At 47.0% G+C, this 72,089-nt stretch overlaps 1 protein-coding gene across 1 annotated transcript; it reads left to right on the forward strand.

Annotated features, from left to right (window-relative positions):
- Positions 1–3,103: 3,103 nt before the first annotated feature.
- Positions 3,104–34,124, forward strand: LOC147115488 (putative G protein-coupled receptor 149). Its single transcript, XM_085989751.1, has 4 exons — positions 3,104–4,354; positions 5,899–6,100; positions 20,143–20,576; positions 33,335–34,124. The coding sequence occupies exons 1-4, from the start codon at positions 3,404–3,406 to the stop codon at positions 33,905–33,907; spliced, it is 2,160 nt and encodes a 719-aa protein (XP_085845877.1). The 5' UTR covers positions 3,104–3,403; the 3' UTR covers positions 33,908–34,124.
- Positions 34,125–72,089: the final 37,965 nt, after the last annotated feature.

The following is a 72,089-nucleotide window of genomic DNA, read 5'->3' on the forward strand; positions in this document are numbered from 1 at the left end:
ACTTAGTTTAATGTCTCATCTGAAAGACGGCACCTCCGACAGTGCAGTACTCCCTCAGTACTGTACCAAAGTGTTAGCCTTTTATGATTTTATGCTCAGGTCTCTGGAGCAAGACTTGAACCCACAACCTTTTGATTCAGAGGCGAGAGTGCTACCCACTGAGCCACAGCTGAAAATGCACACTTCTTACAGAGACTTTAACTTATGCATTTTAAAAAATATTTTGCCCTCCCATTTCCTTTTATTTGACTGCACTCAAGATATTCATACTGTGCATTGGCCGCCATTTTGATTCTATGCATTGATCCCCCGTGGCAGTGCTCATGGGCAAATAAATGATATTGCCTCTCTCTTTCTGTAATTGTCTCTCTGCTTCCCTCCTGCTCGCTAATTCTTTCTTCCTCACACTCCCTCATCTGTTTTCCTTCTGCTCTGTAGCGGAGTATATTATGGATAACAGTCACTAACACAGTCAGCATATATTAGCAATAACACTCATTATATATCATAAATAACAGTAGCAATATAGCAAAAATCTATATTACATTAAAGGTCTTGCATATAACATTTTCTACAAGTGTAACATTTATTTCCTAAAAATACTCTTCTGTCACTTTTTGTCAGGTGTGCTTGCTCTGCCGTGCTTTGCTGATTGGCTCAAAATAAAACAGCAACAAATCAATGCTAACCTATTAAAGGCTCATGAAAACAACTAATCATGAAAAACCAGCCAGCAAAATAAAGGGAGATAAAACAAAATAATGACTGAAAACCAAAAAAAATCCAAACCTTTTCATCTGGTGTTTTTTCTCAGAAATTAATATTCAAAATAAATGTTTTAAGCAAAATAAAAACATCAAAAAATTACACATTTCAGAATAACATCCCAATAAATTAACCCATAGAAATTGTCTTTTGACTACTTTATTGCCTTCATTAACATGTTTTTACTTCAGGGTCTCAGACTTAGCAGTGGTACTTTTCCCACTGATAGCAAGCAGTTTGTCCCTGCAAGTCTGTCCCTGCAATTACCTAAATGCTTCAGTGTCAGCAGTTCAGAGGTGTATCATTTCCCAGCATGTATCACGTCGATTCTCCTACTGTACATCTTGAAGTCTCTCTTCCCCCATGATGTGACAACAACTTGCATTTGTGTAGGGGGAAAAATTCAGTTGTTTGCTCCTCCCATTAGCGCCTTAAGAGGGCGCCAATTGGGGCGCAAAGCAACTAGAGGCTGGGCACGGCGATGTTTGCACCGCTCGTGAAATTAACTAGACATTTTGCGGCAGCGCTGAACACTACCGCCACGATCTCCTGCACCGGCAAATCATGACGTCAGTCGAGTGCGCAATGCCCCGTTAGTGCCCCAGACCGGATACTGAGTGGCGCCCCCTGCCTTACCACCTGCCACCAGCAACGACAGGTTGAGGGGAGCGTTTTGCAGTCAGAAAGGGACTGGGGGAGCGTTATTTAACGGCGACCGCTTCCTGCCTTTTTTTAACGGTGACATTTTTGCACCACGCATTCTGAGAGAGAGAGAGACTTCTGGAGAGATTCAACGCTGTGTGAAGGAGTTTTGTGTACTGAGCAGCACTTTGCAGGTTCATTTTGATTTGCCCTTCCTTGCTTCACCAGCGCTCTGAGGTAGCGCCTCGCTCCTCGGCCTTTGTGCCTTAAGACAGGTGTGAAGCGCCTGATTTAGCGCTCCAATCACCTCCAGGGGCGATAAAAGCCAAGTTTGCTGTCAGAGGTGATAATTAGCGCCAGGCGCTAAACTTTGCGCACGGCCGATAATGGCGCCCCAAACGGGGCGATACTGAATTTTTCCCCCATAGACTCTAACAGCACAGAAGCAGGCTGTTTGGCCCGTTGTGCCTCTGACGATTCGTTGAAAGAGCTGCCCAATTAGTCCCACTCTGCTGCTCTTTCCCCATAGCACCTGCAAGTGCCTCCCCTTTAAGAATTATCCAAATGCCTTTTGAAAGTTACGATTGAATCTGCTTCCACCACCCTTTTAGGCAGTGCATTCCAGATCACAACAACTCGCTGCTTAAAAACATTTCTCCACCTTTAATGCATAAAAACGTCCGAACAGAGGTGCAATCAGACAAGAATGGAGACCAAGCCAAAGAAGATATTAGGAGTGGTGACCCAAACTTTGGTCAAAAAGGTGAGTCCGCCTTCTCAGGTGGACATAAAAGGTGGGCGCCATTTCGAAGAAGAGCAGAGGAGTTCTCCCTGGTGTCCTGGTCAATATTTATCCCTCAACCAGCATCACTAAAAACAGATTATCTGCTCATTATCACATTACTGTTTGTGAGAGCTTGCTGTGAGCAAATTGGTTGCCACATTTCCTACAGTAGAACAGTGACCGCATGTTGTAGGAAGATAGGAACAGGAGGCCATTCAGCCCCTCGAGCCTGTTCTGCCATTCAATTAGACCTGATCTGTAGCTAAAGTATCTCATCGGCTGTAAAGCGCTTTGGGACATCCTGAGATTGTGAAAGGCGCTCTATAAATGCAAGTTCTTTCCTTATTTCTTTCAATTTAGGTGGCAACTGTCCTTAATGTAATTCATTAGGCTGTATCCACGCTGAACAAGCGTCACCCGAGAAGCTATTAACATAAGGTAATGCATATTGCATATATAAATGAACAATTTGCACCTGTTCTCCAATGCTTTCCTTTGATCAGCATAGCTCTTTGAAACCAAGTCTGATGTGGAGGTAACTATAGCAGCCTCACCACAAAGCATTCGGGATGGTACTTCAGCGAGCTTCTCCTGAAGATGCAGATTGAGAATAAATTTGTATAACACGTGCAATAGTAAACAGCCAGAGGGGGAGTGAGCAATTCTGAATTCTTGGTTCGGGATTGCATGTAGATCGAGCGATGACGCAACTTGGGCGCGTCACCCAAGCCGCCAGCCCTATTCTCAGCCAATGCAAACGTGTGCTTCAGGAAGCCTTCTTAACAGGGCACGTACACCTCTCTCTCTCTCTCGACCATTAAGCTTCCTTTTTTTAAAAAAAAGACCAGATTGGTCAGAGCCTACTTCATAAGCAGTGAGTGAGAGGGAGAGATACAGCGGAGCAGGAGAAACTGGTCAGACAGAGTATGGATCAATGCACTGAAGTCCAAACTAAAGTACAAGACAAAGCAAGTGGAAGCTAAGCAGCATTTCAGCACCTCCAGGAAAGGACAGCGACCGGGACCTCTCCAGTGGGTCGCGTTGAGGAAGTGTAAGGAGGTAAAGGACGATCTGTACCACATCTGCTCCATGGGCAGTCAGCCAGAACATCTGATACAGACAACTTAAGGCAGGCCAACCAACTTAAAGTGTCTGGAATTGGTTTCGTTTGAGAGATAATTGACACTTCGCTTCTGTCAGTCCAGGAGAGCCATGTCTGAAACCCCGGTAATTTGGCCCACGAACAGAACCTACTCGGCCAGCGCTGAGCCCGAAGTGACGGGTCCCACAATGGATACTCAAGTCGGGGGGAGATCGGTGAATGTCTTTTTGTTTTGCCTCACGCTCGCCTCCACCCTCCTCATCCTCCTGGGCAGCGTTTATTCGCTGGTTTGCCTGCTGAAGACGAGAAACAAGAATGCACTGGTGGTCATCGTCGCCTCACTTTCTGCAGATGACCTTCTTTACGTGGCCGCTCTCTCCATGTTCATGTCCATGCAGTGGGCAAGCGAGATGCTGCCCAGTTCTCTGTGCACCGTCTCGGCAGTCCTCTATTTGCTCCAAGGGGTCTCCAGCGCTCTGAAGTCCTCACTGATCGTCTCCTACAACTATTACACGACCAGACGCTCCGGGCTTCACAAAGGCAGCCAGATATCTCTCCCCATGGCCTGGCTCCTGGCGATTCTTTGGGTCATCAGTCTGCTAGTGAGCCTGCTGCCGGTCTTTGGGTGGGGCACTTTCATCCCAACACCTTGGGGGTGCCTTGCCGACCACAGAAGCTCTTATGTGGCGTTTCTCTTTGGATTATACTCCCTGTGTCTCATTGTCCTCATCACCTTCTCCGTCCCCCTCACTTACAAGCTGCTTTGCTCCGACGGGCAGCAACAGAGACACTTCTATCCCAATTATCACGAAGTGACTGATGATGGTGCGGCTCCGGCTCACAACGACTCTCCCTTGGAGGACCCCGTGGATAGGACTTTAAGGTGCTTCCAGACCGATATAAACTGGAGCTCCGGTGTCAAGAGTCGGTCTGATATTCCTAATTCATCGCATTGCCAAAGCGGCGACTTCAAACACACGAGCCCAACAGTCATCTTCGCTCAAAAACGCTTTTCCTTGATTTTAGCTATGACTAAGATTGTCTTGTGGCTACCCCTGATGGTAAGTGAAATGATCTAAATATATCTATTTAACCCTAAAATATGAACGTCACCTCAAACTGCTATTTCTGGAGTTAAACCATTGCAATCGATTTAACCCAGCAACGTGGTTACAACCAGAAAGTGATTGCACAGTAGTCTGGGTTGAGTATGAATGATTGTGTGAGACAATGGGGCCGATTGAATGCATATGCAACTTACCGTAACACCTCGATGCTGCTGCATATTACATTGTGACAAACTTGTACCTAAAGCAAACTCCAATACATCTCCCAACCGTCAGCTCAATACGCCTCTGTTCATTTATTCCCCAAACTGTGCAGCAACACCAACTGCAAACTGCAAGCTTCCCTCTCTCTCTCTCTCAAGGGGCTGAGAATTGAATCGGTGTTTCAGTCCCAATCTTCAATCACAACTTCGCTGAATGACAGTGATCACGTGTTCCTTTGTTCATACAACGTACCCACATCAGCAGTTCTAGAAGAACAACACCTTAAGGTCAAAGAACTTTCAGTTTGCAAATAAAAAATGCAAAATGATATGAGCAAATTCATGGAATCATACAGCACAGAAGGAGACCACTGTGCCTGTGCCGGCTCTTTGAAAGAGCTCTCCAAGTAGTCCCACTCTCCCTGCTCTTTCCCCATAGCCCTGCATTTTTTTTCCTTTTCAAGTATTTATCCAATTCCCTTTTGAAAGTTACTATTGAATCTGCTTCCACCGCCCTTTCAGGCAGCACGTTCCAGATCACAACAACCGATTGCGTTAAATAAAATTCTCCTTATCTCCCCTCTGGTTCTTTTGCCAATTATCTTAAATCTGTGTCCTCTGGTTACCGACCCTCCTGCCAGTAGAAACAGTCTCTCCTTTTTTTACTCTATCAAACCCTTTATGATTTTGAACACCTCTATTAAATCTCCCCTTAACCTTCTCTGCTCTAAGGAGAACAAGCCCAGCTTCTCCAGTCTCTCCACAAAGCAGAATGCTCCTCATACCTGATACCATTCTAGAAAATCTCCTCTGCATACGTTCCAAGGCCTTGAACTCCTTCTTAAAGTGTGGTGCCCAGAATTGGACACAAGACTCCAGCTGGGGACTAACCAGTGATTTGTGATTCAGCAGAACGTCCTTGCTTTTCCACTCTGTGCCTCTTTATAGAAAGCCAAGGATCCTGTATGTTTTAACATATCAACTTGTCCTGCCACCTTCGAAGATTTGTGTACATATACCGACAGGTCTCTCTGTTCCTGCGCTCCCTTTAAAATTGGAACATTTCGTTTATATTACCTCTCCTCATTTTTTCTTCCAAAATGCACCGTATTTCTATTTACAACTGGAAAAGTTATTCCAAAAAGTAGTGCTAAATCTGTTTGGTTTTTTTAAAACTTGAATTGCAACACTAACATCTGTCTCTATTTTACCTAAAAGTGAACACAGATTCTAGCTTCAATGGCCGTGATGTGTATTCTTGTTTCGGAGATTTATGGTTTCATGGCTGCATTGTATGGCTGGATGACCACTTGACTGTTCCCTGTGTTTTTGCAGATACAACTGCTCGTCCATCATGTCACCACACTTGAGAACGTGTCCTTCGAGTCTTTGGGTTTTGTCCTGACTTTGCTGGCAGCGGCTATAACACCAGTGTTTGTTCTGTCTGAGCGATGGATTCATCTGCCATGTGGCTGCATCATCAACTGCAGAAAGAGTGTGTACGCAGTCGCCTCAGAGCCAGCCAGGGGTAAGAGAGGTTCTATAATACCCCTGACATGCATACAGTCAGCACATGGCAGGGGACCAATGCATGTGCTGTTGGGGACAGTTATAAGAAGGAGGCTTTGATTCAGAACAAATGTGACTCTCCCATACATTATCTTTGATATGAAAACTTCTTAAGATTAATGCAGTTCATTGTTAGTGCAACAGCATCCTAGATACGACTGATAACTACATGTGCAACTTACACTTACCCTTAAAATAGTTAAAGGTACCAGGGCATTTTTACAGAGCAGACTCTAACACCCAGAAAGAGTTTGGAGGAGGGTTGAAGGAGTGGCTGAATGTACAGAAGTGGGTCTTAGGACAATCCTTATCCTTTTAATTCAACACAGGCTCGTGGGCTCAAGAGACAGAGAGTCGCCTGACCAATAATCTTTATTTATCAAATCAATACAAACCCAACATTTGCAGTACTGATGAGATTGGTACCTTGATACTCACAAGTTATACACTCATTGGGGATTCATGAATTAACCCCGCTGACCATTCAGGGTAGTCAAGATGAATAAATCCAATAGGGAATTCAGGAGAATCTTCTTTACCCAGAGAGTGATTAAAATGTGGAACTCGCTACCACAAGGAGTGGTTGAGGTGAATAGCATAGATGCATTTAAGGGGAAGTTAGGTAAACACATGAGGAAGAAAGGAATAGAAGGATACGTTGATAAGGTGAGATGAAGTAAGGTGGGAGGAGGCTCATCTGGAGCATAAACACCGGCATAGACCAGTTGGGCTGAATGGACTGTTTCTGTGCTGTACATTCTATGTAATTAGCATTCCTGCAATTTCCTGGTGTGTTCCACCTTTTATACCATTCAGTGTATAAGGTTAACATAAGGCTAGTATGTAAGCACACCCATAATATACAAGGTTAATGCGTAAGCATATGAGCCATATGTAAGGTTAGTACATAAGCATGCCAGCATTCAGGTACATCACTTCCATCTTATTGCACATGCACATTGCTGTTCTGTCTGGTTATTGTTCGCCAGACACATCACACGTTTGAGCTGTCAACAGGATGGCCTTCCTTATATCGCAGGACATTTCTCACACTCAAGCATTTGCTCATCCCTGTTATCGCATTTTGTAGACATGTTGGCACCTTGTCCTCGCTTAACCTTCAATTCCCAACCTTTCTACTCACACTACTCTCGCTTCTACATCTTTTCTGTCTGTGGCTGGATTCGAGCCTGTTAACCTTATAACCACAACTGCCTACTAATATGTCACCTAATAGTGGGCTTCCAAGGGTTTCTCCTTTTAAAGTGGGGAGAGATGTGATGAGGGGTTTAAGGAAGGGACTTCCAGAGTGCAGGGGCTTGATTACACAAGGCGGCACCAATGGTCTTGCTACAGAAGACCCCAGTCAGAAGAGTAGAGTCTGTGACCCAAGACATAGAAATGCAAGAGGTTGTGGAGGTGGGCTATAGTGAGATCAGGGAGGGATTTATAAGCAAGGCTGAAGATAATTGGCTGGAATTTCCTGGAGTGGGGCATCTCACGGTCTCCCCGGTTAGTTACACATTTTCCTGCAACCTTCAGCTCAAAATCATTTTGCCCTGAAAGTTGCTGGAAGTGTGAGCTGGTAACAACACGGCAAGGGCAACGGGACATCTGGGACCTTGGTGAACGACGGGACCAACAGTCTATCTCCTTAACCAATGAGATTTAAGGATTGAGAAAGAAACAGTGCAAGGTCTCAGAAGGAAGTGTAAATTAGAGTGAGTGAATTCAATGTCGAATCAGGTAGAGAAAGAGAAAGAGAGGAACAAAAGATTGGATTGAGAGAGAGAGAAAAGAGACAGAAAGGAAAAGTAAGAAAAAATAATTTTAAATTTTACATTTTTAAAATCTCCAACAACAATTCACTACCTGAAGGAATGAGACTCCACACTTTTAATTGTTCACTTTCTGGGCCAGAGAGATTGATTGACAGTCATTATCAATAATCACATCGTTAAATGGGTACTTATAGTGTTATTTTATTAGCCTTAATGTTCTGCGGCGAGATTAATGGACAATTAATGTGCGAATGCAGCAATCTCATGAAACTCATGGGAAGGTTGCGGACGAGCTGCCATTTTCGTGAGGCTAACGCAGAGCGATGCAAATCATCCAGCAACTTGTGACGATTCACAATTCATGGGGTATCTCTTCCTCGCCACAAGTTGCTGCACAATTTGCACATTATTAACGGTGCGCTTCGTTCAGACACCGTTTTTCTTTTAGCAAATTCTGGCCCTTGACGTAATAAAGCTCACTACACACTTGGTTTGAGCATAAAGCAAGGCTTTAATCAACTTGTTTCAGAACATGGAGGTCTAGTTGTACTTCACTAGCTCCTTGTCTTACAAAATGTCCCTGGCAAGCTGGGGCCGACGCCCGAGTATTTATACTCCTTGGACGGCGCCACCAGCTGGCCGTCCAGCGTTATTTCATGAGTAGTTTCTTGATGAATGATGAGATTTATAACAACCCTTTTGTTTTCTTTGGCTTGGCACAATTGACCGGCCTTAATTCTAATGAGCAAGAATTCTGTAAGGACTGTGTACAAAGCCATGTAGAGAGTAATGGTTTATCCATACTTCACTATTGTAATACCTACATATATTGGCTCAAAATTTGCTGTGACAGGGCAACGACCGGTGCCCGCTGCTAGTTAGACTGGTCTTGCCCATTTAGTCTCCATGATATTTTGCATTGCAAGCTGCTGAAAGTGCGAGATAGAAGTGGCACGGCGCCTTCTACAGGGCATCTGGGATCTGAGTGAACAGGGCAAGCATCTGCGTACCTCCTTAACCAATCAGATTGAAGGGCTGTGAAATTACCAGCGCAAGGACTGAGAAGGAAGTGTGAGTTAGAGTGGATGAATTCAATGTCAAATCCGGTACAGGAAGAGAAATCGAGAAAGAGGGAGAAAGAGAAAAGAGACAGAAAGAAAACGTTTTTAAAAATTGCATTTGTTTTTTTCAATCTCAAACAACAATTAAAACCTGAAAGAATGATACTCCATGCTTGTATTTATTAATTTTCAGTGCTAGAGAGTTTGACTGGCAGTAATTAACACTTATCACGTTGTTAAAAGGGTCCTTAGACTTGAAATGACATGAGTTAACTTTCTGTGGTGAGTTGACGTCGTATCTACAGTGCAAGTACAGGAACTTCACGCTACTCAAAGAATTTGAATGGGGAGCCAGACAGCGAGATGCCATTTTCGTGAAGCTACCTGCGGAGCTACCGACAGCAACTCCTTGATTTCTGCGTTTAACCGCGCGTCTGCCCTCGCTTGGAGTTGCTGTACCATTTGCGCATAAATAACGGCGCGCGTCATTAGCCTCGCCGTTATATTGACAGCAAATTTTGTGCCAATAAATTGCACTTGTCTTTCACATTTGACATTTCATTCAAGTATTTGACGCGGCATTTAAAAATATCACAGGAAAAGTATAAAAGCTGAATTGCCTTTCCACCTCGCCCCACGAAGCCTAAAGGTCATCGTCACTATTCAGCAGATCGCTTCTTTAGACTGCAGGTATGAATGCAGATTTACTCACAATTTGCAACTAATCCAAACCCAGATGGACCATGGTAATCGAAATTTCACTCCATTGTTAGGCCACATTAGAAAGGAAATTGCTTCTTCCTGACTAATGGTTTTTAATCAGGCTCCCAGATGAGGCTGGAGGTGGAAATGACCTAGGAAGTCCAACCTGTTATGATACATACTCAGAGCCCGGAAATTGTACAGTTCCCAGATAGATTATACACTTAGTAATTTTATCTCTCATATGCAAAGGCCATCCCCGATAAATCCATTTATCTAACAACTGTGTGCAGTTTTATATAATTTGCTTTGAAGTGGGCACATTATCAAAACAGAATTGCTACCACAAGAGATATTTTATTCACAGCAGTCAGGCTGACTGGGCAACTAGCAAACAAGAAACTCATTGTTAGGGAACACAGGTTGTATTTCATGAGGAGGAAAGCTTCAATCCCATTTACTACTCCTGTAAATTATTCCGAATTTTAAAATAATTTCCTTCAAAGCTTTTGCTTTTTTTGCCAAAAGTTAGAGACATCATCACAAGCCATCAAGGTGTGGGTTGAAGCAACTCTGGAAACATGGAACGGCAACGATTCTACAGACGCCAAAACCTAACCAGGACTGAAATCTGATAGGAAACTGTTACCATGAATAAGATGAATGACTCATGAGAAATTATATTGGGGTAAAAACAAAAAATCCACTGGTCATCATATGTAGCAAGATCACAATTTCTTCATCTGCTCGCTATTCCCAGCAAGCCCACAAACATTTCTATTATTCAAAAGTTGAGAATATAAGAATTAGGAGCAGGAGTCGGCGACACGGCCCCTCAGGCCTGCTCCGCCATTCAATAAGCTCATGGCTGATCTTCGACCTCAACTCCACTTTCCTGCACTATCCCCATATCCCTTGATTCCCCTAGAGTCCAAAAATCTATCGATCTCAGCCTTGAATATACTCAACGATTCAGCATCCACTACCCTTTGGGGCAGAGAATTCCAAAGATTCACAACCCTCTGAGTGAAGAAATTCCTCCATGTTAGTTTTAAATGTCGACCCTGTCAATCCCCCCTCAGAATTTTGTATGCTTCATGAGATTTTATATTTGCACTCACTTTTTTGTCTGAAAAATCTTACTTCCTGTTGCCGCTTTACTGTCACACTTTTGTATCAACTTTTTCCATTATAATTTCTGATGGCCACATTCATAATAGGAACTGACTACGTAAACTTCAACCAAAGATGGGTGGCAGGATTTTCATTGGGCCGTGGAGGCGGGATTGGAGGCATGTGGAGGGTTAAAATCCCGAAATCGGGGGGGCACAAACCAATCCCGCCCCAACCCGCCTCCATGCCAGTTTCAAAGGAGGCGGCTACCCGACCCGTGCTGGGACCCGCCTCCCCGAGGCAGGAAGGGGATTAGTGCCAATTAACTGCCTGTTAACAGGTAGTTAACAGGCAGTTTTTAGCCTAATCCCTATTTTCATTCTTGAAGTGTGGGATTCCCGACAGCTCCAAACCACGCCAAGTTAGCGAGGCGAGCCGTCAGGATGAAGGGCTTGGAGGATTCAAGATGATCGGTGTTCAGGTGAGTGATGGGTACATGAGTGAAGAGGTAAGTGTGCTTGGTGTGTGTAAAGTGTTTAAAGAAGTTTTACTTACATGTACTTACCTTTACAGCCTTCCTTCCTTCAGGTCTCGGGAGTCCCTCATCTCACCAGCACAGAAAGCAGAATGGCTGTGATCTGTCAAAAATTGCAGCCTTCAGCTTTCTGTTCCAGGGAGATCTCTAAATCATCCTGAGAGGAAGGAATTAACCTGGAGTACAGATTGTCAGTGTTTGACAGCTTCAAACAGCTGTGAAACACTGATATTTCATCTGTCAAAAGGTCTTGACAGATGAAATTTCAATCTGTGATGTCACCTGTTGCCGGGTAGCCCTTAATTGGCCTGCTGAGCCCACTGGGCGGGCTCAGCAAGATCAATCAAGTGAAAATCGCGTGGGTTGGCTAGAACTCGATGGAGGCAGGACTACAACCCCTAAAGTTGTAGTCCCGCCTCCTACCCGCCTCCTCAATGAAAATCCAGCCCGGGGAGTGGAGTTGGGAGAATTGGGAAGAGGCGACAGCAAATTGGAGGGGGAAGGATGGAGAGAGGAGATGAGGAAGGGAAGCGTGGAAAAGCAGGCGAAGGGGAGTGGCGGGGGGGAGGAGGGGAGAGAAGGGGAGGAAAGGGAAAGAGGATGGAGAGGGCTGTGGGTGATGAAGGAAATGGGGAGGGGAGAGAGATGGGGAGAGGAACGGAAGTGCTGAGGAAGCAGAATTCAGATTAGTAATGTTAGGGGGATTGAAGCATGCAATATCCCATAATCAGAGAAGCAACATGCAGCCAGTGGTGGGGGTGCGGTGGATAGGAAATGGGGGTTTCTGTAAAAGGGGTATTAAAGTGAGATAGGGATTGCCTGTGAGGGGCAATTGCAGCTAGTGCAGGGTGTTGGGGAGATTGGGATTGGCACCAAGTGGGGAGTAAGGCATCAAAATCTTGCTCAGTGGTGTTGGGAGTAAAGGGCTGAAAACTTAGTTTAGGGTGGGGGAGTGTGGTTTGAGGGTAACAAAGATATTCATTGGGACAGAGTTTTGTGAGCCAACAACTTGCTTGGTGGGCGAGGGGGGATTTAGGGCCGAAATCTTGCTAAGTGGGGATGGGTAGGAGCGTTGGAAGGGGTTCAGGGCTGAAATCTTGCTCAGTGGAGCAGGGTTGAGGGTTAGAATCATGCCCAAAGAGTGGAGGGGAAGAAGATTTCATGTCAAATTTGTGCACAGCAAGCACAGTTTGAGGGCTAAAATACTGCTTGGTGCAGAGCGGGGCCAGTTAAAAGACTGGTGATTGTGCATTGTGGGTGTTCATTTGGGAAGGTCTTGTAATGTTAAGGTCACCACTCCATTGTAATCATTTGGTCAAGTCACTGTTTGATTAGAGTGCCACCTACAGGTACAATACCATTCCAGTCAGAAGTTTCTCAATATTAGTGCCATTCTATGTAAAGACGTATTACCAGGGGCACTGAGTTATCAGTACTACTGGTATAGGGTCCCGAGTCCCATTCACCCATCACCCTTGTGCTCACTGACCTACATTGGTTCCCAGTCTGGCAATGCCACCATTTTTTAATTCTCATCCTTGTTTTCAAATCCCTCCATGGCCTCGCCCCCTCCCTATCTCTGTAGACCCCTCCAAGCCCGACAAGTCTCTGAGATCTCTGCCTTCCTCCCAATTCTGACCTCTTGCACATCCCTGATTTTTATCGCTCCACCGTTGGCGGCCGTGCTTTCAGCTGCAGAGGCCCTGAGCTCTGGAGTTCCCTCCCTAAACCTCTCCGCCTCTCCACTTCTCTCTCTCCTCCTTTAAGACGTCCCATTAAACCGACCTCGTTGACCAACCTGTTCTAATATCTCATGTGGCTCGGTGTCAATTTTTGCTTGATAACGCTCCTGTAATGCACCTTGGGAATTTTACTGTGTTAAAGGTGCTAATCTTCCGTTAGCAGAGAGGTCAATAACCAGGGGGCATGGATTTAAAGTAATTGGTGGAAGGATTAGAGGGGAGTTGAGGAGAAATTGTTTCACCCAGAGGGTGGTGGGGGTCTGGAACTCACTGCCTGAAAGGGTGGTAGAAGCAGAGACCCTCATCACATTTAAAAAGTACTTGAATATGCACTTGAAGTGCCGTAACCTACAGGGCTATGGACCAAGAGCTGGAAAGTGGGATTAGGCTGGATGGCTCTTTTTCGGCCGGCACAGACACGATGGGCCGAATGGCCTCCTCCTGTGCCGTAAATTTCTATGAATCTATTAATGGAAGTTGCTGTTGTGTGAATTGGAAGCAACGGGTCTGAGTACTCGCTGCTGGTGGGAAACCTGAGCTACCATCAGCACATATCAGACAACTGTGGCCAAAGGGTGGAAAATTGCATCAAATGAGCCGGCAATTTTCTGATATGTACCATAGGTGGTAAGCGTTCCTGGAGCCTTGGGAAATTATCCTCAGTGTTTGACCAAACTGCAGAGGTCTACAATGTGGATTTAGGGAAAGTATTTTTCTTTGAATTTACATAAAGAACAAAATGATTCAACTGTGAGAAACTGCTTTCTGTCATTATCTGTCTTAACTCCTTGTAAAGAAAATGTGAATATACGGTCTAGAGTATATTACAATGCAGTGATATGTTGACAGGCTAAGCTAGCGTTCACATAGAGTTCCTTGTTCTTTATGTTTCTCCTCCTTGTTCCTATCCCAAAAGTGTTCTTCTAACTTCTTTACCCAGAGAGCGGTGAGAATGTGGAACTCACTACACAGGGAGTGGTTGAGACGAATAGCATAGATGCATTTAAGGGGAAGCTGGATAAGCACGAGGAAGAAAGGAATAGAAGGAAATTCTTGTAGGGTGAGATGAGGAGGGGTGGGACGAGGCTTATGTGGACCATAAAGACCAGCATGGACCAGCTGGGCCGAATGGCCTGCTTCTGTGCTGTAGTGCTACGTGTTGATTCCTTGCTGGGATACAGTTCTACACGTGGCAGTTTTCCTTCAGTGCTCCATTGTTCATGTGTGAATTTTGACTTGCTATTTGACTGCGGAGTGCATCACAGTCAACTCTCATCCTCATCCCTCAGTGGGTATTGCAGAGTAGCAATCAGTAGCAACGTTCAGCACAGGTCGGGGATTGAACCTGGCACCTTGGTGGGCTGCATGGCTCAGCTACTCACTGAGCCACACGGGGAGACTTTAGGCAGTCTGTTTTTAAGGCCATCAATCTTATTGGCCCAGATTTTGCTGCCAACATAACAGCGCGTTTAATGGCACTCAGTGTTATTAATGAGTAAATCATCCAGAAACTTGTAGTGAGGGAGAGATACCCCGTGAGCTGCGAATCGCCACAGGTTGCCGGATGATTTCCACCATGCCCCCGTTAACCTCGCGAAAACTGCAGGATTGCCCTCAACCTCACCATGAGTTTCAAGAAATGTTTGCATTTGCGCATTAATTGCCCATTAAACTCATCGCAGAAAGTTAGGGCTGCTACTTAACAGTGCAAGTGCCTTTTTGATGAGGATAATTATGTTGCTGCAGTGCCACTCAAACTTTTCGGCACCGAACGGAAACAAGTGAAACTGTGACGTCTCATTCCTACAGGTAGTAAATTGTTGTTGGAGATTTCTAAAATTTAAAATGTAAATTTTTTTTAATTCTTACTTTCTCTTTCTGTCTCTTCTCTCTCTCTCTCTCTTTCAATCCCTCTCTTTATTTCCCTTTCTGTACCTGATTTGATTCTAATTCGCCCTCTTCTCCATCATTCCTCTGTTTACTTCTCAATCCTTAAATCTCATTGGTTAAAGAGATAGACTGCTGGTCCCCTCTAAGGTCCCAGGTGCTCCAATGCCCTCGTCGCTCCGTTATCAGCTCGCACTTCCAGCAGCTTACAGGGCAAAACATTTTCGAGCTGACGGGTGCAGGAAAAAGTCTAACGAACGACACTCACCGGGAGATTCCTCACTCCAGCAAAATCGGGGCCATTTTGATACAGCGGATGTGCTGAGCAGTGTGCCTCAGTTAAGAGGCAATAAAGATGGCCATGGCCATATTTCTTTGCTAAGGGAATTCCCTGGAAATATGTAATCTACATTCATGATATGTGAACTATGCTATACCCATGTAACGTGCAGTGTAGTAAAACCTGATATCGTTAGCAGTTTACATCGCATGGTACAATAACACTTCATTCCAAATGACCCAATTCCCTGAGGGGAGGTCGCCATCTGTCAGTGTCCTCACAGCAGCCACTCTCAGCCAATATAATTCTAACCAGAGACAAAACGAAATGAGTCTTACCTGTATATATGTTATATAGAATACCACTGGCCAGGGTGTCTTTCAAAGCAACTGAATGTTGAATAACCTGCAGGGGCTTACTGTCAAGAGTCGTACCTGAATAATGACCATTTGTGTGACGTGATGGAGGCATCTGGTGCTAATGGAACCCGGCAAGGAATCAATACCTTTTATTAAAAATTGGATTTATTCAACAATAAACACATTAACAACACCACGATCATTCTTTGCACCATAGAATCATTCCGTTACCAGTTTTTAACTGTAGAAATTAAAGTCATCATTAAAGACATTAACAACATCTGTCAGACTGTACAGACAGACTTTCCTTTTACAATTTATTAGCTTCAGAAATTAAAGTTCAATTTGTCGCCAATGACATATATTGAACTTAAAAAAACTGGTCAAAAATGCCATCCTTAAATTCTTTTCCATATAATAAATCCACAAAGCCTTATAATGCTCTTTTAATCTGTCTTTGAAATATTCTTTCAGGTTTCTTCAGGGTAGCATGGAGGGGAGAACTGTGGCAGAGAAGAGCAGAGAAAAACAAATCGTTCAGTTGCAAAATTGCTCAAGTTACACTCTCATGGGCCATTACGTCAGCTCAGTCCCTCAATTTGTGACTGTCTTCAAGCACACTCCAGCCTATGTAGAATATATAGCTTGTGTATTATTCCCCAGCAGTTAGTTGTTAGTTCGTACTCAATAAGCATACTTAACCATTAATCCTTCATAACAATAGTGATTCATGGGTTGTTCTGCTATTGTCACCTGTGGCTCAGCAGGTAGCACTCTCTCTCGCCTCTGAGTCAGAAGGTTGTGGTTTCAAGTCCCACTCCAGAGACTTGAGCACAAAAATCTAGACTGACACTCCAGTGCAGTACTGAGGGGGCGCTGCACTGTTGGAGGTGCCATCTTTTGGATGAGACGTAAAACCGAGGCCCCGTCTGATCTCTCAGGTGGACGTAAAAGATCCCACGGCCACTATTCGAAGAAGAGCAGGGGAGTTATATTTATCCCTCAATCAACATCACTGAAACATATAATCTGGCCATTATCACATTGCTGTTTGTGGGAGCTTGCTGTATGCAGATTGGCTGCCGCGTTTCCTACATTACAACAGTGATTAGACTTCAAAAAGTACTTCATTGGCTGTAAAGCGCTCTGGTGATCGTGAAAGGCGCTATATAAATGCAAGTCTTTTTTTCTTTTTCTATTTGGGATATCCTGAAAGGTGCGATGTAATTGCAAGCTCTGTCTTTATTCCCCTTCCGTTTAAAAGCCCCGCATTAAACAAAGAGAGTGCAGTGGACATTTTCATTTATTTCACTGGAGAGGTTATTCTTTTCAAAAATGGGGAAAAATTTGAATGCAGGAAATTGGAGATAAAAACAGAAAATGCTGGAAAAACCACGGCATCTGAAAGAGAAACAATAATGGCCCGGAATTTTCAGTCGGGATGACAGCGAACTGTTAGCATTCGCCATCATTCCAACTTTGAAACTGATCACAACTTCGAGGTTTGGCAAGTGTGGAAATCCTGACGCTGGGGTCTGTCATTGAGAGCTCCGAAACAGTCTGGCGCTCTGACCCAACCATCCCCTGCCGCCATAGAGCTGCCAATCTCTGTAATCACCCAAATCAGGGAAACCAATGAAAACTTTTGCTCTTCCGCAATAACCCTGCTGTTAAATTCTCCACTAAAATTCTCCCTAACATCTGTCTGAGGCTGCACCACACTGTTCGCAACCTTGGTGTCATATTTGGCCCTGAAATGAGCTTCCGACCACATATCCGCAGCATAACTAAGACCGCCTATTTCCACCTCCGTAACATCACCCATCTCTGCCCTTGCCTCAGCTCATCCACTGCTGAAACCCTCATCCATGCCTTTGTTACCTCTAGACTTGACTATTCCAACGCACTCCTGCCTGGCCTCCCACATTCCACCCTACGTAAACTTGAGGTGATCCAAAACTCGGCTGCCCGTGTCCTAACTCACACCAAGTCCTGTTTGCCCATCACCCCTGTGCTCGCTGACCTACATTGGCTCCCGGTTAAGCAGTGCCTCGATTTCAAAATTCTCATCCTTGTTTTCAAATCCCTCCATGGCCTCACCCCTTCCTATCTCTGTATTCTCCTCCAGCCCCACAACACCCCCCTGAGATATCTGCGCTCCGCTAATTCTGCCCTCTTGAGCATCCCTGATTATAATTGCTCAACCTTTGGTGGCCGTGCCTTCTGTTGCTAAGGCCCTAAGCTCTGGAATTCCCTGCCTAAACCTCGCCGCCTCGTTACCTCTCCTCCTTTAAGACGTTCCTTAAAACCTACCTCTTTGACCAAGCTTTTGGTCACCTGCCCTAATTTATCCTTCTGTGGTTCAGTGTCAAATTTTTTGTCTTAAAATACTCCTGTGCAGCGCCTTGGGATGTTTTACTATGTTAAAGACGCTATATAAATACAAGTTGTTGCTGTTAAATTCTCCACTAAAAGTTAAGCCTAAAGGGATTAGGTGTAACTGTGGCTTTAACAGTGTTATTACTACTAAACAGAAATTAAGGACCTGGAAAATTAATTTTAATTTTAATACCGGGTATTGTGCAGTGTGAAATTTGTCCATTTTAACAGAAATTTAAATTTTTAAGAAACCTTTCAAAAGAATTTTTTTTTAATTTTGTCCGTCTTTATTTCTGGTTTGCCTTTTCCCCACGTGAGAGCCCCAATCTTTGTTTTTGCTCTCTCTCTAACTATTTAAGAAGCTATGATTTTAAGAGCTTACCCACTTCCTTGTTCGCTGCCTGTGAGAATTCTGTGTTTTGATTGGCTGCTCAGACAGATTGTTGATGTCACAGCAGCTCGCACTAGGGGATCCCCACTGCACTTGGTTGATTTTGAATTGAAGGTCGGAAAGCCCGAGGATCTCGACACAGGGATCGCGAGGTCCTTGTGTGTAACTTATTTTGGGGCCAGGAGCGAATGCCTTCACTTCGCCACTGACTGCAAATTCCGGGCCAATATTTTGGTCATTTTTATGAAGCATTACACCCAAAACATTAACTAATCTTCCTGCTTCAGGTACTGACTGTCCATCTGGGGAGCTCCAACATGTTCTATTTTATTAAAAAACCAGCAGTGATTCCCAGGCAATAATCTCCTGAAAGGGTTTTCAATTGTATCAGAAGCAGAGCTGAGTTTTATAACTATCACGTTATCTTCCCATGAGATGTTCTGCCTTGTAATCATTCATAGTTATTCTTTATTAAATGTATAATATCTCTGCAGTGGTTAATATTGTTTTTCTCATGAGAGGTTTTGATTAAAGCTGGAAATATTATTTCCAGTGGTCAATGAGTCAGTAACTATCAGAGATAAATTCGATATCATCACTAAAAAAAATTGAAGGGTTAGGTTAGAAGGTTTTTAACGTAAAGGGTTCTTAGGGCATAGAATGTTTATCTGACAAAGTAGTGAAAGTAGAAAAAGAAAGACTTCATTTATACAGCACCTTTCACAATCTCAGTATCTCCCAAAACATTTTACAGCCAATTAAGTACTTTTGAAATGTAGTCACTGTCATAATGTAGGAAACGCAGCAGCTAATTTATGCACAGGAAGCTCCCACAAACAGCAATGTGTTAATGGCCAGATAATCTGCTTGAAATAGTGCTATGGGATCTTTTACGTCCACCTGAGAGGGGGAGTGGGCCTTTGGCGTAGCAGTAGCATCCCCGTCGCTGGGCCAGAAGGCGTAGGGTTTTGAACCCCGCTCCAGACAGTCCCGGCAAGTGGAGTCGGAGCTCCGGCTCTAAATTCTGGGTTGACATCCAGCGGGATACTTGCGTCCGTGGGTGTGGGTGGGCCCCCCCCTCGTATGGGTTGTGGGAGCCCATAAAACCCTCCCACCATAGGACTAACCACCCTAATGGCTGGTACGAAGATGGTTACGGTCACAGAAGAAGCATTAATCGCGGCCAGAAATCCTTCCACCACTTCATACAGTTCCCCAAAGGGAACAGTGTGAAGACACGTACGACGACGACCTGAGAGGGGAGACAGGGCCTCGGTTTAACATCCCATCTGAAGGATGGACCCTCCGGCAGTGCAGCACTCCCTCAGTGCTGCACTGGGAGTGTCAGCCTGGATTATGGGCTCAAGTCGCTGGAGTGGGGCTTGAATCTACAACCTTCTAGACTCACCGAGCATGCTACCACTGAGCCACAGCTGCCTCCGTGTCCCAATAGCTCAAAACTAAAGAAATGCTTCCCAGCCTCTCACCTCACACTCTTATTGACAATATTAAGTCGAATATTGACCTCCTGATCAAGGACTCCCCAACTAGTGGAAGTAATCTTTCTCTAATCCATCTATCAAAACCCTTCATTTTGCATATGGTTATTTTGCTAAATGTGTTGCACTGGCATCCCATTTAAAACTATTGGAGTTATTATTGAAACCAGGTTCTTATCATCAAGTCAAAGGTGTAAATCATTGTTCAATACTTTTCATTACTGGTTTAGTGGCATTATGGCAACAGTTATTCCTTTACAAATAATTCTGTCCTTGTCCAGCAAAACGAAAAGGCTTTGAATTCAACCTGTCATTTCAACAAGGTTATGGAGTTTATAAGATATCACAAGCAAACAACTGCGGTGGCGAAGAAAGCAAGTCTCTGTCTTCCCATAATCTTACCGCCTACCAGTCCGAGTGCAGCAAATTCACCCCCGTCCTCAACAAGGAAACTCCGAGCGGTGCGAGAATCGAGATCAGCACCACCTGTCCTCTGGACAGCTCCCCGCAGCCTCCAACTGACCACAGCGCAGAGCCATGTAAAGTCAACACCGGTCCGGACAAAGGTACCAGTCAGGAGCCCGGAAAATCGGACGCTGGCTCCGCTGGCTCCCCAGACGGCGCAGAGTGCAAACTGACCCAGGAGGAAGGGCACAAGCCCGAGCTCATCGACTGGGAGTGGTGTCGGAGCAAGTCTGAAAGGACCCCGCGACAGGTGAGCGTGTTCAGAAGTGCTTTACAGCTGCTTCATCAACGTGGCATCTAAACCATATTCCTGTGTGCTTTTTGTAATGAAATCGTAAACCCAAGGTAACGATTTTGTTACATAGTCCACAGAGGAACCACTGGGGCAAACCTCAAGCTTCATGATGTTGGAGCTTCGTTATTAATATCACACGTGTATGAACTCCCTCTATTGGCAATTTTAACGGAGTTGGTAATCTAAGAACATAAGAATTAGGAGCAGGAGTAGGCCATACGGCTTTTGAGCCTGTTCCGCCATTCAATAAGATCATGGCTGATCTTCGACCTCAACTCCACTTTCCCGCCCGATCCCCATATCCCTTGATTCCCCGAGAGTCCAAAAATCTATCGATCTCAGCCTTGAATATACTCAAAGACTCAGCATCCGCAGCCCTCTGGGGCAGAGAATTCCAAAGATTCCCAACCCTCTGAGTGAAGAAATTCCTCCTCATCTCAGTCTTAAATGGCCGACCCCTTATCCTGAGACTATGCCCCCTAGTTCTAGACTCTCCAGCCAGGGGAAACAACCTCCCAGTATCTACCCTGTCAACTCCCCCTCAGAATCTTATATGTTTCAATGAGATCACCTCTCATTCTTCTAAACTCCAAAGAGTGCAGGCCCAATCTACTCAATCCCTGCTCATAGGACAACCCTCTTTAAATAATCTCTTTACTTAAAAGGATTACGGCGTTTACTAAAACAACACAAAGTAATTTCCTATAAACTACCTCAATGTTGTTAATATTAGTAATGCACAGCAGCATCTCAACTGCATTATTGGCGAAGTTTTCGGACTTTGTAGGTATATTTGATTTGCTTTGGGAACTCCGACTGTGGCGGCCCTTCTGTATTCCGAGTGAGGAAATTTTTAAGTTTCCCTACCCGCTAAATGATATTTCTGTGCGCCCTAGGCGACATATCTGTTGGGAATTAAGAGATATGGGGGGGAAAGTTCAGTATCGCCCCGTTTGGGGCGCGATTATCGGCCGGGCACAAAGTTTAGCGCCTGGCGCTAATTATTGCCTCCGACTGCAAACTTGGCTTCTATCGCCCCTGGAGGTGATTGGAGCGCTAAATCAGGCGCTTCAACACCTGTCTTAAGACGCAAAGGCCGAGGAGCGAGGCGCTACCTCAGAGCGCTGGCGAAGCTTATGTGATGTCAGTCAGCAATGGAACACAGACACACTGGCGCCGGCCAGTTCTTAAAGGGGAGGGTCGATCTTGCTCTCCATCCACATCCTGCTCATTGCAGCCTTGAATCTCGGCCTGGAGAGACCTGTACATCAAATCTGCTGGAAAGAACAATGGAGAGGCCCAGGGAAAGAGCAGAGTGCAGCCCCCAGAGTCTCTTCTAAATCGATACAAGGGCAAATCAAAATGAATCTGCAAAGTGCAGCTCAGTACCCAAAACTCCTTCACACAGCGTTGAATCTCTCCAGAAGTCTCTCTCTCTCTCTCTCTCAGAATGCGTGGTGCAAAAATGTCACCAACAAAAAAAGGCAGGAAGCGGTCACCTTTAAATAGCGCTCCCCCGTCCCTTCCTCACTGCAAAATGCTCCCCTCAACCTGCCGTTGCTAGCGGCAGGCGGTAAGACAGGGGGTGCCACTCAATATCCGGTCCGGGGCACTACCAGGGCATTGCGCACTCGACTGACGTCACGATCTGCCGAAGCAGGAGATCATGGCGGTAGTGTTTAGCGCCGCCGCAAAATGTCTAGTTAATTTCGTGAGCGGCGCAAACATCGCCGCGCCTGGGCACTAGTTGCTTTGCGCCCCATTAGCGCCCTCTTAAAGCGCTAACGGGAGGCGCAAACCAACTGAATTTTTCCCCCATGTTGTTTCTGAGTGAGGTCTCTCCAGTATTTGATATTATACTGCAGATTTTTATGTGTCTCGGGAGTTGACAATCTGCTCTGGCAAGTGTAGTTTTAATAGCACTCGGAAGGAAACTGCAATAAATTGGCTTGAAAAAAATACATGCTGGAAAGGGACAGGAAGTTTTTACATTCTGTTCAATGCTTTAATTGCATTTTATGTATGGAAGGGGAATTGATTTTAAAATTCTCAGCCTTGTGTTCAAATCCCTCCATGGCCTCGCCCCTCCCTATCTCTGTAACCTCCTCCAGCCCTACAACCCTCCAAGCTATCTGCCCTAATCCAATTCTGGCCTCTTGCGCATCCCCTGATTGCCTTCGCCCCCTCCATTGGCGGCCGTGCCTGCAGCTGCCTTGGCCCCAAGCTCTGGAATTCCCTCCCTAAAGCTTGCCCCCCTCTCTCCTCCTTTGAGACGCCCCTTACAACCTAACTCTGACTAAGCTTTTAGTCACCTGTCCTAATATCTCCTTCTACGGCTCCTTGTCAAATTTCGTTTGATTATGCTTCTGTGGGACGTTTTACTATCTTAAAGAAGCTACGTAAAAACAAGTTATTGCTGTTCTTCATGGATAGACTTCGATTTACCTTCCCCAAAGGTTCAGTTCAGAAATGCATTGCTCAATTAGCAACTGAGATTTACAGACATAGGGAAGGTCTCAGATTCAATCCCCGACCTGAGAGCTAATTGATCTCAGTGGGAACAGCAGCTGGGGGGCTGCAATTAGCCTCCGTGCCCCAGGACTAGGGAAGGGGAGATCAGCCAGGGTTCTCTCTCTTGTCCATTATCCAACAACTCCTCCTGCAAAGTATGCCCTGCGTAGACTTTGGGTGAGGACAGCGTGGACAGCATGAGGAGGAATTTCTTCACCCAGAGAGTGGTGAACCTGTGGAATTCTCTACCACAGAAGGCAGTTGAGGCCAATTCATTAAATATATTCAAGAAGGAGTTGGATATATTTCTTAAGGCTAAGGGGATCAAGGGATACGGGGAGAAGGCAGGGACAGGGTACTGAATTTGGATGATCAGCCATGATATCATTAAATGGCGGAACAGGCTCAAGGGGCCGAATGGCCTACTCCTGCTCCTATCTTCTATGTTTCTATGTCGAGCTTGGCTGTGATGCCTGCCACAGTTGAATAGGTGATGACAGCCACTTCCTGGGCACACACATGAAGAATGCCTCCTTGGGGGCAAGGTACCAGTGCCAATGGAACTGTAGCCCAACAAGAGTCAGAACTTTTAGGAGAGTAAGTGTCAAAACTGTTACAGTACTGGAGGAGCCATTCCGTCCAACAAGTCTGTGCTGGCTTTTTGCCAGAGCAATCCAAAACTAATCCCATCGCCCTGCCCTCTCCCCATTTCCCTGTTTTGTCCTCAGACATCCAAAACTCTGCTGCCCGTATCCTAACTCCCACCAAGTCCCGTTCACCTCTCACCCCTGTGCTCGCTGACCTAAATTGACCTAAATTATCTGAATTGTAAAATTTACAAAATCTGACACCGAGTCACATAAGGGGATATTAGGGCAGGTGACCAAAAGCTTGGTAAAAGTGGTAGTTTTTAAGGAGCATCTTAAAGGAGGAGAGGTGAAGAGGCGGAGAGGTTTAGGGAGGGAATCTCAGAGCTCAGGGCCGAGGCAGTTGAAGGCACGGCCGCCAATGTTGGAGCAATTAAAATCAGGGATGCGCAATAGGCCAGCATTGAAGGAGTGCAGAGATCTCAGAGGGCTGTAGTGCTAGCGGAGGTTACAGAGATAGGGAGAGGGATGAGGCCATGAAGGGATTTGAAAACAAGGATGAGAATTTTAAAATTGAGGCATTGCTGGACTGGGAACCAAGAACCAATGTAGCTCAGAGAGCACAGGGGTGATGAAGCAAATGGGACTTGGCTCCTTCTGTGCTGTAAGTGTACAGTTTTGACACTTAGGGCAGGATTTTCATTGGGCCATTGAGGTGGGATTGGAGGCGTGTGGGGGTGTTAAAATCTCAAAATCGGGGGGCACAAACCCATCCCGCCCCCAACCCGCCTCCATGCCAGTTTCAAAGGAGGCGGATACCTGACCTGTGCTGGGACCCGCCTCCCCGAGGCAGGAAGGGGATTAGGGCCAATTAACTGCCTGTTAACAGGTAGTTAACGGGCAGTTTTTAGCCTAATCCCTATTTTTATTGCTGAAGTGTGGGCCTCCCAAAGGCTCCAAACCACGCCAAGTTAGCGAGGCGGACCGTCGGGCTGAAGGACTTGGAGGGTTCGAGATGTCCGGTGTTCAGGTGAGTGATGGGTGCATGAGTGCAGAGGTAAGTGTGTTTGGTGTGTGTAAAGTGTTTACAGAAGTTTTACTTACCTTTACAGCCTTCCTTCCTTCAGGTCTCGGGAGTCCCTCATCTCACCGGCACAGAAAGCAGAATGTCCGCGAGCTGTCAAAAGTTCCAGCATTCAGCTTTCTGTTCTGGAGAGATCTCTAAATCAGCCTGAGAGGAAGGAATTAACTTGGAGTACAGATTGTCAGTGTTTGACAGCTTCAAACAGCTGTCAAATGCTGATATTTCATCTGTCAAAAGCTTTTGACAGATGAAATGTCAATCTGTGACGTCACCTGTTGCCGGGTGGCCCTTAATTGGCCTGCTGAACCCGCTGGGTAGGCTCAACAAGGTCAATGAAGTGAAAATCGTGTGGGTTGGCCACAACTCGATGGAGGCGGGACTACAACCCCAAAAGTTGTAGTCCCGCCTCCGACACGCCTCCTCAATGAAAATCCAGCCCATACTCTCCTAAAAGTTCTGACTCTTGCTGGGCTACAGTTCCATTGGCACTGGTACCTTGCCCAAGGAGCCATTCTTCATGTGTGTGCGCCGAGCAAGCGACTATCATCAAGCTATTCGACTGTGGCAGATATCACAGCCAAGCTCGACGCTGTCCTCACGCAAAGTCTATGCAGGGCATACTTTGCAGGAGGAGTTGTTGGATAATGAACAAGAGAGAGAACCCTGGCTGATCTCCCCTTTCCCTAGCCCTGGGGCACTGAGGCTAATTGCAGCCCCCCAACTGCTGTTCCCGCTGAGATCAGTTACCTTTTTGGTCGGGGAATCGAATCTGGGCCCTTCCCATGTCTGTAAACATCTGTAATCAAGCAATGCTTTTCTGAACTGAACCTTTGGGGAAGTTAAATCAAGGTCTATCCAGGAGGGAATTCCCTCCCTAAACCTCTCCGCATCTCAACCTCCCTCTCCTCCTTTAAGATGTTGCTTAAAACCCACTTCCTTGACCAAGGTTTTGTTCCCTTGTCCTAATATCTGCTTATATGGCTTGGTGTCAGATTTTGTTTGGTAACGCTCCTGTGAAGCGCCTTGGGATGTTTTAGTACGTGAAAGGCACTATATAAATGCAAATTGCTGTTATTGTTTATTCAATTTTCCCTTAAAAGACATAATGGTCCCTGCTCGAACATATCCCTGCTCGAACAGCAACTGCCTAAAGACATCTGTACTCTCTCAATACTCTGTGTGACAATTTTCAATCAATGACTGCCTTGTCAGTAACTCCCCAACCAGGGGAATGACTTTCCCTATGCACTCTACCAAATCCCTTTGGGGGAGAAATTCCCCTCCTTTGCGCCTCCCGTGGGGGGCATTAACGAGGCGCAAAGGTCTTTTCGCCTGGGCGCGGCGCTGACCTCGCCTCCCGCCAAATTCGGCGGGAGGTTAGCGGCAGCGGCACAGGGTTGCGCCCCGATCTCCTGCGCCTGGAGATGATGACGTCATCTTCGGGCGCATCGTTCCGGTAGCGGCCCCGGCGTAAAAAATTCCCCTTCGCCCGTGATGTAAGAAAACTACTAGGCACTTGGTCTAAGCGTTAAACAAAACTTTAATCAACTGTTTTACAACAAGGAGGTCTAGTTGTGTCCTTCACTAGTTCCTGTTAAGAATGTCCTGCGCAAGCTGGGCCCGTGCCCGAGTATTTTATACTGTCACTGGACAGCGCCACCCGTAGGCCGCTCAGTATTATTTCATAAGTCTTTCTTTCATGAATGACTGATTCATGTCAGCCCCCTTGCAGCAGTGCCGGGCAGCAGCAGCGACTGCTGCAGGGGGACGCGAGCAGGTCGGCCCGCCGCTAGAGCGGGGCGACATGTAAAGGTGAGGTGGCCGGCCACCCTGAAAAAAAAATGCCGGCTTTTTTTTTTGCGCCTCCGGACGCGGGGTCCGTGTCGCGATCAGTCAGCCCGGCACTCTGCTGATCACGCCGCACCCCCGCTCCCCGGTGGACGAGGTAAATTTTTTAAAAAGCTGCAGAGTTTGCAGCGTGGGACCCTTCTCTTTAATTTAGGGAAGAGATGCCTAAAAAAAAAGACCTGCCAGCGTTGCACTTGAACTTTTGCTTTTAATCACCTGGATGCTAGTGCTGCTGTCAAAAGCGATAAACTGAAAAGGTATCTTTCAAAAGGCCAGCGGCAATAGAACTGGAATAAGAATACATCATTGTCACATTGTGCATGGCTGGAGGAAGGGTCGAGTGCCTGTCAGTTTGTATGAGTGATGACAGCTGAGCAATGACTTTTCTTTAATTACAAATCCACGCAAAGGATCAGCTCAAATCTTATTGTTTCCATGCAGTGCGTCTAAGAATCTGATTTTTTTCCTGTGCATGTTCTCATCCACTCTGTAAAAATCCTTATTCGTACCAGCTTGTTGCGTGATCACTCTGGGCAAAGATCACAGGCTGAGCCACACCAACTCTGCTCCATCACCGAAACAATACCAGGAGATTTTCTTGCCTGGTCCGCTTCTTGAAGGTAATGCTGGTAGATGAGAAAGCAGGAATACTTATCAGTAGTTTACAAACCATTTGGATCAATTTTAGCACTAAAGCCTGCAATAAATCAGGCTGCCCAAATCCCACATGCTAAACATTCTTTCGGGCTCTGTACAGCTGTGCAGGATCACTGAATCATACAGCACAGAAGGAGGCTGTTCGGCCCATCGTGCCTGTGCCGGCTCTTTGAAAGAGCTCTCCGATTAGACCCACTCCCCCTGCTCTCTCCCCATAGCCCTGCAAATTTTATCTGCTTCAAGTATTTATCCAATTCCTTTTTGTATGTTACTATTGAACCTGCATAGTTTAAGTTGAGGGTCGCCCTTTTAGAACTGAGATGAGGAGGAATTTCTTCTCTCAGAGGGTCGTAGATCTGTGGAATTCTCTGCCCCAGAGAGCTGTGGAGGCTGGGTCATTGAATGCATTTAAGGTGGAGATAGACAGATTTTTGCAAGATAAGGGAGTGTAGGGTTATGGGGAGCGGGCGGGGCAGTGGAATTGAGGTAGAAGATCAGCCATGATCTTATTGAGTGGCGGAGCAGGCTCGAGGGGCCGAATGGCCTATTCCTGCTCCTATTTCTTATGTTCTTATGTTCCACCGCCCTTTCAGGCAGCACATTCCAGATCACAACAACTCGCTGCGTAAAAAAATGCTCCTCATCTCCCCCTCTGGTTCTTTTGCCAATTACCTTAAATCTGTGTCCTCTGGTTCACGACCCTTTTGCCAGTGGAGACAGTTTCTCCCGATCAAAACCCCTCATAATTTTGAACACCTCTATTAAATCTCCCGTAAACCTTCTGTGCTCCAAGAAGAATAGTCCGAGATCATATAGACTGTCCTCTTCCCACGCAAAGCACAGTGAAACATTGGACCAGAAATTAGAATCGGGGGCTTGCCGCGCGTGCAAGCCCCCGATGTGCACTCACCCGGCGCGCCGACATCTGAAGCCTGGGCCTGCTTGGAATTCCTGTCACTGGCCCGGTTCAGATGTCGGCGCGCTGTGCTTGCCTGATCCAGCGGCGTAGTTAGTTCGATGTGCCGGCTGGGATCAGGTGAGCACTGTGCAGCCAATCAGGGGAGGGGAAACTTCATTCATGAGTTTGATAGTAAGAACTGTAAAACTCATGAAAAGTACGGGCGCCCAAAAGACTAGTTTAACTTTAAATAAAATTTAAAAAAACATCCCAATAATTAAATAAACTATAAATAACTTTAAAAAACTATTTTAAACAATTAATCACATTTTTGCAAAAAATAATTTTTTAAGAAATCGGGTCTAAAATTAAACTTACCTTACTGTAAAGTCCTTAAAAACAATAAAGCTGTGGAAAAAATGTTATAATTTTAAATAATAGACCACTTACCTTCAAGAATCCAGTCCTTACGCCTCCTTTTTATGTGTGTAAAAAGTTCAGGCCCTTACACACGGGCAAACCTGTCAAAAAGAAGGAAGTTCAACGCGTGCGCGCAGAGTCCTGCGCGCACGCGTTGGACCTCTGAACCTCTTGGAGGAAATGCCGGTTTCCCGCGCATGCGCTGTGCATGCTGAAATCCGGCACTTCCAACGGGCCCACGCGTGAGTACCCCGTCCGTACTCACACGTTGGGACCGGAATTACTGGCCCATATTTTCCATTCTTAGTTCATAAAGGAAAAGTAGTTAAAAAATACACAGTTTCTTATATTTTAAGAAATAAGGAAATAACTTGCTGTAATGTAGGGAAATTTGCACACAGCAAGGTCCCACAAACAGCAATTAAATAAATGTCTTAGTGATGTTGGTTGAGGGACACCGGGAGAACTCTCTTGCTCTTTCCCCATATCCTTGCAAGTTTTTCTCCCTCAGGTAATTATTCAATTCCTTTTTGAATCTCCTTAAGCAATGAAATTTAAAGACAGAGAAAGAAACAGAGCGAACAACAGAGGGGGAAATAGGGGGAATTCGAGTCAAATTACAAACAGAAAGAGAAATAAAGAGAGGGAAAGAAAGGTTGGTTTAAGAGGAGGAGAGAAAAAAGAGACAGCAAGGAAAAGAAAGAAAAGAATTAAACCAGTTAAAAAGTAAAAAATCTCTCAGAATGATTTACGACCTGCAGGAGTGAGACTCTACAGTTCCAATTGTTCTTTTGCTGGGCTTCCCCTCCAGGGGCACATTAGGACTACAAATCATCATGTCATTAACAGGGTCCTTACAGCACAAAATACCAGTCCTAAATGTTTGTGGCGGGATTCATTCGTAGTTACAGCGCGAATGCAGCAATTTCTTGACACTCGCGGGGAGGTTGAGGGCGAGCTGCGTTTTTTGCGAGGTTAATGGCGGAGCGGCACAAATCGTCCAGCTATCTGTGCTGATTAGCAACTCACGTCGTATTTCACCCTGGCCGCAGGTTTTGCTGGGCTTTCCTACGCACTAATAGCGGCATGCGCCGTGAAACTCCCCGTTACTTTCCCAGCAAATTCAGGGGCTACGAGTTACCAGGGTCAGAGCTATAGCAGGGATCGCGCTTGCAAACTTGCTAGAGACAGCAGCAGTCAGAGAAAACCTTCCCACCTTGTTTACAAAATCGCAGACACGTAACGACCAGAGGGAAATCTTCTCTCCTGGTGATTTTGTCAGATAGGATTGAGAAAGCAGAAAAGAAAGAACTCGCATTTCTATAGCACCGTTCACAGCCACCGGATGTCCCAAAGCGCTTTACAGCTAATGAAGTACTTTCGGAAGTGTAGGCACTGTTGTAATGGAGTGGAGGAAACGCGCCAGCCAATTTGTACACAGCAAGCTCCCACAGACAGCAATGTGATAACGACCAGATAATCCATTTTAGTGATGTTGGTTGAGGGATAAACATTGGCCAGGACACCGGGGAGAACTCCCCCTGCTCTTCTTCGAAATAGTGGCCGTGGGATCTTTTACATCCCCCTGAGAGGGCAGACGGGGCCTCGGTTTAGCATCTCATCCAAAAGACGGCACCTCCGACAGTGCGGCGCTCCCTCAGCACTGCACTGGAGCGTCAGCCTAGATTTATGTGCTCAAGTCTCTGTGAGTGGGACATGAACCCACGACCTTCTGACTCAGAGGTGGGGGCGCTACCCACTGAGCCACAGCTGACACAAATTGGAAAGGGACATCAGTGTTAAAGCCATTAGCTTTTTTTTCGCCTTGACCCTAGAGGTTTGCGAACTGAAGGAAGAAAGCTAATACGAGATGAATAGGTCCACGCAGCAGTGAAGCGTTCTAATTGGCTTTGGCTAACTCAGTTAGACAGATAGCTGTTCCTGGCTTCCAGGCTCCTCAGATCATTGTCATGCACTATTGACAGCGTTTCCCCCCCCCCGGAGACAGGCAGTCAGCGAGCCATTCTGTTGGCGTCAGGCAGTTGAAATCCAGAAACCCCCCTGGTCGACACCCTCACCTTGGCATTCAGGATGCGGAGCAGCTGCTAGGCACCATGCGGTAGAGAAACCGAGCCAGCTTGACCCCTCGGCGGGGCATGTGTCATCGCTGCCCTTCTAAATCATTTGTTGCTGCATGAACGAGAGCTGTCAGCTCGTTAAGTCTCCACTCCGCAGAGACTACACTGCTCAATGCAACTGCTGAAATATTAAACGTGGGAGAAGAAATGGAAACTTAAGGGGGAAAAAAAAATCACTAAGACCTGAATAAACAGAACAAAAAAAAACCAGCTTGAATAATACATGACATTGAACGGTGGTGCTAAATGCCAGCTTAGCTCAGTTGGCAGCATTCTTGCCTTTGAGTTAACCGGTTCAAGCTCTGGTGCTTTAGGACAGGACTGAGGGAGTAGCACTCTGCTGGAAGAGCCACCTCTTGGATGTGACGTTAAGCTGGGGCCTGATCTGCCCCCTGTCAGCTCGATGCAAAAGAGCCCACGGCACGACTTGAAGAACGAGGGAAGCTCTCCTGTTGGCTCGGCCGACATTCCTCCCTCAACTCTCAGGGTTAGAAATCAAAGGCCTCGATATTAACTCCCTCCCTCCCCCCAAGATGGGCAGGAGATGATTAAAGAGTTAAATAAGGGGACACGTCCTCAACACGCCCACTGTCTTTTTTACGGCGGTGCATATCGGGGTGTCTGAGTTTCCTACCATGGCGGGACTATTAATTCACATATTTAAGTCGGCCTCCCACCGTGCAATTGGGAGCCCAATTTAACATTGACTGCTGCTGCGTGGGTTTCCCAGGGGTTGGGAAACGATGGTATCGGTACTGTTAGGGGGCCTATAAACTACTCCCACCACTGTTTCTTGCCCCTTGTTATTTCTTATCTCCACCTACACTGATTCTATTTCCTGATCTTCTGAGCCAAGATCCTTTCTCACTACTGTCCTTGCATGATCCTTAATTATCAGGGTTACCCCACCACCCTCCTGTTCCAGTCTGCCTTTCTTTTTGATACGTCAAGTACCCTGGAACTTCAAGGGACTATCCTTTTAATTCCTTCAAGCAAGAGTTTGACCTGTTCCTGGCTAGGGCAGACATCACCTCTTACAAATGGTAGTCTCCACAGGGAATTCAGGGCCTGAGTGATCTCCTGGACTAGTTTCGATTGCCTCGATGGGTCGGGAGGAATTTCCCAGATTTTTTCCCCAAAATTTGCCTGGGTTTTTATCTGGTTTTTCGCCTCTCCCAGGATGGCTTTGGGTAGGGCGTAGTGCTTATATTGTGATACACAAGGTATCACAATTATGTGAGACAGGCTGGATGGACCAGAGGGTCTTTACCTGTCCGTCATTGTTCGTCTGTACTTCTGGTTCCAAAATCCATGTCACACCAAATAGATGGCATAGTGGTTAGCACTGTTGCCTCACAGCGCTAGAGACCCGGGTTCGAATCCGGCCTCGGGTGACTGTCTGTGTGGAGTTTGCACATTCTCCCCGTGTTTGCGTGGGTTTCCTCCGGGTGCTCCGGTTTCCTCCCACAGTCCAAAGATGTGCGGGTTAGGTTGATTGGCTATGATAAATTGACCCTTAGTGTTAGGGGGATTAAATACGTGGGGTTACAGGGATAGGGTGGGATATGTGTTGGTGTAGGGGTTACGGGGATCGGGTGGGAGGGATATGTGTCAGTGCAGGCTCGATGGGCCGAAATGGCCTCTATCTGCACTGTGGGGTTTCTGTGATTAAATTATGTATCTCGTCTTTGACAGGCCCTCAAGGTCCGAAATCTCCATCTCTCTCCCTGGCCTCTGTCTGAGGCTGAACCAGACCGTTCGCTACCTTGGTGTCCTATTTGACTCGGAGCTGAGCTTCTGTCCCCATATCCTCACCATCACCAAGACCGCCTACTTCCACCTCCATAACATCGCCTGTCTCCACCCCTGCCTCAGCTCACCTGCTGCTGAAACCCTTATTCATACCATTATTACCTCGAGACTCAACTATTCCAAAGCTGTCCTGGCTGGCTTCCCACCTTGCGCACTCGGTGAATTTGAACTCGTCTATAACTCTGCTGCCCATGTCCTAACTCGCACCAAGTCCCGTTCACACATCAGTTGACCTTCAGTGCTCCATCATTCATGTGTGGCTATTTGACCATGGAGCGCATCACAGCCAGCTCCTGTGCTCAACTCCATGGTGATAACTCAGTGGGTATTGCAGCACAACAAGCAGCAGCATTCAGCACAGGTCGGGGATTGAATCGGGGACCTTGCCGGACTGCGTGACCCAGCTGCTCTCTGGATGGGCTCACCGAGCCACATGGGGAGTCCTTAGGCAGTCTACTTTTCTTATTGGCCCAGATTTAGCTGCCAAAATAACGGCGCGTTTAACGGCGCTCACCGTTACTCATGTGTAAAGCGTGCAGCAACTTGTGGCGAGGATGAGATACCTCGTGAGCTGTGACTCGCCACAAGTTGCTGGACAATTTGCGCCGCTCCACCGTTAGCCTGTGCTGTAACATTCTACGTAATTCTAACAACAATTTTGGTGACTGACGGGTTTGTAATGAGGAATTACGTCTTGCTCTGTTGTCAAAGAACTTCCAGCATTAATGTTGATTTTCTTTCCTTGTCCCTGCCTCCAGCGACCCGGTGGGTTGTCTGTCCCGCTGTGTGCCTTTCAGGGAATGGTCTCGCTACACGCCCCAAGCACCGGCAAGACCCTCTCCTTGTCCACATACGAAATCAGCAGCGAGGGGCGGAAGATAACGCCGGTGCCCAAGAAGGTGGAGGTGTACCGCTCCAAGAGCGTGGGCCACGAGCCCAGTGCCGAGGACTCCCCGGGCAGCCTGGCCGACGCCAGCGTCAAAATCCACCTGGAGGTGCTGGAGATCTGCGAGAACGAGGAGGCGCTGGACACCGTGTCCATCGTCAGCAACATCAGCCAGTCCTCGGCGCACGCCCGCTCGCCGTCCCTGCGCTACTCACGCCGCGAGAACCGTTTCATCTCGGTGGACCTGGCGGAGTCGGCCTCCTACTCGCTGCTCATCCCCACCAACCACTCCAGCAGCGACATCAACATCTCGATCCCGGACACGGTGGAGGCACACCGGCAGAACAGCCGCGCACAGCACCCCGACAGATCCGGCTATCAGGAAGAGATACAGCTCCTGAACGAAGCCTACAGGAAACAAGAGGAAATCTCTAATAACTGCTGAAGGGTGCGGGAACCAGTATTTCTCGTGTGTCAGTTGTCACAGGGCACGTGTGCGTGTGTGTGATGTGGTATGATGTGGTGCACTTTCTACAGCTCACCACATCATACCAGTGATGAGTTCAAAGTGAGATCCGGATCTGAAGGTCAATTTCAAAATGCCCAACTTTGCTCCAATCTGGGTGACTTCTGTTCAGATTCACTTCGTGCTGAAAGAAAGATGAGATGCAACACACATTTACTGTATCCTGCCATTTCCGTGTACATTTGCAGAGAGATAGTTTCTCCTGCTCTATATTTTGTGGGCTTGAGTTTCCTTTGCATTTGCGCTCAGATACAACCTTAACCTGGGCGCAAACCATTTACGTGGCTTAAAAGATGGCGGAATTTTTGGACGCAAGTGATTAATGCGCGTAACTGCAATGTGACCAAGTCTCCTCAATCTTTTCCATCTGTCCATCAAACGAATCTCCAGCCACAAAACTGGCCACGCCCCTGACTCTCGAACGCGGGTATCCTCCAATTGTACTAATTCGGGGGGGAGGGGGGAGGTCCCTCAACATTGCGACCAGATTTTTCCTGGCGCTACAGGAAACAAAGTCATTTTTTTGGTCTTTAATTGAAATTTCGTGAGTTTTTTTCTTCATTTATCCTCACTGAGACCTGCTCTGTATTATTTGTTTCCTTTCCTGCATTCTTACTGCATAAGCCACTATGTATTAGTCACATTCAAAATCTGAATCACACAAGTTAGCATGCAGGTATAGCAAGCAATAAGGAAGGCAAATGGCATGTTGGCCTTTATTGCAAGGGGGTTGGAGTATAAGAGTTAGGAAGTCTTGCTACAGTTGTACAGGGCTTTGGTGAGACCACACTTGGAGTACTGTGCACAGTTTTGATCTCCTTATCTGAGAAAGGACACACATGTCTTAGAGACGGTGCAATGAAGGTTCACTAGATTGATCCCTGGGACGAGAGGATTGTCCTATGAGGAGAGATTGAGTAGATTAGGCCTACACTCTCTGGAGTTTAGAAGAATGAGAGCTGATCTCATTGAAACATATAAGATTCTGAGGGGGATTGACAGGGTAGATGCTGAGAGGTTGTTTCCCCTGGCTGCAGTGTCGAACTAGGGGGCATAGTCTCAGGATAAGGTGTCGGCCATTTAAGACTGAGATGAGGAGAAATTCATTCACTCAAAGGGCTGTGAATCTTTGGAATTTTCTACCCCAAAGGGCTGTGGATGCTGAGCCTTTGAGTATATTCAAGGCTGCGATCGATAGATTTTGGACTCTAGGGGAATCAAGGGATATGGTGATCAGGCGGGAAAGTGGAGTTGAGGTCGATGATCAGCCATGATCTTACTGAATGGCGGAGCAGGCTCGAGGGGCCGTATGGCCTACTCCTGCTCCTGATTCTTATGTTCTTATGTTCCCCAATTGCAGGTTCTTAAACATGGTCGGCGTGAAACTGGACATGGGTGGTGACGTAAACAGTTGGTATTGCATCGATCGCCCGTTATACGCCCCGCCCCACACTCGGTTCCATTGACTTCAATCGAACTGAGTATCGGACGTGTCGTATAACGGGCGGCAACTGCGATTCTGCCTGCTTGGCATGTGCAACCGTGTCCAATTTCATCTCCAACATGTCTGATGTGCAAGGATGACAGTGAATGAACTGAAACTTACATTTTAAGAGTTAAAGAAGAAATATACTGGTTTGGTTACAGCCTTTCCTTGGGCCCCAATTCTTTACACTGTTTTATGCCCAATTACACCCATTTTAAGTTTGGGGATAATCTAATGAGATTAGGTGGATATTTGGGCATAAGTTAACATTGGAAAAATGAGGACGACATTTGGCTCATTTTCACGTCTGTCTTCTGGGTTGCGCCCAAGGAAGAAACGCCAGGCCTCTGTGTTTTGCCACTTGTCTCCTGCCGTACCATAGCTGATGGGTAAGCAGCCGCTGTCTGTGGATAAAGTCTCAGTAACCAGCCTCTTCGAAAAGACAGGATTTTTGTTTTAATTCCTTGTAGTGTCATCTATCTCTGGCAGTCAAGTATGGGGTGGGGAAAACCCTTAGGAACATAATAACATTGGAACAGGAGCAGGCCGTTCAGCCCCTTGAGCCTGTTCCGCCATTCAATTAGATCATGGCTGATCGGTATCTTAACTCCATTTACCCACCTTTGAGTCATATCCCTCAATACCCTTGCCTAACAAAAATCTATCAATCTCAGTTTTGAAATTTGCAATTGACTTAGCTTTCTGAAGGAAAGAGTTCCAGATTTCCACAACATTTTATGTGAAGAAGTGTTGTCTGACATCACCTCTGAATGGCTTAGCTCTAATTTTAAGGTTATGCCCCCTTGTTCGGGACTCTGCCACCAGAGGAAATAGTTCCTCAATATCTACCCTGTCAACTCCTTTAATCATCTTAAACCCCTCAATTACAACAACCCTTAATCTTCTATACTCAAGGGAATGAGTCATCTTGGCGCTATGGTTTTGTGATGTCCAGTGGTCCATTCTGGTGAATCTGTCCATCTACTTTGTGGTATTGGGAAGCTGATAACCAGCTGAGAGACTCTTGTGCCCAATCCTGCCAGCGTAGCCGCCTCCATTTCACAAGTGTTTAGAGATACATAGATACATAGATACATAGAAGATAGGAGCAGGAGTAGGCCATTCGGCCCTTCGTGCCTGCTCCGCCATTCGATGAGATCATGGCTGATCCTTTAATTCAGTATCCCGTCCCCGCCTTCTCTCCGTAACCCTTAACCCCTTTTGCCCGTAGAAATATATCTAATTCCCTCTTAAATATATTTAATGAGCTGGCGTACACTGCCCTCTGTGGCAATGAGTTCCACAGGTTCACCACTCTCTGAGTGAAGAAATTCCCCCTCATCTCTGTCCTAAATGGTTTAGCCCTTATCCTTAAATTATGTCCTCTAGTTCTGTTCTCACCCGCCAAGGGAAACATTCCTTCTGCATCCAGTCTGTCTAGACCTGTCAGAATTTTATACACTTCTATGAGGTCCCCTCTCAATCTTCTAAACTCCAGTGTGTACATCCCTAAACTACATAGTCTCTCCTCATAGGTCATTCCCGCCATTCCTGGTATCAGCCTGGTGAATCGCCGCTGCACCCCCTCCATGGCAAGAACATCCTTCCTCAGATGAGGCGACCAAAACTGTACACAGTACTCGAGGTGTGGTCTCACCAGTGCCCTGTACAGCTGCAGCAAGGTATCCCTGTTCCTGTATTCTAACCCTTTTGCTATGAAGGCCAGCATACCATTTGCCTTCTTGACCGCCTGTTGCACCTGCATGCTCGCCTTCAGTGACTGGTGTACAAGAACACCCAGGTCTCTCTGTACTTCCCCCTCTCCCAATCTATTGCCATTTAAATAATAATTTGCCCTCCCGTTCCTGCACCCAAGGTGGATAACTTCGCACTTGTCCACATTATAGTGCATCTGCCATTTATCCGCCCAATCGCCCAGTCTGTCCAAATCGCTCTGGAGCTTCCTGGTCTCTTCCTCTGAGCCCACCCCCCCTCCTAGTTTAGTGTCGTCTGCAAATTTGGAAATGCTGCATCCGACTCCCTGATCCAGGTCATTAATGTAAATTGTGAACAGCTGGGGGCCCAGGACAGATCCCTGTGGTACCCCACTTGTTACTGCCTGCCATTCAGAAAATGAGCCGTTTATTCCAACTCTCTGTTTTCTATCTGACAGCCAGTTCCCTATCCACGCCAAAACTTTCCCCTTTATCCCATGAGCCTCAATTTTCCATGCTAATCTTTTATGTGGGACCTTATCGAAGGCCTTTTGGAAGTCCAGGTACACCACATCTACTGGCTCTCCCCCATCTATTCTACCAGTTACTCCCTCAAAAAATTCCAATAGATTAGTCAAGCACGATTTACCCTTTGTAAATCCATGTTGACTCTGTCCTATCCTGTCCCCATTTGCTAAGTGCTCCGCTATTTCATCCTTAATGATGGACTCCAGCATTTTGCCCACAACTGATGTAAGGCTTACAGGTCTGTAATTACCTGCTTTTTCCCTACCCCCCTTTTTGAATAGTGGGGTAACGTTAGCTACCCTCCAATCCATCGGCACTGTTCCCGAGTCTAATGAATTCTGAAAAATCATCCTTAGTGCATCCGCTATCTCTAGGGCCACCTCCTTCAGTACCCTAGGATGCATGTTATCAGGCCCTGGGGATTTGTCCACCTTCAATCCCTTTAGCTTCCTTAACACCATATCCTTAGAGATATTGATTTGCGTCAGTTCCTCCTTTGCCAATGTCCCTATTTTTCCCGATATCCCAGGGAGGTTTTTTGTGTCTTCCTTCGTAAAGACTGACCCAAAGTATGCATTTAGTTGATCTGCCATTTCCTTATTTCCCATTATATATTCCCCCGTATCTGACTGCAATGGACCAACTTTGGTTTTCACCAGTCTTTTCCTTTTGATATACTTATAAAAGCTTTTGGAGTTAGTTTTTATATTTTCCGCCAGCTTGTTTTCGTAAGCTATTTTGCCCCTCTTGATTATGCCCTTTGCCCTCCTTTGCTCTATCTTAAACTGTTCCCAATCTTCCGCTCTGGCGCTTTTTTTGGCTATTTTATACGCCCTATCTTTGGATTTTATGCTGTCTCTAATTTCCCCTGTTATCCACGGTTGAGTCACCTTTTTAGATTTCCTTTTATGCCAGATTGGTATAAACAATTTTTGCAATTTTGTCATTCTATCTTTAAATGTTTGCCATTGTTTATCTACCTCCAGTCCTCCCAGGAACGTTGTCCAATCAGACCTACTCAGTTCCCGTCTCATGGCATCATAATTCCCCTTGTTTAAATTCAGGACCTTAGTCTCTGAGTCAATTTCTTCGCTCTCCATTTCGAGTGAGAAATCGATCATGTTATGATCGCTCTGACCCAAGGGTCCCCGTACAACAAGATTACTGATTAGTCCCTTCTCATTGCACAGTACCCAGTCCAATATAGCCTGTTCCCGAGTTGGTTCCTCGACATATTGATCCAGATAACCATCCCTCAAACACTCAAGGAATTCCTCCTCCTCATTATTTTTACAGCTATGTTCTTGGACGGTTTACTTGTCTGAAGGACCAGGGTTGACTATCAGGTCTTGACTATGTTTTGTTGCCAAAACCTTTAATAAAATGTATCCTGTGCGTTGCTGGCGCACATACTCATTGAGGACTGTGTTTGACCCGAAGCATCACTTCCAATTCTCTGAGCTGGGGTAACAACTGCAAAATATCTACATAAATTAGGGATGAATAATGCAAAAAAAAATGATATTTTACCATGTTAAAGAAATAATTGTAGATCGGAAATCATGGCTGTTCATAGGACGAGTTGCCCATTCATACCCATCAGATAGAATAACTGGTTCAGGCACAGCATAATTCAATCGCAAAATATTCCCAAATATCTCCATTGACAATTAAAGCTGACTTCACTCAAATACATCAGCAAACACTCAAATTCCACCCTCCATACCTTGGCACCTACTTGCAGTAAAAGATTCCATGAACCAGCACAATCAGGCAGTGTTTTAGAATGCAATTTAAAAAAACAAAATTTTGCATTAACAAATTTAGGAGTGGTAACCCGGTGCCATTTTATTAATACAGCTGAAAATGGGTTTATCACCAAAAATAAGCATTTTTAATCAGTGTCTAGTCCACCACTTGGGAGTAATCTGATTTTAAACAACTGAAAATGACTTTTACAAACTATACAGCACCATTTACTAGTTTCATAAGTGTGCAGTAGTCAGTTGCTTAGTAAAGTAATTTTTTTTTAAGATTTAAAAGCTTTTAAAAGGTGTCCTTCCACCTAAAAAAAATGTTTAATTTTAAGAGCCTCCTCGAAGGCCCGCAGGCAGGCGCAATTAGCGGAAACTCACCACAGTGATTCATTCGATCGGGGCCGTGGCCAGTTTTGTGGGCGGGGCCGACTTCCAGCGCGATACTTTTTAAACCATTGGCAAAGATCGCGGAAACTCGATTTGCGCTGGACGCAGTTTGCGCTTGAAATTCTTTGATCTTTTGCGCTGGTTTGGCCGATTTGGGGAAACCCCGCGGGTACTCTGGGCCAAGTAGTTTTACAGATAGGGATTCATACAATCTTAATTGGAAGGTGCAACTCGAAACGCAGAATGGCCAACTCTTCTGCTTCGGGAGACTGAGGGGTTAATAATCCATGGCCATCCTGTGTGAAGTCCTTCCAGTCGGCCTCGTGGTCTCCCCGTGGACTGTCGCTGGTCTCCTTGTGGACTGTCTCCTTCCTTCACTTTATATCATTCTTGCTGACAAAAAAAAAGCTTTTCAGTAACTTTCTTCTCTCACTTTCCCATGGCTACACAGACTGATGCTACAGAAACAGCACCAGCCGTCCACGACAATTTCCCACAGTCTCTCAAGGCCTCCTTATCCATTGCCTCCCAGAGAATCTGCATAGCACTCTTCAAATTTGACCGACCTTCCCAGCATGCCTTCTTGAACAGTCAGTTTAACCGTTCTTTTAACCAAACTCAGCAACTTTAGCAAGTAATTAATCCAGGCTTCTTGTCAATCCTTTAGTTTCCTTAAATCTGGTATTGAAAAGTCCAAAAATCCTTCAGAGTGTAAACCAAAGTGACCATTAGTATTGACTAGGTGCTATTAAGGACATTTCAGTTCTATCTTAGCTACAAACAGACCAAACCACCTGAAATGCTTATGCTTCTGTTAAATAACGGAGAAAGGAGTTTAACCCAAATGCATTAAGTGTTCAGACACTAATATTTAACAGTGTACCGTCTCGGCTTTACTGTTGAATTCTACAAAGCCGAATGTTCATCAAAATGCAAGTGACTCTTCCAGTTAATAAAGGCCAGTTCCTTTTTGGTGAAGCACCTGGTCAAGGCTTCTTCACTTTGGAAAACGAGGGGACTCTGAGGTGAGCTAACTAAAGTTGTCAAGGTTATGAAGGAGATCGACAAAGTTAGTCCGGGCAAATCATTCACTCTGCTGAGATACCATGGAATGCAAGCTTAAAACGAGAAAGCTAGAAGTAAGAAGAACTTAATATAAAATGCCACTTTATTCTTGCATCGATGTTTTTTTTCTAAAATTAGTCAAGACAGGAATTTCACCCCCGTTATTGAGGTACAGCGAGAGGGTGTTTTACTCTGCATCCAGTCTGCATGGCAACTGACCTGAGATTGTTTGATGGGTGCCTAGTGGGTTCACGAGGTTGATTCCGGAGATGAAGGGGTTGTCTTATGAAGAACGGTTGAGCAGGTTGGGCCTATACTCATTGGAGTTTAGAAGAATGAGAGGGGATCTTATTGAAACAAATAAGATTCTGAAGGGGCTTGACAGGGTAGATGCAGAGAGGATGTTTCCTCTCGTGGTGGAATCTAAAACTAGGGGGCATAGTTTCAGAATAAGGGGTCACCCATTTAAATCGGAAATGAGGAGGAATTTCTTCTCTCCGAGGGTCGTGAATCTTTGGAATTCTCTTCCCCAGAGAGCTGTGGAGGCTGGGTCATTGAATATATTTAAGGAGGAGATAGAGAGATTTTTGAACGATAAGGGAGTCGAGGGTTATGGGGAGCGGGCACGGAAGTGGAGTTGAGGCCAAGATCAGATCAGCCATGATCTTATTGAATGGCGGAGCAGGCTCGAGGGGCCGAATAACCGACTCCTGCTCCTACGTCCTATGTTCTTTTCATTCTTCAACATTTCTACCCTTTCACCTTTAAGAACACAGTATCATCAAAGAGCATACTCGGGGGAGGACTTCCATTGTCGCTCTGTGTTGGTGATATCCTAAGTACTGGGGGAAAATTTTCCCCTGCCATTATTAGTTAGCGATATACTTAGGTGGAGCACTCTCCAATACTAAGTACAAGGGCAAGACGTGCCCTGCAACTGCGTTGGAGAGGTTTCCACCCAAGTACAGGTATAGCCAGAAGATTTCCTCTGATCGCTATTTCAAGGGAAATTGTAAACACAACTTTTAAAACAGCTTGCCAATATCACTAAATGGAGATCGTAGAAAAGCTTCCTACGACATTAATGTCACCAATAAAAGTGGAAGTCTTCCCAATGTATTTTTTTTAAACTGTGAATGTTGGCGAATTTCTAGCTGGTACTCTACTCAATTTTACATTTCATCAGGTTAATAAAGCTTGACTAGTGAGAACCTCTTGAGTCGCTGCCAAGCTAATCGCGCGACAGCTGAAAAATGACCTTTGTGATGGGAATTTCATCACTTATACCTTTCACTGCCAGATATTTTGATGTATGTGCTGCTTGCCAGAATAAATGATGACCATGGACACATGCACTGAACCTAGCAGCAGTCTGTGAGATGGATCAGGGCCAGGATCTATCCCTCTTGTGACTCAGCACCATTGTATTGCTGGAACATTCCCCCCCCCCCCCCCCCCCCCCCCCCCACTGTTCTCCTCTCCACCTACTGATGCTGGGAAAAGCCAAGTCACTTTGTGGAAGCTCGCACCAGTGGTCATCATGATTGATCTGTGAGCCTGGACAGTTAGCGTTGGTAGACTATTTCAAAGCGGGGTGGATAGATTGCAGCCAAGCCTGATGCACGACTCCACCCAACCCCACCCTTCCGACCCACAGGTGCCCGTTGCCAGAAGTTCATTGGACCTCCCGGCCCATGGATGCTGAGGCCAATTGCAGTACCAATATCGCCATCATTAACTCCACACACACCTGGTCCTTTCCGAGTCGATATGGCTCAGTTCCAGCCTCGGCAGTAGGCTAACCATCACACTAGCTCGACGGAGACTCTGCATCACTTGATATTGTTTCCTTCCCGTATCCAGCTGCAATTCGGGTTTATACTAAAGCATTCAAATGAATCGCTTAATATTTATTAGGTGGGCAATCCCGAAATGGTACCTTTTTCCCTTTGGGTAATTGGCTGCAGTTTTCCATTTCAATGCTCAACAGCCCATGATTAATACGATAGCATTAATCCGAAATAACAACAGAAAATGCTGGAAAAACTCAGCAGGCCAGGGCAGCATCCGTGGAGAGAAAAACAGAGTCAACGTTTCAGGTCGATGACCCTTCGTCAGAACTGGAAAAAAGCAGGAACGGGAATAGATTGTGAAGCAAGTTAGGGGCTGGGAAAAGGGGGAGAGGATTAAAGAACAAAAGGGAAGGTCAGTGATCGGAGAGAAAGCAGGAGAGATTAAGAGACATTGAGAGACATTAAGAGATATTCAAGGCGAGAGGAGGTGGTAATGGGACAGGTAAAGGAACAAAGGATGGCTCTAGATGAGGTGTGAATTGCGCTGGCAGAATGAAGGACAGCTGCCATGTGGGAAAGAAAAAAAAGGCCAAACAAAAGTGTGGATAAAAAAATAATTAAAAATGTAAATATATGTGATAGGGGCCAAGGTTATGATCTGAAATTGTTGAACTCTATGTTGAGTCCGGCAGGCTGTAAAGTGCCTAATCGAAAGATGAGGTGCTGTTCCTCGAGCTTACGCTGAGCTTCCGTGGAACAATGCAAGAGGCCGCAGACGGTGAGGTCTGAGTGGGAATGGGATGGTGAATTAAAGTGACAGGCCACCGGGAGCTCGGGGTCCCCCTTACGGACTGAACGGAGGTGTTCCGCAAAGCAGTCACCCAATCTGCGTTTGGTCTCCACAATGTAGAGGAGACCACATTGTGAGCAGCGAATACAGTATACTAGATTGCAGGAAGTACAAGTAAATCGCTGTTTCACCTGGAAGGGGTGTTTGGGGCCCTGGACAGTGGGAAGGGGGGAGGTGGCTCTGTGGGTAGCCTCTGAGTCAGAAGGTTGTGGGGTCAAGCCCCACTCCAGAGACTTTGAGCTCATAATAAAAGCTGATACTCCAGGGCAGTACTGAGGGAGCGCTGCACTGTCGGAGGTGCCATCTTTCGGATGAGACGTTAAACCGAGGCCCCGTCTGCTCTCTCAAGTGGATATAAAAGATCCCACAACACTATTTCAAAACAGAGCAGAGGAGTTATCCCCGGTGTCCCTGGCCAATGTTTATCCCTCAAGCAACACCTAAAAAAAAAACCCAAATGATCTGTTCATTATCACATTGCTGCTTGTGGGTTTGTGTTGAAATTGGCTGCTGTGTTTCCCTACAATAAAACAATGGCTGCTCTTCTAAAGTGCCTCATTGGTTGTAAAGCGCTTTGGGACTTCCTGAGGTTGTGAAAGACGTTATATCAACGCAAGCAAGAGGGGGGAAGAGAGCGTGTGGGGGGGGGTGGGGGAAGAGAGCGTGTGGGGGGGTGGGGGAAGAGAGTGTGTGGGGGGGTGGGAAAAGAGAGCGTGTGGGGGGGTGGGGGAAGAGAGCTGTGGGGGGGTGGGGGAAGAGAGCATGTGGGGGGGGTGGGAAAAGAGAACGTGTGGGGGGGAAGAGAGCGTGTGGGGGGGGTGGGGGAAGAGAGCATGTGGGGGGGTGGGAAAAGAGAGCGTGTGGGGGGGAAGAGAGCGTGTGGGGGAAGAGAGCATGTGGGGGGGTGGGGGAAGAGAGTGTGTGGGGGGTGGAAAAAGAGAACGTGTGGGGGGGAAGAGAGCGTGTGGGGGGGGTGGGGGAAGAGAGCATGTGGGGGGGTGGGAAAAGAGAGCGTGTGGGGGGGGAAGAGAGCGTGTGGGGGAAGAGAGCATGTGGGGGGGTGGGGGAAGAGAGTGTGTGGGGGGTGGAAAAAGAGAACATGTGGGGGGGGAAGAGAGCGTGTGGGGGGGTGGGGGAAGAGAGTGTGTGGGGGGGTGGGAAAAGAGAACGTGTGGGGGGGAAGAGAGTGTGTGGGGGGGTGGGGGAAGAGAGCATGTGGGGGGGTGGGGGAAGAGAGCATGTGGGGGGGTGGGGGAAGAGAGCATGTGGGGGGTGGGGGAAGAGAGCGTGTGGGGGAAGAGAGCGTGTGGGGGGGAAGAGAGTGTGTGGGGGGGAGGGGGAAGAGAGCGTGTGGGGGGGTGGGGGAAGAGAGCGTGTGGGGGGGTGGGGGAAGAGAGCATGTGGGGGGTGGGGGAAGAGAGCGTGTGGGGGAAGAGAGCGTGTGGGGGGGAAGAGAGTGTGTGGGGGGGAGGGGGAAGAGAGCGTGTGGGGGGGTGGGGGAAGAGAGCGTGTGGGGGGGTGGGGGAAGAGAGCGTGTGGGGGGGTGGGGGAAGAGAGCGTGTGGGGGGGTGGGGGAAGAGAGCGTGTGTGGGGGGGGGAAGAGATCGAGAGGAAGGAAAGACTTTCTTTCGTCAGAATGAAATTGAAGGACGAGGGGAGCCGGTTAGTGCACAAGCAATAGATTGGGAGAAGGAGACGTGCAACGAGACCTGGGTGTCCTTGTGCACCAGTCGCTGAAGGTAAGCATACAGGTGCAGCAGGCGGTTAAGAAGGCAAATGGTATGTTGGCCTTCGTAGCGAGAGGATTCGAGTACAGGAGCAAGGATATCTTGCTGGAGTTGTACAGGGCCTTGGTGAGACCACACCTTGAGTATTGTGTGCAGTTTTGGTTGCCTTATCTGAGGAAGGATGTTCTTGCCATGGAGGGAGTGCGCGAAGATTCACGAGACTGACACCTGGGATGGCAGGAATGACGTATGAGGAGAGATTGGGTCGATTGGGCTTATACTCGCTGGAGTTTAGAAGAATGAGTGGGGATCTCATTGAAACTTATAAAATTCTAACAGGACTGGACAGACTGGATGCTGCAAGGATGTTCCCGATGGCGGGGGAGTCCAGAACCAGGGGTCACAGTCTAAAGATAAGGGGTAAGCCATTTAGGACTGAGACGAGGAGGAATTTCTTCACCCAGAGAGTGGTGAACCTGTGGAATTCTCTACCACAGAGGGCGGTTGAGGCCAATTCATTAAATATATTCAAGAAGGAGTTAGATATATTTCTTAAGGCTAAAGGGATCAAGGGATATGGAGAGAAGGCAGGGACAGGGTACTGAGCTTGGATGATCAGCCATGATCTCATTGAATGGCGGCGCAGGCTCGAGGGGCCGAATGGCCTACTCCTGCTCCTATCTTCTATGTTTCTAAGAGGAAAGCCGCGGCCAATAAATGAAAGCGCGGAATCCATTACTGTCAGTGGTGATAATAAATTCCTTCCTCATATATCAATGACTGCAGAGGAATTGACTTTTTTTAGCATTAAGCACTGGAGTGGCGTAGAACGTACGACTAGATTGATCATTGAAAAGCGACTTCACCCTCAAATTTCGATGCCAATTCAATGTGTAATTATGCCAGCTGAGTCTTGTTCGCTGTAAGTTTACAAACATTGCCTCCTTTCCAGAGTCTGTGCTATATATATTTTTGAACTGCTCCATGGATCAAGTCTGAGCCATTCAGTGAATCTGTCGGAATGCTCTATTGTGATTTATCTCTGTCGGTTCATTGTTTTTTGTATGGTTTTAATTTTCCATTCTGTGTAGATCTGTATTTAAAATGTAAACCTGTGGTACAGCTGCAAGCACAATTTGCCCCTCTGCTGTTTTGACTACTTAAATGTATTAAAGAAAAATAGAATATTCAGATTTTCTCTCTTGCGATTTGATTTTTACTTCCCGCTGTCAACGTTTGGAGATTTGCTTGCTCAGTGTCGGTCCCAGGATTCCTCAATGCTGTCCGAGGATAAGGTTGGCCCAGATATTCAGATGCCTGCGGATGGGTACACGTCCGTAGGGAAATTGGAAAAGCCGTTTTCAGGCATGCACAGCGCATGTGCTGAAAACCGGCATTTCCGATCTATCAACAATGCTCTTGACAGATCGGACGCCTGCCCCGGAGAAGGGCCTCTGCGGGCAGATAGTTCCGCTTTCTGGAGAACCTCCGCCCGCAGAAAACCCTTAGAAATCTTACGCCAGGTAAAAGCAGAGTTGGAAAGGCCCAAGAGCGGAAGTGTCCGGACCTCGGGAGCCCTCAGGTAAGTCCGTAGATTTTTTTTTTTTTTAGATCGGAGGCCTCCACAGACAGGAAGCCTCCAATCGGAATATACGGCCCATAATGTCTATCTGAAGGGGGAAAAAAATTAAAGGGCTGCGGGGAAAGGGGCAGGGGAGTGGGACTAGCTGAGAGTCGGTATGGGCTCGAAGGGCCGAATGGCCTTCTTCCGTGCTATAACCATCCTATGATTCTATGATGAAATTGCATAGAAGCTGGATCCCACAAAGGGATTTTCACCATAGTCTCTGAATCTCCTGTATCTGGATTTGGTTGCGGCTTTCGTCCCTAATTGTCCGCTTAGCTCATGTTGGCAACATTTTTGCCTGTGAGTTGATTGACTGTGTGTTAAACTTCCGTTACATAGAAACATAGAAGATAGGAGCAGGAGTAGGCCATTCGGCCCCTCGAGCCTGCTCCGCTATTCAATGAGATCATGGCTGATCATCCAAATTCAGCACCCTGTCCCTGCCTTCTCCCCATATCCCTTGATCCCTTTGGCCTTAAGAAATATATCTAACTCCTTCTTGAATATATTTAATAAATTGGCCTCAACTGCCTTCTGTGGTAGAGAATTCCACAGGTTCACCACTCTCTGGGTGAAGAAATTCCTCCTCATCTCTGTCCTAAATGGCTTACCCCTTATCCTTAGACTGTGACCCAAGGTTCTGGACTCGCCCGCCATCGGGAACATCCTTCCTGCATCTAGTCTGTCTAGTCATATTAGAATTTTATAAGTTTCAATGAGATCCCCTCTCATTCTTCTAAACTCCAGCAAGTATAAGCCCAATCGACCCAATCTCTCCTCATACGTCATTCCTGCCATCCCAGGTATCAGTCTGGTGAATCTTCGCTGCACTCCCTCCATGGCAAGAACATCCTTCCTCAAATAGGGCAACCAAAACTGCACACAGTACTCAAGATGTGGTCTCAACAAGGCCCTGTACAACTGCAGCAAGACATTCTTGTTCCTGTACTCGAACCCTCTCGCTACAAAGGCCAACATACCATTTGCCTTCTTCACCACCTGCTGCACCTGCATACTTACCTTCAGCGACTGGTGCACAAGGACACCTAGGTCTCGTTGCACTTCCCCTTCTCCCAATCTATTGCCGTTCAGATAATAATCTGCCTTCCTGTTTTTGCCACCAAAGTGGATAACCTCGCATTTATCCACATTATACTGCATCTGCCATGCATCTGCCCAATCACCCAACCTGTCCAAATCATACTGGAGTTTCTCGGCATCCTCCTCACAGCACACACGCCCACCCAGCTTTGTATCGTCTGCAAACTTGGAGATATTACATCTAGTTCCCTCGTCTAGATCATTAATATATATTGTGAATAGCTAGGGTCCAAGGACCGATCCCTGCGGTACCCCACTAGTCACTGCCTGACACTTGGAAAAAGACCTGTTTATTCGAATTCTTTGCTTCCTGTCTGTCAACCAGTTCTCTATCCAAGTCAGTACCTTGCCCCCAATCACATGTACCTTAACTTTACACGCTAATCTCTTATGCGGGACCTTATCGAAAGCCTTCTGAAAGTCCAAATACACCACATCCACTGGTTCTCCCTTATCTATTCTACCAGTTACATCCTCAAAAAATTCCAGTAGATTAGTCAAGCATGATTTACCTTTTGTAAATCCATGTGACTTTGTCCGATCCTGTCACTGTTTTCCAAGTGCTCTGCTATTACATCCTTTATAATGGACTCTAGCATTTTCCCCACTACCGATGTCAGGCTTACCGGTCTATAATTCCCTGCTTTTTCTCTACCACCTTTTTTGAATAGTGGGGTAACATTAGCTACCCTCCAATCCATGGGTACTGTTCCAGAGTCTATAGAATTTTAGAAGATGACCAGCAATGCATCTACTATTTCTAGGGCCACTTCCTTAAGTACCCTAGGATGCAGATTATCAGGCCCTGGGGATTTATCAGCCTTCAATCCCATCAATTTCCCTAACACCATTTCCCTACAAATACTGATTTCATTCAGTTCCTCCCTCTCATTAGACCCTATGCTCCCCGAAATCTCTGGGAGGTTATTTGTGTCCTCCTTTGTGAAGACAGAACCAACGTATGTATTTAATTGGTCTACCATTTCTTTGTTCCCCATTATAAATTCCCCTGACTCTGACTGCAAGGGACCTACGCGTGACTTCACCAAATCTTTTTCTCTTCACATATCTATAGAAGCTTTTACGGTCAGTTTTTATGTTCCCTGCAAGCTTACTCTCATACTTTATTTCCCCCCTCTTAATTAATACCTTTGTCCTCCTTTGTTGAATCCTAAACTGCTCCCAATCCTCAGGTTTGCTGCTTTTTCTGGCCAATTTCTATGTCCTCTCCTTGGATCTTATGCTATTCCTAATTTCCCTTGTTAGCCACGGTTGAGTCACCTTTTTTGTTTTATTTTTTTGCCAAACGGGGATGAACAAATTCTGTCGTTCATCCATGCGATCTTTAAATATTTGCCATTGCCTATCCACCGTCAACCCTTTGAGTGACATCCCCCAATCAATCCTACCCAACTCGCGCCTCATACCATCGTAGTTTCCTTTATTCAGGACCCTAGTCTCTGAGACTAATACTTCAACATTACGAACTTGAGCAAATAAGCTAGGCTGATGCCTCACTGCCGTCATGAAGGAACGCTGCATTATGAGATCTGGGGCCATCCTTTGGTTGAGAAATCAAACTGAGATCTGTGCATCTGCTTCGGTGGATATTAACGATTCCGTGGCACTATCTAAATGGAGTGAGCAGTGTGGCTGGGGCTTGTCCTGAGGCTTTATAAATAGAGGCATAGAGTACCAAATCAAAGAAGTTATGCTAACCCTTTATAAATCATGGGTTAGGCCCCAGCTGAAGTATTGTGTCCAATTCTGGGCATCACACTTTAGGAAGGATGTCAAGGCCTTGGAGAGGTTGCAGAGGAGATTTACTAGAATGGTACCAGGGATGAGGGACTAGGGTTATGTGGAGAGACTGGAGAAGCTGGGATTGTTCTCCTTAGAGCAGAGAAGGTTAAGGGGAGATTTAATAGAGGTGTTGAAAATCATGAGGGGTTTTGATAGAATAAATAAGGAGAAATTGTTTCCACTGGTGGAAGTAACCAGAGGACACAATATAAGGTGATTGGAAAAAGAACCAGAGGTGAGATGAGGAGACATTTTCTTATGCACCGAGTTGTTATGATCTGGAAAGCACTGCCCGAAAGGGTGGTGGAATCAGATTCAATAGTAACTTTCAAAAGAGAATTGGATAAATACTTGGAGGAGAGAGAATTGCAGGGCTCTGGGAAAAGAGCGGGGGAGTGGGATTAATTGGAGAGCTCTTTCAGAGAGCCAGCACAGGCACGATGGGACGAATGGTCTCCTTTTGTGCTGTAAGATTCTACAGGAGCGAATTTTAACTCCCAAGAACAGGTGAGCTGGGGCGGGTGGGTAGGTCAAATAATTGGTTTTAGATCGTGTCCGCATCTCGGCTCCAAACTGGTCACTCTTTGGGTTTAACGGAGTTGCTTTTGGGTGACTCTGAGTAACCTACTCGCTGCAGTCGGGACCCTAATCAGTGCAGGCGGGTGGGGACTTAAGGCAGCAATTAACATCCTTCGAGGACGTTAATGAGGTCTTTTTAAATTGAATTTCACTGACCTTTAAATTTAACGGGCTTGATTTTCCAAACTCCGAGGAGGCGGGACAGCCGGTAAACTCGGAGAAAGTGGGGGCGGATGGCAAACCTGCCCCCATCCCGCCTCCGTGCCCTTTTGCCAGGAAGATGTGCAGCTTCGGGTCCCGTCTCCTGGAAGCGGGAAAGGCTTTTAATCCTTTTAACTGCCTGTTAACAGGTAGTTAACAGGCAGAAAAAAGGGATTAGTGCCATTTTACCTTCACAGGTGAAGGCTTCCCGACCTCGGAGAACCCCGTCGGGTTGGAGGAGACGTGGAGGAGGCACCTGGAAGTAAGGTGTAGAGGTGAGTGATGGGTGCAAGTGTGGAGTGGGAGGTATGCAAGGTGAGTGATAAGTTTAAAAAAGTGTTCACTTACCTTGTTTTACTTCTGTAGCCTTTAGCCGTGCTGGATCAGGAGAGCGGACATCCACCTCGTCAATTTCAGGTAATGGCTGATGGACCCTCCGATCCATCAGAAATTTACTTTTTTACAATGTTTTTTCAGTCCTCACCACAAAAACGAATCAAACTCAAGAGAATGTCAGTGTTTGACAGCTTCACAGAGCTGTCAAACGCTGTCATTTCTTCTTTCAAGAAGTCTTGACAGATAGCACGTCTGACGTTGACATGATCTGTCAGTGACTTCCTCCCTAATTGGCCTGCTGAGCCCGCCGGGCGGGCTTAACAAGCTCAATCAGGGGAAAATCCCTCTGAATGGTCAGGCGAGGATGGAGGCGGGACATTGACACGACAAGCAGCAGTCCCGCCTCCAAGTCGCCTCCATTGACAAAATCCAGCCCTACATCTCCAGCACAGGTTCCCCCTCCCTCCCCCCCCCCGCGATCAGACCCCCTCCCCACTGAAATCGGACCTTCTCCCCCCACTGCAATCGGACCCCCCACCCTGCGACTGTACCCCCAAGGTCTGATGCTCACCAATGCCTGATGTCCAGCTCACCTCCCAGCCTACAATATCAAACTCCCCCGCACAGAGCACCCCCCTCCGCTCCCCGACCTCACCCCCATGTCCAACTCACCTCCGCTCAGCTCCCCGCCTGCCTACCTGCCCAACAGCCTCTCGATCTGGCCGCGGCCGGGAATTCAATTCTTAAAATTTAAATCTGTTCTTACCGTTAAATTCGACAGGAGCTCCGGGGAACCCGAATTCCTCGGGTTTCCCATTTGCTAAATCTCCCCCTCATTCCCTGCTCCCTTCCCTCCTCGTAGTTTTTATCGGGGCCATATGATTCTATGAAATTCACCCATTTGGGATAACAAGCAAATCGTAAAACACCATTTTCTATGTTTATTTTGAACGGATAAAATGGGAAATGTATCTCACAATCACCTGCCCTTTCACAACTGGAATAAAAGTTCATCTTCAGGCTGCAGGAACAGAATGGTACAGCTGTTTCACACATCATTGTGAGCCAGAATGAACCATTCCCTCCAGCCTTATTTCCCTTATGGTCTAATTGGACATCACAACATAACTCGGAGATGATGCATCATTTTAGATCAGAATAATTTGTTTGGATGACTAAAAAAAGATTTGCCAGACAGGTAGGCCTAAAATAAGACTAGCCCAGGGTAACCACATCTAACTGATCTTCCAATCGACTTTTCTCTTATAAATACTTAATTCATGGAGACTGTGATTTATATTTAATGATTTAAACTTTTAAGTTGATCTCGTTCTTCCTCTTACAAAAAGGGGCCCAGTGTGTTTCAAGTCTGCATCGCTTGCTGGAATGGCAGCTATACGTCTGAGCGGTCCGTTCTTTCCCCTCTCATCGAGTCTGAGTTCAAGGACATCTGGAAACCATCGACATTCACCTGAATGAGGAATTGCAGATTGAAGCGTGAGGCAGATTAGGCAATCGACCCGTAAGTCACTCCGGGGCATTGTGAACCATGAAAGCCAAGCTTGAGCTGTTTCTAGGTTCATTGGAATGGTCCTACTCCCTTCCTGTTTCAGTTCAGGTCATTTTGTTGTTTTTTTATTTGTTCTTGGAATGTGGGTGACACTGGCAAGGCCACATATCTTGCCCGTTCCTAGCTGTCCTGATAAGGTGATAGTGGGCCTTGTCCTTGAATCATGACAGTCCTTTTGGTAACAACACTCCCACAATGGTGGTAGCTGGAGAATGCCAGGATTTGGACCCAACGACAATAAAGGAACGGCAATATATGGCCACGACTGAATCAGTAAACTGGCCACCTGTTAGGGTACTGACCGTTAAAGACCAAGAGGGTTGCAGTTTTTGCTGGGGATCATCTCAACTCATCGCTGTTTGTGGGATCTTGCTGTACAAAATTGGCCTACGTAAAACAAAAGAGAGAAAGACTTTCATTTCTATAGCACCTTTTATGACCTCAGGTCGTCCCAAAGCATTTTACAGCCAATGAAGTACTTTTGAAGTGTCATCACTGTTATAATGCAGGAAATGCAGCAGCCAATTTGCACACACCAGGAGAACTCGCCTGCTCTTCTTTGAGATAGTGCCGATGGATCTTTTAGATCCAGCTGAGAAGGTAGACTGGGCCTCAGTTTAGATTTTGTCCTCAAGTCTTATGGAGTGGGAAGTTGAACCCACGACCGTCTGCCTCAGAGGCAAGAGTGCAAACAATTGAGCCATGGCTGACTACACTCTGTGTGGACTCACAACAGTGACTACACTTTGTAAGAACATAGATAGGTTTTTACAATGTTTTAATATGGAATATTACTCTGGTTAAATCACATGTGTAAGTCAGCATTGGTTTAAACTGTGTGCTTGCAAATCCTATCCTTTCATCACAGTGACACAGATAACATTGCAGGAGGAGGAAGTTCAGGGCTGAAGATATTGTACTATGGAAGCGGAAGCAAAATACTGCGGATGCTGGAAATCTGAAGTAAAAACAGAAAATGCTGGAAATACTCAGCAGGTCAAGCAGCATCTGTGGAGAGGGAAACAGTTAACGGGCTGGATTTTTCCAGCCCTGGGGAGACTGGTTTAGAGGTGGGACTGCCGGGAAAATGGCAGAATCTGCGGGCGGTTTCCCATCCCGCCCCCAACCCGCCTCTGTTCGATCTTCCCAAGAGGCGGGTAGCCGACCCGCGCACCAGTGCACCAGTCGTTGAAGGTAAGCACGCAGGTGCAGCAGGCGGTTAAGAAGGCAAATGGTATGTTGGCCTTCGTAGCGAAAGGGTTCGAGTACAGGAACAAGGATGTCTTGCTGCAGTTGTACAGGGCCTTGGTGAGACCACATCTTGAGTATTGTGTGCAGTTTTGGTCGCCTTATCTGATGAAGGATATTCTTGCCATGGAGGGAGTGCAGCGAAGATTCACCAGACTGATACCTGGGATGGCAGGAATGACGTATGAGGAGAGATTGGGTCAATTGGGCTTATACTCGCTGGAGTTTAGAAGAATGAGAGGGGATCTCATTGAAACTTTTAAAATTCTAACAGGACTAGACAGACTGGATGCAGGAAGGATGTTCCCGATGGCCGGGGAGTCCAGAACCAGGGGTCACCGCTTAAGGATAAGGGGTAAGCCATTTAGGACAGATGAGGAGGAATTTCTTCACCCAGAGAGTGGTGAACCTGTGGAATTCTCTACCACAGAAGGCAGTTGTGGCCAATTCATTAAATATATTCAAGAAGGAGTTAGATATATTTCTTAAGGCTAAAGGGATCAAGGGATATGGGGAGAAGGCAGGGACAGGGTACTGAATTTGGATGATCAGCCATGATCTCATTGAATGGCGGAGCAGGCTCGAGGGGCCGAATGGCCTGCTCCTGTTCCTATCTTCTATGTTTCTATGGGTCCCGTCTCCTGGAGGCGGGTAGGGGATTACAGCCGTTTAACTGCCTGTTAACAAGTAGTTAACAGGCAGTTAAGAGGATTATCTCAATTTTTCCACCAGAGGCGCGGGCTTCCCGACATCGGGAAACTCCGCCAGGGTCAGCGAGGCGAGCAGTGGGTCTGCGGGGGTCAGAGGGGTCCAAAAGTGCGCTGTAGAGGTGAGTGATGGGTGCAAGTGTGGAGAGGTAAGTGTGTGAGGTGAGTGAAAAGTGATAGAAAATGTTTATTTACCTTTGTTTCTTCCTGCAGGCTTCAACGGTTGGGGAACCGGAGACTCCCGCATCTCACCGGCAGAGATGACAGATGGCTGCTGCATTCTCCGATGCAACAACCATCTGCTTTCTGTTCACAAGAGGTTTGATGAGTCTTGAATACAAAATCTCATCAAACAACAGAGAATGTCCGTGTTTGACAGCTGACGTTCTCTGCAACCGACTTCCCCTTAATTGGCCTGCTGAGCCCGCTGGGCGGGCTTAACAAGGTCAATCAAGGGAAAATAGCGTGGGTTGGCCACAAGTCGATGTGAAACCCGACAAGCAGCAGTCCCGCCTCCAACGCGCCCCCATTGGCAAAATCACCCCCCCCCCCCCCCCCCCAAAACGTTTCAGGTCAATGACCCTTTGTCAGAACTGGAAAAAGTTAGAGATGTAACAGTTTTTAAGCAGGGGCAGGGAAAGGGGGGAGGAAAGAACCAAAGGGAAGGTCTGTGATTGGGTGGAAGACCGGAGCGATTAAATGACAAAAGGATGATGGTGCGAGGTGAAAGGAGATGGTAATGGGACAAGTGAAGAAAAAAAAGATGGGTCAAGAAGAGGTGTAAATAGGAAGAGTGGAATCATCAACGGCTGCCTTCTGGAAATATGGTGGCAGAGACAATGATCTGAAATTGTTGAACTCAATGTTGAGACTGGAAAGCTTAGCCTTGAGAGCGAAGACACACACACAGTTGGAAGAGACTGACATTTATCACAGCAGGGGGGTGTCGTAAGGAATTTCAATTGCCAGTGTAGACAAGAGAAACGGTTTCCTTTGCAATAAAGATTGGGAGAGATAAGACATCAGGGGTGTACTCAACAGGGGGTAACAACTAATAAACTGAACGACAGCAGTTGTGTCCTCAGGATATATTGTGGGATGAGACTGGGGAATTAATAATGGGAAACAGGGAAATGGCAGAGACTTTGAACAAATACTTTGTATGTGTCTTCACGGTAGAAGACAGTAAAAGCATCCCAATAATAGCTGATAATCAAGGGGCGAAAGGGAGGGAGGAACTTAAAACAATCACTATCACTAGAGAAAAAGTACTTGGCAAACTAACGTGAGTAAAGGCTGACAAGTCCCCTGGACCTGATGGCCTGCATCCTAGGGTCTTAAAAGAAGTGGCTGCAGAGATAGTGGTTGCGTTAGTTGTGATCGAACAAAATTCCCAGGATTCTGGAAAGGTCCCAGCGGATTGGAAAACCGCAAATGTAACGGCCCTATTCAAGAAAGGAGGGAGACAGAAAGCAGGAAACTATAGGCCAGTTACATAGAAACATAGAAACATAGAAGATAGGAGCAGGAGTAGACCATTCGGCCCCTCGAGCCTGCTCCGCCATTCAATGAGATCATGGCTGATCATCCAAATTCAGTACCCTGTTCCTGCCTTCTCTCTATATACCTTGATCCCTTTAGCCTTAAGAAATATATCCAACTCCTTCTTGAATATATTTAATGAATTGGCCTCTACTGCCTTCTTTGGCAGAGAATTCCACAGGTTCACCACTCTCTGGGTGAAGAAATTCCTCCTCACCTCTGTCCTAAATGGCTTACCCCTTATCCTTAGACTGTGACCCCTGGTTCTGGACTCCCCGACGATCGGGGACATCCTTCCAGCGTCTAGTCCTGTTAGAATTTTATAAGTTTCGATGAGATCCCCTCTCATTCTTCTAAACTCCAGCGAGTACATGCCCAATCGACCCAATCTCTCCTCATACATCATTCCTGCCATCCCAGGTATCAGCCTGGTGAATCTTCGCTGAACTCCTTCCATGGCAAGAACATCCTTCCTCAGATAAGGCGACCAAAACTGCACACAATACTCAAGATGTGGCCTCACCAATGCCCTGTACAACTGCAGCAAGAGATCCTTGTTCCTGTACTCAAACCCTCTCGCTACGAAGGCCAACATACCATTTGCCTTCTTAACCGCCTGCTGCACCTGCTGCTTACTTTCAGTGACTGGTGCACAAGGGCACCCAGGTCTCATTGCACTTCCCCTTCTCCCAATCTATTGCCATTTAGATAATAATCTGCCTTCCTGTTTTTGACACCAAAGTGGATAACCTTGCATTTATCCACGTTATATTGCATCTGCCATGATCCTGCCCGATCACCCAACCTGTCCAAATCATACTGGAGTTTCTTGGCATCCTCCTCACAGCACGCACGCCCACCCACCCAGCTTTGTGTTCTCTGCAAATTTGGAGATATTACATCTAGTTCCCTCGTCCAGATCATTAATATATATTGTGAATAGCTGGGACCCAAGGACCGGTCCTTGCGGTACCCCACTAGTCACTGCCTGCCACTCGGAAAAAGAGCCGTTTATTCCAACTCTTTGCTTTCTGTCTGCCAACCAGTTCTCTATCCAAGTCAATACCTTGCCGCCAATCCCATGTGCCTTAATTTTACACGCTAATCTCTTATGCAGGACCTTATCGAAAGCCTTTTGAAAATCCAAATACACCACATCCACTGGTTCTCCCTTATCTATTTTACCAGTTACATCCTCAAAAAAATTCCAGTAGATTAGTCAAGCATGATTTACCTTTTGTAAAGCCATGTTGACTTTGTCCAATCCGGTCACTTTTTTTTCCCCAAGTGCTCTGCTATTACATCCTTTTATAATGGACTCTAGCATTTTCCCCACTACCGATGTCAGGCTTACCGGTCTGTAATTCCCTGTTTTCTCTCTACCACCCTTTTTGAACAGTGGGGTAACATTAGCTACCCTCCAATCCATGGGAACTGTTCCAGAGTCTATTGAACTTTGGAAGATGAACAGCAATGCATCTACTATTTCTAGGGCCACTTCCTTAAGTACCCTAGGATGTAGATTATCAGTTAGTCTAACATCTGTCATGGGGAAAATGCTGGAGTCTATTATTAAGGAAGTAGTAGCAGGACATTTAGAAAATCATACAATCTAGCAGAGTCAACATGATTTTATTATGAAAGGGAAATCATGTTTGACAAATTTACTAGAGTTCTTTGAGGATGTAACGAGCAGGGTGGATAAAGGGGAACCAGTAGATGTAGTGTATTTGGATTTCCAGAAGGCATTCGATAAGGTGCCACATTAAAGGTTACTGCACAAGATAAGAGCTCACGGTGTTGGGGGTAATATATAACTAACAGAAAGCAGAGAGTTGGGATAAATGGGTCATTTCAGGTTGGCAAACTCTAACTAGTGGGGTGCCGCAGGGATCAGTTCCAGGGCCTCAACTACTTACAATCTATATTAATGACTTGGATGAAGGAAGCGAGTGTATTGTAGCCAAATTTGCTGACGATACAAAGATAGGTGGGAAAGCAAGTTGTGAGGAGAACACAAAGGGCTCGATTTTGCCAGCCCCGAGGAGGCGGGATTGCAGGCGTGTGAGGTGTTAAAATCGCAAAAACTGGCGGGCGGGCCCGATCCCGCCTCCATCCCGCCTCAGAGCAATTTTCCCACATGCAGGTTTTCTGACCCCGTCTCCATCCCGCCTCCAAGAGGCAGGATAGGCCCTTAAGGCCCTTAACAACCAGTTAATTGCCTCTATAACCCCATTTTGAGAGGCCTTTCTGATTTTAACAGTTTTCCCACGTGCTGTACGCCTCCTCTGGAACACGCCAGTGAATCCTGGCGGCCTCACAAGTGGATTGCTTACTAACAGCTGCAGCTCCACCATTAAAAAGGAGTTTTCACCAATCATCATTTGCAGATGGCAGAACTTTGTTGTCTCAGGTCTGGGGGAACTTTTAGCAGGCCTACTCATTGTTGTGGAAGTTTGGAGCCTGACACCCATCTCCAGTGTGACCTCCTGGGAGACCCCTCTCCCCACCTTGAATGAGTGCTTCCTCAACTGAGGTATATACGAGAAGAATGGGAACCATTTATTTCCTTTCCTCCTGGACATCAGATTCGGACGAAGACCAGCCGCGGCAGCAGCAGAACCCTGAACAACAGCAGCACCAACTGCAGGAGCTCCAAGCTGCTGCTCACCCACCTGAAGCTGCACAGGCCAGAAGGCACCAGCGCATGGAAGCGTGTCGGCGCAGGAGATACCCCCCAAACAGGGTCTACAAACAGAGGATCAGGTACCTCAACATGACTGAGCAGCAGTGCCAAAGGAGGCTCAGACTTTTGTGAGAGGTAGTGGGTGACATCTGCGCAATGCTGCAGCAAGACCTGGAGCCCAGAGGATCAGGTGGCCGTCAAAGTCACCGCCGCACTCAACTTTTTTGCTTCAGGCTCATTCCAGGGATCAGCAGCAGACATCAGCGGCGTCTCCCAGGCAGCCGCACACACTTGCACCACGCAGGTAACCGAAGCCCTCTTTGCCATCGTGAACAATCACATCCATTTCTCCAAGGATCAAGCCAGGGTAACTGCGTGTTCGGTTGGGTTTGACAATCTGGCAGGTTTTCCAAGGGTGCAGGGCATCGTTGACTGCACACATGTGGCCTTTAAGGCAACCCATCACAATCCAGGTATTTTTGTCAACATAGAAACATAGAAGATAGGAGCAGGAGTAGGCCATTCGGCCCCTCGAGCCTGCTCCGCCATTCAATGAGATCATGGCTGATCATCCAAATTCAGTACCCTGTCCCTGCCTTCTCCCCATATCCCTTGATCCCTTTAGCCTTAAGAAATATATCCAACTCCTTCTTGAATATATTTAATGAATTGGCCACAATTGCCTTCTGTGGTAGAGAATTCCACAGGTTCACCACTCTCTGGGTGAAGAAATTCCTCCTCATCTCTGTCCTAAATGGCTTACCCCTTATCTTTAGACTGTGACCCCTGGTTCTGGACTCCCCCGCCATCGGGAACATCCTTCCTGCATCTAGTCTGTCTAGTCCTGTTAGAATTTTAAAAGTTTCAATGAGATCCCCTCTCATTCTTCTAAACTCCAGCGAGTATAAGCCCAATCGACCCAATCTCTCCTCATACATCATTCTTGCCATCCCAGGCATCAGTCTGGTGAATCTTCACTGCACTCCCTCCATGGCAAGAACATCCTTCCTCAGATAAGGCGACCAAAACTGCACACAATACTCAAGGTGTGGTCTCACCAAGGCCCTGTACAACTGCAGCAAGACATCCTTGTTCCTGTACTCGAATCCTTTCGCTAAGAAGGCCAACATACCATTTGCCTTCTTAACCGCCTGCTGCACCTGCATGCTCACCTTCAGCGACTGGTGCACAAGGACACCCAGGTCTCGTTGCACTTCCCCTTCTCCCAATCTATTGCCGTTCAGATAATAATCTGCCTTCCTGTTTTTACCACCAAAGTGGATAACCTTGCATTTATCCACATTATACTGCATCTGCCATGCATCTGACCAATCACCCAACCTGTCCAAATCATACTGGAGTTTCTCAGCATCCTCCTCACAGCACACACGCCCACCCAGCTTTTTGTCGTGTCAACCACAAGGGCTTCCACTCCCTCAACGTACAGCTGGTGTGTGACCACAAGAAGGACATTTTGCATATTTGTGCCAAGTACCCTGGCAGTTGCCATGACTCCTTCATACTGCGCCAGTCTAGTGTGCCTCCGCTCTTCAGTCCGCCAGACCAACTTAACGGATGGCTACTTGGAGACAGGGGCTATCCCCTGAAGACGTGGCTAATGACGTCGTTGAGGAGCCCATCCAACGAAGCTGAGGAGCGCTACAACTGCAGCCACATTTCCACCAGATCCATAATCGAGCAAACCATCGGCTTGCTGAAGATGCACTTCAGATGCCTGGATAGATCAGGTGGAGCCCTGCAGTACTCAGCAGCCAGGGTCTCCAGAATCGTCATGGTTTGCTGTGCACTTCACAACATGGCACAGCATCGTGGCTTGCAGATGCCTGAGGAATAAGTGGCTCATCACATAGCCTCCTCAGGTGAGGAGGAGAGCGACAACGACCATCTTGCAGAGGCGCATCAACCAGCGCCAGCAGCATGCGAGCACATTGCTGGCCGGGATGCAAGGGACGCACTCATCTTGGCCAGATTTGCTTAGCCTAGCCAATCAAGCACTTTTGCCTCGCTGCTTCTTACCAGAGCATCGACAATGGCCAAGAACCTGTGGTTCCTACCACTCTGACCACCATACTGACAATTGCAAGTCACCCTAAGCCCTCAATGTGGAAGCCCCATTAGCGATATGACACACGCCACAGCTACAACAGTTGACATCAGAATTTTTAATGACAATAACCAACTGATGGCTTTTCAACATTAAACATAACATTTCACCCAAGTGACTACCCTTGTGACTACTTGTGCATTATCTTCCTCATGCGTGGTGCTTCCCCTGTGGCTTCAGCAGATGTGGAGGCCCCTTGCTCACTTTCTTGCTGCTCCTGTCTCGACACCTTTGGCGGGCGTCCTCTGGGGTTGCGAACCTGTGAGGGCTCGGCAACAGTCTGCTGCTCCTGTGGCTGTCCAGGGGTTGAGACATCGATCTCATTTGGGTGGGGACTCTGGTGGGGCTCTGACCGAGGGCTCTGCAGTGGCATGGTCATGTGAGCACTTGGAGAGGAGCCCCCACTTCCTTGTTGTATGCCACCAATATCCCTCTCATGGGTCAGCCCCACCCACTTCAGAGCAAGCAGGTGGCTTGACAGCACCTTGCTACAATTCAGGGGGGGCCATGAAGACCCGTTTCTGCACTGGAAGTCCTATTTCAGAGGACTTCCATGAAGGTCTGGTTTGTTTGCTCAAGAGCTGACCATCGCTCCTCAAGAAGTGTCAGTCTATTCTGAACAAATACCATGTTTTCCATACCCTGGTGACTAAGCTCCTCCATGGGCGTAGCCATCCTCTCCTCTACCGTAGCCATCCTCTCCTCTATGGTAGCCAGCCTTACCATGGAGGTAGCCATCCTTTCCACGGAGGTTACCATCCTTTCCGTGGTGATGTGTTCATGCGCCAATGCCTCCACAAAGGCTCTGCTCATGTTAGCGATGGACTCCTCTATTCACTCCACACTCGCAGCGACCCTGGAGACAAAACCTGCCAGACTCCTGCACCTCTTCCTGGAGTTCCAGCACCGCTCTTCTTCTGGATGGACCCGGAGGCAGAGGGTCGACATGCAGCGGAGCCGAGCTGGCAGAGTCCTGCGCCCTCAGACCAGGATTCTCCACTGCTGTCCCTGTCTCCACCATCTGCTGATGCTCACTTGTGAGCTGTGATACATCAGGTGACAACACTGCACTATCTCGCGAAGGTACCACCGAGGTGTGAGTGTCTGTGCTGGTGCTGGGTGCGCTGAATTCTGCTGACGCTGCGCCCTCAGAGGTTGCAGCTTCCTCTGAGGGGTCTGGAGGCTCAGGCTCTTCCTCCTGGACAGTGGGGACGGGGGCTTTCGATGGTCCTGTGGGGGAGTAAAGGAAAGAGTTAGAGATGTGAGGCCAAGGTTACATGGTCATTGAATATTGCAGATGATCAAAAGTCAATGGCCTAGAAATTCAGTGGCCTGCGCCACCAGTTTGCGCCCAAAGAGGGCACTCAGTGGCTTTTGCGCCACTGGACACACCTACCACGATATTTAGCGGGGCGCTAACGGCGGCGTTAGCCTGTAGCGCTGCGCCGCCACCGATGACGTCATCGGTGTGCGCAGCGACCCGCTACCGCCCCAATGACCATATTTGGTCACGCCCGCCTCTTCAGCGCTGGCCGCAAATAGCGACCGGTACACGGGCCTACCTGTGGCGGTAGTGGCGCTAGTTAAGGTGGAGGTGCGGCCAGCCGCTTTTTCGGCGGCTGCCTGCCAGCACCTCCGTCCCCGGCCTCCTACACCACCACCCCCCCCGCGGCATTGCCGGCTGTTTCCCGAGAGCCCGGCACTTCTCCTTGGTGCCGGGCTCATTTGCCGGCACTCGCGAGCGGGGATCGCGCTGTTGCAGGCACCTCCCCCTTAACAGTGGGAGGAAGGCCTGCAGTACCGCAGCGTGCCGTGCCTCAGCGTGTGGCGCTGCGGCCCTTAGCGCGCCGATATTCAGTTTCAGCGCCCCAAGCGGGGCGCGGCAAGCCTCGTTTAGCGGCCCGCTTCCATTTGGGGCGCAGAAACTGAATATCCGGATGGCGCAAGTGGCTCCGCTCGCAGCAGTAATTCCGGCGCCCAGGCGAGCTTGGCGCCCCAAACTGAATTTTTAGCCCAATCTGTTAGAGCATCAGAATCATTATCAGTGACCCATGCAATGTCAATGAGAGAGATGATAAACTATTCTATCACCAGCTTGCTCTGATGCACCTGTCTGTCCGTCCCCCACTTGCGCATCCTCCTCCACTCCCACGATCTCCAGGGCCGCCTCCTCCCAGGGGGTGAGCTGGGCTACTGAGGGTGGCCCTCCTCCTGTCCTCGCTCTTTCCCTCTTATTGTGAGCTCTCTTTTCCTGCAATGAGGGAGACAAGTGGAGTTTGAGTGAGAATGAAGGAGTGAGTGTAGAGAATCCATATCATTGATGGTTAGAAGGGGACAAAGATGGAGTGAGGTGGCAAGATCAAGGGCCCTCCCTGTGTGTTGTAATTTGTTTTCATAGCATCACAGCGATAGGGAGTGTGAGGGCTGCATAGTCGAATAGTTAGGTGAATGTGACCATAGAAAGAGAGGGAATGGGTAAGGGTGCAGTAGTGTCAAGTGGGATGTGGAGGAAGAGGTTGTCAAAGCTGAGTGCTGGTGAGGAGAGGCGATGGGGATCAGATTGAGGGTGATGGGAAAGTCATACTCACTTTTCCAGTGCGCAGAAGGTCATGAAACCTCTTCCTGCACTACAGCCAGGTTCTGTGGCACATAGACAAAGAGTGGACCTCCTGGGCCACTTGCATCCACACAGCTTTCGTCTGCTGGGGAGGCTTCTTCCTCCCTGAGGAAGGGAAGACCACCTCCTTATTTCCTTTTGCTCCCTCCACCAGAGCTTGCAGGGTGGCACCATCGAACCTTGGTGCAGACTTTGGCCTACTGCTGGACATATTGGCTGGAGGAATCTATCACAGCAAAGGGCATACGTTTTGCAGTCTGCAGAATAAGCAAGGCTGCTTGCAGGCCTTAAATCCAGCACACACTGATGACGTCATCGGAGGCGACTTTCAGGATGGAAAGACTAAGTGGGCCCGGGGTTCCCACACGCTGGAAATCAATTGTCCAGTTAGGGGAAAATCGCATCTTTTTCCCACATCAAATTGGAGTCGGGTGGCTAACACACCCCCAGCCCGCACCAAGGGCAAAATCCAGCCCAAAGAGTCTGCAAAGGGATATGGGTAGGTTAGGTGAGTGGGCAAAAATTTGGCAGATGGAGTATAATGTGGGAAAATGTGAGGTTATCCACTTTGGTAGGAAGAATAAAAAAGCAAAATATTATTTAAAATGGAGAGAGACTACAGAATGCTGCGGTACAGAGGGATCTGGGGGTCCTCGTACATGAAACACAAAAAGTTAGCATGCAGGTACAGCAAGTAATTAAGAAGGCAAATGGAATGTTGGCCTTTATTGTAAGGGGGATGGAGTATAAAAGTAGGGAAGTCTTGCTACAACTGTACAGGGTATTGGTGAGACCACATCTGGAGTACTGCGTACAGTTTTGGTCTCCTTATTTAAGGAAGGATATACTTGTATTGGAGGCAGTGCAGAGAAGGTTCACGAGGTTGATTCCAGAGATGAAGGGGGTTGTCTTATGAGGAAAGGTTGAGCAGGTTGGGCCTATACTCATTGGAGTTTAGAAGAATGAGAGGTGATCTTATTGAAACATAAGATTCTGAGGGGGCTCGACAGGGTAGATGCTGAGAAGATGTTTCCCCTCGTGGGGGAATCTAGAATTAGGGGGCATAGTTTCAGAATAAGGGGTCGCCCATTTAAAACAAAGATGAGGAGGAATTTCTTCTCTCAGAGGGTCGTGAATCTTTGGAATTCTCTACCCCAGAGAGCTGTGGAGGCGGAGTCATTAAATATATTCAAGGCGGAGATAGACAGGTTTTTGAAAAACAGGGGAGTGAAGGGTTATGGGGAGTGGGCAGGAAAGTGGAGTTGAGGCCAAAATCAGATCAGCCGTGATTTTATTGAATGGCGGAGCAGGCTCGAGGGGCCAAACCGCCTACTCCTGCACCTGTTTCTTATGTTCTCATGATACATGATTCTCGCATTTGTCCTCGTAATGAAACATATAAAAAGTCAACTCACTGAAGCTCAGTAAGAACGTTGACTATCTTCAAAGCGAGGTAACATGAAAAAGCTTTGGCTAAGCAGCGCTGACAATTCCTGGGAAGCTCTTTACACATAAGTTTCTGGATGTAGGGCAGTGTGTCCTGCTCTGTATGTAGTCTAAGCTGAATATTTTGAAACAATAATAAATGCAGTTAATTGTCAGACATATTACAGTCTCTAGTTTTTCAAACCTGTTATTAAAAAGAATAAAGGAATTATCATCCTCCAACACACTTCAGAAGTATCTCACTGGCGATATTATGCCTGGAACAACCTGAGGACATGAAAGAACATAAGAACATAAGAAATTGGAGCAGGAGTAGGCCATTCAGCCCCTCGAGTCTGCTCCGCCATTCAATAAGATCATGGCTGATCTTCTACCTCATCTCCACTTTCCTGCACTATCCCCATATCCCTTAATTCCCTTAATATTCAATCTCTGTCTTGAATCTACTCAACGGCTGAGTCTCCACAGCTCTCTGGGGAGGAGAATTCCAAAGATTCACCACCCTCAGTGAAAATATTTCTCCTTACCTCAGTCCTAAATGGCCGACCCCTTATTCTGAGACTGTGACCCCTGGTTTGAGACTCCTCAGCCAGGGGAAACATCCTTCCTGCATCTACCCTGTCAAGCCCTGTAAGAATGTTGTATGTTTCAACGAGATCACCTCTCATTCTTCTAAACTCTGGAGAATATAGGCCTAGTCTACTCAATCTCTCCTCAGAGGACAATCCCCCTCATCCCAGGAACCAGTCTGGTGAACCTTCGTTACACTCCCTCTACGGCAAGCATATCCTTCCTTAGGTAAGGAGACCAAAATTGGTGCCATATAAATGCAAGTTCACTCTTTCCTCTCATCATTTGGGCTCCTCATCTGCTCAGTTGATAGCACTCTTGCCTGGATCAGAAGGTTGTGGGTTTAGACCCCACTTCAGCTGAAGGCATGGCCGCCAATGTTGGAGCGATTAAAATCGGGGCTGTGCAAGAGGCCAGAATTGGAGGAGCGCCGAGATCTCGGAGGGTTGTAGGGCCGCAGGAGGATAGAGAGATAGGGAGGTTCGAGGCCATGGAGGCGTTTTAAAACAAGAATGAGATGTTAAACCAAGGCCCTTTCTGACTTTTCAGGCGGGTATAAAAGATCCCTTGGCTGGCCTTCCTCCATCAACCATTAATAAATCTGTCTGTCTTTCCTTCCTTCCTCTCACTATCTACATTTTTCAAAACCCCAGCTTCTGCTCATCCATTGTGGTATTCTGCGCAACCCCCAACTGGGTTGGAAGCAGTAAAAAAGGAGCTTGAACCTTTGAATGAGTGGGTCTGCTCCCAATTTCCACCCCACTTGCCCCAAACATGCCATTTTTAGGCCCTGAATTACAAGAAAACTTGAGGTCAAAAATCTGCAGCCATGCTAAGATATAACAAAGATTTACTGAACTTTCAATAAGTGACACTGAATCAACGCACACTTTGTGAAGCTGCAGTTTGGTAAAAGCTCGCCGGCACAAAAAATAAGCTTGTCAGTTAAGCATTTAAAATAAAATTGGAGTGAGTTAATCGCCACGATTTGCTTGAGCAATTTACTCATGAGCGAAAGTCAGAGCGACGGCTCACAGGAACTGTTTTAATCATTTTTGCAGATTAGGGTGTGGAGAATGGTCCAGGACAGACTAGAAGTGAAAAAATGCGTGGCATGCGGGAAAGAAAAATGTGTGATCAATCTCCTCAAATATTGTACAGGAACACTTTAGCCCTGAACTCCCTCCTCCTCAAGCTCTGTCAGGTGGCATTGCTTTCACTCCACATTTACAACGAGATGCGTACTGAATATTAATGCAATACCTGACTGAAGGGTTTACTCAGGCACTTTGGAGATGATCGACTGAGCGGTAGAAATTAAATTTAAAGTGTTTATTACTGAATACAATAATGACCCTTGGTCATTTCTGGCCAATTGGTGAATATTTTTTCCAACGGAATTCCTATCGTGGCCTGTTTAATTAATCCTACCGGATTTTATAATGCACTCTACTGAGATACTGAACTGGTATACTGTGTGTTGGCATAACATTTTTTTAACGGGTTTGCAAAAGTAAGTCTAGTTAGAAGAGTCAGGAGGTTAATTGATGCCTCAGACAATGTGTATTTGAGGCTGGAAGTTCTCAGGTTTGATGCCCAGTCTGCACTGAGTTAGTCAGGGCAGCAGTGAAAGCAGCGACAATGAGTCTCAGTGACCATGGTCTTGCAAGGTAAAATCAGCCAGTATTCCCGCTCCTGACGGCTGTTGAGTGACCGCTGCGAGAAAGTGCATGTGTGTGAGCATTGAGGACAGAGTTGAGTGCTTCTGCGATCCGACCACAGTTGAATACCCTGCCGTCGTTCACTGCCTGGGCTCACACATCAAGAATGACCACTTGGATGAGATATTGAAGGGCGGCTGGGGGCATTCATGGAACAATACCCCAGCACGAGTTAGTGCCTTCAGGAGAGGACGGGAGTAACCTGAGGGCAAAGAAAAGGGAAGCAACGGTTGCCCCTTAAAACATCGTAATTGCTAGACGAACAAAAAACAAGGTCTATCTGGTTTACCTTCTAGCTGGCTGTCAGCCGTGGCTCAGTGGGTAGCACTCTCGCCTTTGAGTCAGAAGGTTGTCATAATCCAGGCTGACACTCCAGTGCAGTGCTGAGGGAGTGCTGCACTGTCAGAGGAGCCGTCTTTCAGATGAGACGTTAAACCGAGGCCCAGCCTGCTCTCTCAGGTGGACGTAAAAGATCCCATGGTGGCTATTTCGAACAAGAGCAGGGGAGTTCTCCCCGTGTCCTGGTCAACATTTATCCCTCAACCAGCATCACTAAAAAAACAGATTATCTGCTCATTATCACGTTGCTGTTTGTACAACCTTGCTGTGCGCAAATTGCCTGCCACATTTCCTACGTTATAACAGTGACTACACTTCAAAGTACTTCATTGGCTCTTCTTCTTCCTTCTTCTTAGGCAGTCCCTCGGAACCGAGGATGACTTGCTTCCACATTAAAAATGAGTTCGCAGGTGACTGATGAGTCCAATGCGGGACCTACAGTTTCTGTCACAAGTGGGGCAGACGGTGGTTGAAGGGGCGGGTGGGTGGGGTGCTTGGGTTGACATGCGCTCCTTGCGCTGCCTGCGCTTGGCTTCCGCTTGCTCCTGGCGAAAAAACTCAAGGTGTTCGGCGCCTTCCCGGATGCTTCTCCTCCATTTTGTGCGATCTTGGGCCAGGGATTCCCAGGTGTCGGTGGGGATGTTACACTTTTTCAAGGAGGCTTTGAGGGTGTCCTTGAAACGTTTCCTCTGCCCACCTGGGGCTCTCTTGCCGTGCCGGAGTTCCGAGTAGAGTGCTTGTTTTGGGAGTCTCGTTTTGGGCATGCGGACAATGAGACCCGTCCATCGGAGCTGATTGAGCGTGGTCAAAGTTTCGATGCTGGGGATGTTGGCCTGAGCAAGAACACAGACCCAGACATGACACCAGGAAAACCTCAAGTGGTGGAGAGCTTTGGGAGCCATGAGGGGAATGAGTGGGTTGGAGGTCAGGTGGGAGGTTAAAGTATTAAAAATCTAAATCCCGACCCCAACCCGCCCACGTCTGTTTTTAATGGGGGCGGGACGGGGGGGGGCAGGCAGCCAACCAGGTCGCAGGGGGCGGAGTTGGCACTTTAAGTATGTTAATGAGGCTGGACGCCTCGGATTTAACCGGCTGTGCAGGTTTAACTGTGGCCGGCCGGCGTTTCTGAGTTTCGGGATTCCCGGCAGCTGCAGCGAGGCGAGGACGTCCTCGGGGAGCCCTCGTTGTGGGCCAGGTGGAGCGGTATTGCTTCCTCCCGGCCTCCCAATCTCCCCCACCATCGTTACCCTGCCCCCCCCATTCAAACGCCCCCGACTTTGGACCCCCCCCTGGAATCGGAACCCCCCCATTGGGGATTGGACCCCCCCCCCGTCCAACCCCGTGATGTGACTGCCCATGGAGTCGGGACTCGCACCTACCACGGGTTGCGGCCTCTTGTCCAGCGTTCCCCGCCCGACTGGAAGCCAAGCCTGTCACTAAAACCCCACAGCGTGTGGAGCCACCACTCCCGTAAAATTCCGGCCCATAGGTCTAAAGTTATCTTTTTCCTCCGAAACATGCGACACTTGCCACATGTCTCAAATACTGTCTCCCCAAAATAAATCCAATTTGCATTTGAATGGATCAATCCTTCGTCTTCCTGGGGAATCCGTTCCATAGATTGTCCGCTCGCGGTTTAGTTTTGAATTTACCCCACTTCACACGCAGGCCGTGTCCTCTGCTTCTACTGTTCTCGACAAGGTGAAACAGCTCGTCACGGTCGACATTATCCAGTCCCTTCAGAATCCTAAAAACAACAATCATATCACCTGTCAACCTTCGCTTTTCCAGTAAGAACATGCCCAATTTACGTAATCACTCCTTATAATCCATCTCCTCAATCATTCTGGCTGCTCTCTTCTGTATCATTTCAATAATTGCAATATCCTTTTTGCGCTGTGGAGACCAGAACGGTACACAGTGCTGTCACACCAATTATTTTTAAATTGACAGAATTACCTCACTATCTCAGCTCAATATTGACCTTTTAGCACATCCCAAACTTGATACCTTGAAAATCTATCTGACTTAAAGGGGCGGTGAGAAAACAGGCTTGGTAGTTTTATCACCAAAAGCTGGTGGACAGGTATGAAAAATAATTCAAAAGGTGAATGGATTGTTGGCCTTTATCTCAAGAGAGCTGGAATACAAAGGGCTGGAAGTTATGCTGCAGTTATACAACGCTCTGGTCAGACCCCACCTGGAGTGACTGTGTTCAGTTCTGGGCACCGACCCTCAGGAAGGAGGTATACAGTGTGCACAGACTAGGCTTCTATTCCCTTAAGTATAGAAGATTAAGGGGTGATCTAATTGAGGCGTTGAAGATGATTAAAGGATTTGATGGGGCAGATAGAGGGAAACTATTTCCTCTGGTGGGGGGTCTAGAACAAGGGGCAATTAGCTTAAAATTAGAGCTAGGCCGTTCAGGGGTGATGTCAGGGAACATTTCTTCACACAAAGGTCAGTGGAAATTTGGAACTCTCTCCCCAAAAAGGCTGGGGTCAATTGTAAAGTTTCAAAGCTGAGATTGATAGATTTTTGTTAGGCAAGAGTATTAAGGGTTACGGAACCAAGGTGGGTAAATGCAGTTAAGATACAGATCAGCCATGATCCCATTGAATGGAGGAACAGGATCGAGGGGCTGAATGGCCTCCCCCTGTTCCCATGTTCCTGTAAAGTTTTCTGGTAAACTCAGTCCCTGGAGAAGCCCAGTTCAAAAATTCAGCAATAAATTCAGCACCATGCCAGTGAAGACTGAATGTGTGGCATGAACTCTTGCATTAACATTTTCCGAACTTTAATCTTTATTTTTAAATTATTGATCGGTTGGCAAGGTGATTTGTTGTAAATCAGAGGTCATAAATATAAGATAGTCACTAATAAATCCTATCAGGAATTCAGGAGAAACTTCTTTACCCAGAGAGTGGTGAGAATGTGGAACTTGCTACCACAGGAAGCAGTTGAGGCAAATAGTACAGATGCATTTAAACATAAGCTAGATAAATACATGAGGCAGAAAGAGATAGAGGTATATGCTAACAGTTAGATGAAGTTGGGTGGGAGGAGGCTCGTGTGGAGCATGAATATTGGCATAGCCTAGTTGGACAGAATGGCCATCTTCTGTGCTGTAGATTCGACGTACTCCTATGTAACATCCTGTGACAACCGTGCTGTATGTAGGCAAAAATTCCCAGAGGCATTGAAAAGGCTGGGTTCAGAATGGATCTGAGCAACAATAAGTCACTTGTCAGACCAAATCAGGGCTCATCACTGTACCCTCCTCATTACATAAGAACATAAGAACATAAGAAATAGGAGCAGGAATAGACCACTTGGCCCCTCGAGCCTGCTCCGCCATTCAATAAGATCATGGCTGATCTTGGACTCAAAGCCACTTCCCTGCCTGCTCCCCATAACCCTTCACTCCCTAATCTTGCAAAAATCTGCCTATCCCCACCTTAAATATATTCAATGACCCAGCCTCCACAGCTCTCCGGGGCAGAGAATTCCACAGATTTACGACCCTCTGAGAGAAGAAATTCCTCCTCATCTCAGTTGTAAAAGCGCGTCCCTTTATTCTGAGACTGTGCCTCTGCATTCTAGATTTCCCCACGAGGGGAAACATCCTCTCTGCATCTACCTTGTCGAGCTATTATCCCATTGAATGGAGGAACAGGATTGAGGGGCTGAATGGCCTCCTCCTGTTCCTATGTTCCTATAAAGCTTTCTGGTAAACTCAGTCCTTGGAGAAGCCCAGTTCAAAAATTCAGCAATAAATTCAGCACCATGCCAGTGAAGATTGAATTAGCGTTCAACTTTCTTAGAAGTGTTTAAGCAGCACTTAATATTTTTATTGTGAAGGGCTTTTACCTTTATCTTGCTTTCATTTTTATCTTCCCACACTGACTGAGAGTTGCCATTCTGTCAATGACAAAATGGTCGTCGAAAAATGACACCATTGCCTCCATGGTAGCACTCTTGCCTCTGAGTCACAAGTTCGTAGGTTCAAGTCCCCTTCCAGAGGCTTTAGCACCTAATTGGACAGCTCAGTGCAGTACTGAGGGAGCGCTGCACTGTCGGAGGTGCCGATTTTCAGATGGGACTGTGATGAAATATGCCATTCATCAGGCACTGTATTCTCTGTGTTTAGTTTAGTTTCAGTTTCATTTCCTTACCTGGATTGTATTGTGTGTAGGGCTCCGCCCGTACCTGGCCCCTACTTAAGCAAGCCCCAGCATGTCTCTCAGACAGTACAGCAGATCTCTGGATGAGAGACACTTCTCCAATGTGTATTACTTTCTGAGTTAATAAAAGCCTTGCTTTGTTCCGTTAACATTGAATCTCGGATTCATTGAGGCACATCAATTTTATTATTGAGGCACATCAGGGACTTTAAACCGAGGTACCTTTCAAAGACGATCAGGGGAGTTCGCCCGGTGTCCTGGCCAACATTTATTCCTCAACCAATATCACTAAAACAGATTATCTGGCCATTTCATAGAATCATGGAATGATACAGCACAGAAGGAGGCCATTCGGCCCATCATGCCTGTGCAAGCTCTTTGCTAGAGTTAT

The sequence above is a fragment of the Somniosus microcephalus genome, chromosome 6 (genome assembly GCF_052327205.1).
Source record: "Somniosus microcephalus isolate GS21.2 chromosome 6, FLI_Smic_1.0, whole genome shotgun sequence".
NCBI lineage: Eukaryota > Metazoa > Chordata > Chondrichthyes > Squaliformes > Somniosidae > Somniosus > Somniosus microcephalus.

What these genes read in the sequence shown, in the direction of transcription:
- LOC147115488 (XM_085989751.1), top strand. Translation starts at nt 3,404, where the DNA reads ATGTCTGAAACCCCGGTAATTTGGCCCACGAACAGAACCTACTCGGCC. An exon ending in TCTTGTGGCTACCCCTGATG is followed by an intron (nt 4,355 to 5,898) that starts GTAAGTGAAATG and finishes GTGTTTTTGCAG; the next exon opens with ATACAACTGCTCGTCCATCA. An exon ending in GCCAGCCAGGGGTAAGAGAG is followed by an intron (nt 6,101 to 20,142) that starts GTTCTATAATAC and finishes GTCCTTGTCCAG; the next exon opens with CAAAACGAAAAGGCTTTGAA.